Source organism: Colossoma macropomum, unplaced genomic scaffold (genome assembly GCF_904425465.1).
Source record: "Colossoma macropomum unplaced genomic scaffold, Colossoma_macropomum, whole genome shotgun sequence".
NCBI classification, from domain to species: Eukaryota; Metazoa; Chordata; class Actinopteri; order Characiformes; family Serrasalmidae; genus Colossoma; species Colossoma macropomum.
The window spans coordinates 436,406-508,494 of NW_023495932.1; the positions used below are offsets into that span (position 1 = coordinate 436,406).

A 72,089-nucleotide genomic window follows, 5' to 3' on the forward strand; every position below is an offset into this window, starting at 1 on the left:
CAGTAGTAGTATGACAACAGTTGGTGTAGTTAATGTGCTCTTACACATACCTCAAACAGAGCCAGGTTTCTATCATAGAAATCATCATCATCAACAGCATGACTGTTATTGATATACACACTGGAGATCTTGGCATTGCCATCACCTGAGAGTGAATGAGAGAGAGAGAGAGAGAGAGAGAGTTAGCTGTTACCAACTGAGGTGTAACGACTATTTCTGAGGTCAATAAACAAAATTTCATGTGTCAAAAATGTCTTAAACACCATAAACACTATTTCTATTTCATTTTTGTTTTTGCTGTGTTTACATGTTTGATGCTGGAATAGGTGTGGTTAGCGGCGGTACACCACTAACAGTGGCATGCGACCGTGTAAAGGTTGCCATGGTGATAGCATAACGTCGTTGTTCCTTTCCATGGGCAGGGCGATGGTGTTTGCCTCTATTTCTTCCAAAAAAGTGTCCTGAACACACACTAATGTTTCTAAAGGTGTATCTTCATTGGAGTTTGGGTTGTATACTTTGTGAACACTGGGACATCAACTATGAGCATTCATCGCCTGGGTTTCCAAAGAAATTGACAACTGGTTTATTCCACTGCTGCGGATGACAGGTTTGCTGCAACAGGTTTGCAATCGTCCATATCCTATAACCCACAGACTTCATACACAACTTTAGTCATTTGCACCCCCCCTTACTATTTTAATAGGATACACCCAGAAGCCTAGTTTTGATCAGTGACTGGTTTCCACAGTAAACGAGAGACCCTCAGAACTGAGCTCTGTGGTCTGCGTCACACCCATATAAGGAACTCTGGTTCTAAGCAGGTGTTCTCTATGACAAGCATGAATGCCATTTCTAAAAAGAGCCGCATGTAGTTAACTTAAATGTTCCAGAGGCAATACATTGTGCCATATGCACATTTTCCCTGTGAATGTCATTGGATCCTCTGAATTTGGAGGTCACTAAATAGCCGAAATACAAATATTGCTAATGCATCAAAACTAGGCATTGAACTACCATCATAAGACTGGTAACCTCACCAAAATGTCCCATGCAAACAAGCAAACTTTCTCAAACTTGACAGATAGAGTGCTTTGGCCATTTTCAGCTACAGTTTGTGTTGTTGCTGTTAATATATAACTGTATTAACCCCTTAAAATCCCAGGCTTATTACATACTAAGGCTCATTGTTCAGTAACTACAGAGACTTCAGTGCAAACTGGTTGAGCTACTCTTCTGGTTCTTCAAAGGTATTATAGTAAAGAAAATGGTTCTATGTAGAACCACAAACTCTCATAAAACCCTCTGCATGATTAGAAGGCTCTTTGCATCATGAAACAGCTTTTCAGATTGGTGGAGAATGTGTTGTATATGGTTCTAAATAGCACCAAAAAGGGTGCTTCTATTGTTACGATAACAAGCTTGTAACCTCATAATTTAGGGAATCCACTGACACTGGGGTCATACACAGAACAGAATGTATCAGGTTTAGAACATTTTTACCACAAGAAGTGAGAGACACATTCATTTTTTTTCTCGTCGATCCAGATTTCTGCTTAGACCCGACTTCCCTAATACGGGCATGACACCAACTACAGAATGACGCATGACTTCAGAGGTCTATACATGAAACCGTTATACCCTTAGTTATTAAGAAACAAGAGGAAATCTCTCTGCTGGATAACATCCGCCACCTACAAGGTGAGTTTCTGGGTGTGTAAGTGTTTGAGAGAGACACTGTTACCACAGCAGCTTCGCCATCACACTTCAGTTTCATCAGCCTCAGCAAATGTGTCAACAGTGCTACTCTCGCTTCCCCTCGTACACACATTCACATCCTTACTAGTTCACACACTCATGTGCAGACATGCACATGCAAATGCTGTAACTTCTTCTCCATGGAAGTTCCTCTTTCTGCAAATAATTAACTCACACTCGGTACATTTTGTGTGTACACATGCATAAACACAGACACTGTCAGGGGATTTATGTGCATGTGTATTGTGCAGTCAGAGACCAGCCAGAATGGCCACTAAGTGCAAGTTATTATTTTTTTGTGTCAGAAAAAAATGCATAGAACAGAAAAATTCAGCTGAAAAACCTGACGTCAGACTTTCACAGAATTTCATCTTTTTTGTCACGAGAGAGAGACAAATGAGTTTCGGTTACGAAAAAGCACTCAAAACACTAAATCTCCCCCCGTTTTCACCTGATACAAACAAAGCTAAACTAGACCGAGGCTGTTTGTGCATAGCAAAAAAGTGAGGATGAATATGGGGTGAGAAACACAGATTTCACAGTGAGGAGAAATTATCAAAATATTTTACAAACAGGCAGCTCACTTCTTGTAAGTAGAGTGAGTCTCTGCCTGGGTTCAGTGATGGAGTGCAAGAACGTCTCTGCCTTTTTTTCCTTTCTCCTGGCTCTCTTTTGGCTGCTACCTAAATCACTCATTCACTTATACTGACAATCTCACACTTCTGGATTAGTGAACAGTTTGAGCCATAAAAATCAAATGTTCGAAAATGCTGAAGGGCCAAAGACTGACACGCGTCTCTTCTCAGATTACCAGATCATCTGTGCTGTCAGATTCCGATCGAGCTCCTGACCTGGAGAACTGCTGCAGATTGTATAAATACATCAAAAGGTTAAAATCAGGCTAAATATCGTGACACATAGGCCCAGCTTAAGTATAGTGTCAATTATCTTAGTATTTAATTTGTGCACCTACTGCAGTGATTTCAGCAGCAATACATTTTTGGGTAGGCCTGTGAAAAAGATGGTTAGACCAGCTTGGTAGATACAATTTCCAAACGTGCTATGTACAGCAATGTTATAACATCAACCAGATGCCTACTGATTTCAGCAGTGCAGTCATCACCTTGTTTATTCCAACGCTTACACTAAATGGTGATACAAAACAACAGCAAGATAGCAACATACAATAGCGAGATCAATGAGAATACATAGTTCATACTCACAAGCAACACTGCAACATTATAAAGCATGAACCTGCTAACCACAGGCACCACTTTTGCCCAATAAAGATGAATTAACAAAGTTAAAATTGGACAGAGGTCAAAGAAAAACAACACAGCAAACTCATCTTGGGCTAAAGCATGATGCCACGTTGAGCATGAAAAATGTTTAGAGGCCTTTATGTCTGACCTCTGATGATGCAGAAGTAGACATCTGCTTTGGCATTTCAGCACAGACCATTTCAGTTACTGTAGTAAAAGAGCATTATAAGTACCACAGACAACAACCGTGTTTTTGTTTTTGGCTTTGAAAACGGATAGAAAATTATATATTCTACATTGTCAGGGACAGGATCTCACTTTTACAGCTCCCCAGGTACAGCGTTCGAATGCTTGAGGCTATGGCGGATAGCAATTGTTGCTAAGCAGTGACTGGAGGGCTGAGGAAATAGGTACAGCTTGCAACTGGTTGCTTGACAGATACCTTGCATATTTATGAACGATACAAAGTGTATAATGATCTTGATTTGCCATTACAAAATCACAGCTCTCAAAAAAAGACTCAATTTTAATATCTGGAAAAAATCACCTTATCTAATATTTTTCCTCATTTGATTAGGTGGGCCGGCCTGTGACACTAGTGTTCCTGGCTTCCCTCCTTTTAGCGTTAAACCAGAGTTGCAGCTTTCTCTTCCCAAAAAAGGTGCTCACAAAGGTGTAACTAGCCCTGTCTCAAATGCAGCCCTTAGCCCGGCAGTCCACCTGATAGTCCACACTTTGGTGACATCAACAATGCGCGGACCTTTAGTGTGAGAAACCCTCAAGAATGCTGACAAACTTTGGAGGTGTGGAAAAATATCCCTGCATACTTGCACTGGAAGTGAGCCTCCCAAAAAAAATGGAAACTGTAATAAAGGCAAGTGTGGACGCTGTAAATACTGAAATATTTGATATTCTACTTGGTTCTTTAGACTTGTGTAGTTGTGTAATTCTTTTTTTAAAGTTTTGTTTTTTTATTTAACCAGACTAGTCATTAAGAACAACTTCTTCTTTACAGTGGCAGCTTGGCGAAAGGCAAAGTCTCTCTGTTGAATATATGTTTTCTTTTTTTTTTTCCATATGCTGAAAAATGAATAACCGGTACGTAACTACCTACATAATTTCCGGAAATGAATTAAATGAAGGGGCGGTCTCTGACTTCTGCACAGTACTGTAGTTTCGACATGAATGAAACATACTACGTAAACACAATCATGTCTTTCAGTTTGCTTACTTTTGGCAATAATTATGCCAATGTCATTTATCTCATTCATGTCAAAATGATATATACAAAACATTCAATGAATCCCTTTCTTTCAGGATGTTCTCTTTTCCAAGTACAGTGTGTACTTGAAAACATTAGACCGTCAGCATGTGTGTGTTTGCATCAGGGCACATTCACCAGCTCAGCTGAAAGAGTCCACTGATAACTCAAATTTTGTATATATGCATAACTGACTAAAAATAACACAGATGAAACAAAAGACCAAGCAGCGCCAGAGGCTTTGGAAACAGCATTCACTTCTCCAATTCACCCTCCATCTCTCTTTTTTCCCCCCCAACACTCTGTTTCATTCATGCACTTGATCAACATCTGGAAGGGATGGGAGGTATTTGGTTGTGTAGGCACAAATGTCCATGGGTGCTGATGAACTACAGCAGCTATGGCATGATATTCTGGTTTAAAGGAACATCTCGGTGAAAACATTTATTTACATCATTTTTCCTTTAGCCCGAATGCAGTTGAATGTAGTCTACACACTGCAAACTGGGTAAACTCTAAAACTAAAGAGTATCTGGGGTAACATTGATATTGTGTCAGTTTTATTTTTTGACAGACTACTATTTAAAAAAATATATCATTTTTATTATGTGAGAACTACAATAACATGGTTACTATTTCTCAGCAGCCCAACAAGAACACAAATCTGTGACCTATAGTTCGAATGCCAGCTGAGCCATACGTAGCTTGTAGCTTCGTAAGTATTGGGCTATGTCAGACTGGCAGAAGAACAGGGTGGAGACTGACTGCATTTCAAATTGTCCATGAAAATGGGGAGAAAATGTGGGAAGGACTTTTAAAAGATATGCAAAGCTTTAAAAGGCCAGCCAATATGACCATTTATTACAGCTTTCCCCAACTGCTTGACCATATTGTATACAATTAACCTTTTCTAAACCTCTTAACTGCTGACCAGTTTATGCAGCCTGCACATTTTCACTATCTAATCAGTATAACTGACCACAACATAGATTCACTCGTACTGCCTTCCTCATGCTCTCGTTATTTCCACTAAAATTACCTTTATAACATAGTTTTAACAGATACTAACATCTTAATACACCAACTAAAGCCCTGCGCAAGATGGATTAGTTTCACCTGACGAGGAACAGTAATTTTAGTGTTTACAGACAAGATTCAAGATTTCAGCTCATTAGAAATATGCAACGTGTATAGTTTTAACATCTCTGATAGTAATAAGTGATGTGTAAATGACCTAATTTGCTGAACACCGATTGTTCTCGGTGCTCATGACGATGTATTAACAAAACCATTCACTGTATTAACAAAACTAACAGACACAGCAATATGCCGTGTTGTCATTGTTATTGAGCATCAGACCCATCGCAGTACACCGACTACAGCTATGTTTCAGTCTCAACTGTCTGTGGCGATGTTTGGCAAATTAACCTTTCCTTTTCTCACAGAACAAGCACTCTGAGAAATATGAGCCTTTACCACACTCTTAAAAAAGATATAGAACCAAGAACACTCAAAGAACCCTCTGCATGATTAAAGGGTTCTTTGTATCACAAACAGGTTCTTCAGAATGATGGAAAATGTGCATGAATGTGCTATGGACGGTTCTATAGAATTTTTCTGATAAGGGTTCTATCCAGCACCCAAAAGGGTTCTTCTATTGTTACAAGCTTGACAGTGCAACAATAGTAGAACCCTGATGGGTGCTATGTAGAACCTTTTTCAAAAAGGTTCTATATAGAACCATCTACAGCACATTTTCTGTCAGTCTGAAGAACCATTTCATGATGCAAAGAATGCTTTAATCATGCAGAGGGTTCTTTCAGTGTTCAAGGTTCTATACAGAACCAGATACTTTACTAAAGAACCCTTGAAGAACCATCTTTTTTCAGAGTGCAGGAACTTAAAGAGCTGAAAGGCCTTTACCACCACTCAAAACTTAAACCTAGAACTCCAGTAACACCACAACTACCTCCTCTGACTCACCGTGTTCCATGTGGCTGCGGTCTGGGGTGTCCACTCCAGCAGTGGTGGTCAGCGCACCGGACACTTCGCTGGGCGGCTCACTGCGGTTGACACTCTCCCGGGAGCCGAAGCGCACCCGGCCACTGGAGCGCGAACTGAGGTCGGGCGATGTGTCGGAGAGGCCTGGGACATCCTCGGCTTTGGTTGGAGTGACCGTGAAGCGCACTGAGGATGCCATGGCTTCCCGGGGCTGCTGGGGTTCCGCCAGGGTGACCACTGGGACGACCCGTCCACTCTCAGCTAACTGTGTGGGCAGGAACGGGTCCGGGCCGGCACGTCTCCATCGAAAGTGAGTGAGAGAGGTTTTTAGATATGCTCGCCTGTTTTCTTACGGATGGATGGATCCTACAGCCTTGACGTGATATAGCTTATGGGTCGAAATACTTATAAAACAGCTGAGAATTTGGCTTATAGGTTACCAAGTTTCTAAAGAGGTATGAAATCGCTGGCGATTAAGTGTTGTAGCTTAGACTGAAGTATGAGACAGATCAAGAGGAATTTTACCCTGTTCCAAAATGAAATTGTACTTGAGATTGATATAAGGTCCGAGGTAGAAACGCTCTCAGTAAAGTGCTCTATACATTCGCAAGGTAGTCTTCTAGTGGAAAAATAGAGAATATGTCAGAAAAATGGCTTTCGTTGAATATTCAGGGAGCAGGTTGTACATTCTGGTACTAACTCTTAGAGATATGTTGGCAATGCCTTCCTTCATAGAATGTAAACCCTCCCTGCAAGCTGACTAAACTATGATATGGGCCCACTTTTGTCATGTAAATTTAAAGTGCTCTTATTCATACAAATTCCAGGAATGAAAATTAGGCTGACGTGACAAAAGTTGTGTGTATGTGTGCAAACAAAACAGGGAGAAAGAGAAAGGTGGATACAGTAAGTAAGGCCATATGGAACAAAGGCAAGGCAACTGACTGACATTCATGTCCTTTCAAACTATGCCAGGAACGTGAACTTAAAGTAGGAGTGCACTACCTTCAGTTAATTCAGCCTAACAGTGCCCTGTAGTTTAGTTTTAGTGTGTTAAATTTGAATCCATCATGCTAAACGACTCACACACCAAGATAAACCAGAGGTGACCAGCGCACATCTAATGTAATCATTCTACGAAGGCGGTTCAAACCGGCTGAGGCAACGACTCGTGTTCGTGTTGTCAAACCACATAAGAGGCACAAATTTGTACAATTTACCCGTATTTTCTCGGCTTTCCTCACGGACAGCCCCGGCTCTCGGGTGTGCATCTCTCTTGTGGGGTGTGGCCGGTCTTCACATAATAAATAAGCCACCTCAAACTCTTGAGAAAGCGCGCAAGGTTTCGTTATGGCCAAATGGGGTTAAAGGGGAAGTCCACCAATTTTTCAAATTTTCTGACTAATTCAATAGTTAAGATGTCAACCAAGTCCATTCATAGTGGTTTGGCGTGAAATGCTCCGGTGCCCGAGTGCCAAAGACACTGATTCACATGAGTTTTGTAATAAACCTTTGCCTTAAAATGTATTTGAATCCATTTATTTTAAGTGGAGAGGTACATGCAGGATGTTGTACGGAAAAATAGCACCCGAAGAAAACTTATTTTCAGATTTAAGACAATTTTATCATCACCACTATTATATCAAAAACACGCGTAGGTTCACTGGTGGTTTTGAAGAATAAATAAAATGGCAATATTTGTGCTGTAGGCATGCTGACCCCCGGTTCCTATCACCACCACTGTACATAAAGATGTCTCTACAGTGAACAATTTCACAGCAAACCACTCTGAATGACTCTGTTTACATCTCAAGGACTGATTTATTCAGAAATTTGGAAAAATCGGTGGGGCTGCCCTTCAGATAGCGTATCAGACTTTTCGTAGAAGCTGATGAAAGCTAAAAGGCCTGTCTGGATCAAACCGGAGCGCGTCTCGTCTCGACGTTTCGACCCTTCGAGGTGAAAAATAATTTCCTAACCCCGACAAGTCGTTTATAAACGGTTATAACTCAGCCGCAGCGAGCGTGTCGATGTTGCCACCTGCTGTAGCTAACGCTAGCATCACGCAGCTAGCACCGCTAGCATCCATATTAAGCCAATTAGGATTTCTGGATCCGACCGGTCGCTCGAGCCCGTGTCCGCTTTCATGCCTAACGGACGAGCGAACAGTTCGCGCATGCAGGGGCTGCAAACTCACACTGACAGCACCGGGACGGACTGTTCAGTGACCAGAAAGTGCACTGCGCCAGCGATGCGGGCAACGTTATACGAGGCTGAAGACGGATTTTCTCGTTCCACCTTAAGCAGGAAAACGCTGTAAAAGAACGTTCGTTTTAAAACATTTTAAAATTAACGAACGCCTCACGCGCCAGCGTAACTGCGGCACCATTTAAGGTGGAACGGGAAAATTCGAACAACAATCCGACCAAAGCCTCGTTTAACATTGACAAGCGGCAGGCTAGCGCCTAAAATGACCACCCAAGCTCCACGGACCGCTCTCCAAATAAGCTAACTACGTCTTTTTTGACTCCTTGGTTTGAATTATTTCGTTTTAAACCCTCCACTTCTTTGAGACTGTCGTCACTTGGCGACAGTGAATTAGCACATCTGGCTAGCGTTACATTCGTGACAGCGCCTGAGCGTAAACAAACACACAGGGGTTTTATTAGAACATTTTAGAACATTTACCTTGTGCCACCTTGCCTCACGTCCAAGGGAATCCGTGCTTGAGCTGGATGTGCTGAACTAAATTAAATCCATTCATGGTTGAGTTGTTACCGCCCGTCCTCCTGTCTCAACTGAACTCCAGCGCGCTTCCGTCCTGCGTGTGCCCTTTCGCTTTCCGTACGTGGCCGAAATGCAGCTTGGGTAATGTAGTCTTTTACATTATGTGAGGATAACACGCACACAGACACGCAGAATATCAGCAAAATCAAATGTTTTATTGTAAATGTGAGGCTCCTGCGCACAAGTATCAAATCACAGTACAGGGCAGGGGTGATCATGTTAAAAAAAGTAGTTCATATCAAATTATGCTGAACAGAGTAATACAATAATCCATATCATCAGTATCACAGGTCAGTCTTTGGGTAGGGGGATACAAACACACACACACACACACACACACACACACACACACACACACACACACACACACACGATAATGGCTTTGTGTCCATTTCACAGCACAGGTCGTGGCTGTTGGGTCAGCAGAAGCCCGAAACGTTTCTTGATGGTCACTCGATGCCGGGAAAACTTGTCATCAGGGGAGAACCGAGCCGGGTGTGCAGAGCTGGTGGGTCGGCCTTCTGGATCCACCTTCTGAAATGGAGAAGTGAATAAACAAATAAATAAACAATGAAAAAAAAAAAATCAATCACAAAGCTGTTCTTTGAAAACTCACTAAATTGGATAAATGCTGTTTATTACTACAAATGAAAATTGCGACAAAAAGAAGATACAAAAGACAAACAGAAGATAAATAAATGCATATATAAGGAAAAAGAAAACAAAACCGAACACTTCAGTTTAGTTTCTTTAGTAGAGAAAATGGTTTTATATAGAACCATTAACACTCAAAGAACCCTTTACTCGATTAAACGGCTCTTTACATCATGAAATCGTTCTTCAGATTGATGAAGAATGTGATGTATATGGTTCCATAAAGACCTTTATTGAAAAGGGTTCTATATAGCACCAAAAACGTTTCTTCTATTGTTACAAACTTAATATTGTAGTAATACAAGAACCCTTTTGGTTCTATACATAACCTTTTTGAAAATGGTTCTATACAGCACGTTCTCCATCAGTCTGAAGACCCATTACACCACGTGAAGAACCCTTTAATCATGTGTTCATGGTTCTATTCAGAACCTTTTTCTATACAAAAGAACCCATGAAGCATCATTTTAAGTGTGTACAACTATTAGAAAAGAAGGCCAACAAGGTTTTTAACCACAATTTGTACAGAAAATACAGACATCACAGTCTTAATAACAGTGATAACAGATAGATAACAGTGAATCACAAGTACCAGTTGATGATGGACATATTTGACACGCAATGATTAAGATGCAAACAGTGTCATTCAGAGTGGTTTGGTGTGTAAGGCTCTTTTTTACAGAAACTTGGAGTCAGAGTTGTTCACAGTGGTGGCGATAGGAACCAGATGTCCACCTTTAAAACCTCCCTCACAGACAGTTATTACATGAAATGGTTATTAATATGCTACTCGATGTCTAAGACATTATTTTATGATAGTTTTGTGATAAGTTTTTGGCTTAAAACATCTTGTTAATCCATTTATTGTAAGCCATTAATGTTTATTTTCAGATTTATGACTATTTTACCATCATTAACATTACATACCAACACTCAGAATACATGTGTAGGTTCACTGACGGTTTTAGATAGTTAACAAATGGCTATATTTGTGTTGTAAATATGGCGACCCCTGGTTCCTATCACCACCACTGTAAATAAATCAGAGTCTGTAAGTTTCTCTACAATGAACCACTTCACATAAAACAACTCTGAATCACTTTGTTTACATCTCAAAGACCGAATCAGTCAGAGATTTTTAAAAATCGGTGGAGTTACCCTTTAACGTTTACACGCTACTGCTCTATACAGCATAGGCGTAAACAGTTTAATTAGTTTTGCATATCTCAACACTTTCATCCATACACAGAACTGCCAGAGAGAAAATAAAAAACGGAAAACAAAAATAATAACAAATATCTAAATAAAAAGGCAATTAAAAAGCAATCCTAGCGGATCTGGCTCACCTTCAGTGTGTAAACCCTCTCTCCGTTCTCGTTCAGATAGAACTGCAGAAACATGGTGGCTGAAGCTGAAGTCCAATATTCGGCTGGTTTGGTGGTCTGCGGTGACGGCTGGCTGAGCCAAAACCTTTAAAGCAGCTTAATTCGATAAAAATCGAGTTACAAACAGCAAATTTTCAAAGAGCAGCGCCGTTTCTAGCACACGAGGTCCTTTAAGCCACCTCCGTTCAGCGCAGAGGATATCCGACGGCTGAAAGACGCGGAGGATGATGGGAAATGGAGTTCTTCGTAAACTAATCGGCCCTGAAGAGCGACTGCCCTCTGCCGTCATGGACTGGGAAAGGCCGAGCATGCTAACTAGCGAGAACTGAAATCCTGACACGATAAAATACTTTTAAAGGTCGAAGTTAGAATTTTCACATTTCAGATTTTATTTTTTAACATGTTTAAGAACATTGTGTACTTGTCAAAACTGAATTCCCGGCCAAGGAAATTTGCAATGCCAAAAAATGCTAATAAATAGCGTCTTAATAGCGAGCTTCTTGTTCGAATTTTTCCGTTCCACCTTAAATAATCGCCGGAATGTAACTGCTGCACCATTTAAGGTGGAACGGGGCAATTCGAACAAGAAGCTGGCGAATATGAAGCCGGTTAACTGTTTTAATACCATGCATTAAACGGGCGTTGCTGTTTTTAATAAAGTGTTTTTGCCTGTCCAGAATGTTTACGTTACGTCTGTTTGTTTTCGAAAGTTAACTGATACAACCACCGAGTAGCCCGGACTGCTAACGCTCGGCTGACTGAAAATTAAGAGCCTCATTACTGCATGTGTTCCGTGGTTGACCTGTGCTTTCAGAGGTGGGTAAAGGAGCCCGACACCGTGCAGTAAACATAATATATAAGAATAAATACGGTAAAATGTTATTACTTCAACAGAACAGCGACCCAAAGATAAATAATGTAGCATTATTTATTTATAATACTTTATATCGTTAATCTTTGTGAAGGATAGAGTTTATATTTTCTAGCGTATTTTTACTTTTCCCGTTGTGTGACTAATAAAGGATTATCTTGTCTTATCTTAAAAGGAAATCTTTGATTAGAGGTAACTTATATGTGACATGGTGATTGTTTTTTAATAAGGCTTGGCCACAAATTAATATACTGAGTCCACAAATGAATATATTGAGGCCATGAGACTATATTAAAGCCACAAATTAATATAATGAGGCCACAAATTAGTATATGGAGACCACAAATGACTATATTAGGGCCACATTTTAATATATTGGTGCCACAATTTTAGTATATTGAGACCTCAAATTACTATATCGAGACCTCAAATTAGTATATTAAGACTACAAATTACTCTCTCAGGACAACAAATTAATATAATACGTTCATGAATTAACATATTGAAGTAACCAATTAAGATAGAGGCCATGAATTACTTCAGTGAAGCCACAAATTACTATGCGGAGACCACAAATTAATGTACTGAGTCCATGAATGAATATATTGAGGCCATGAGACTATATTAAAGCCACAAATTAATACATTGAGGCCACAAATTACTGTATTGAGTTCACAAATGAGCAGATTGAGGCCACAAATTAATATATTGAGTCCACGAATTAATACATTATTATAAATAATACAAAGTCACGAATTACTATTTTAAGGCCACAACTGAATATATTGAGGCCACAAATGACTATATTAGGGCCATGTTTTAATACATTGATGCCACAAATTAGTATATTGACACCTTAAATTACTATATTAAAACTACAAATTACTATCTCAGGACCACCAATTACTATGTTTAGGCCACAAATGATACATTTAGACCAGGAATTAATATATTAAGGCCACAAATTATTATATTGAGTCCATGAATTAATATATTGAGGTAACAAATTAAAATAGAAGCAAGTAATCACTACACTGAAGCCACAAGTTACTAATGATAAGTGTAGATAAAAAAATCAATATATTAAGGCCACAAATTAATATATTGAGTCCATGAATTAATATATTGAGGTAAAAATTAAGATAGGGGCCATGAATTACTACACTGAAGCCACAAATTACTACACTGAAGCCACAAATTACTATACTGAGGCCACAATTTAATATATTGAGGCCACAAATTAGTTTACTGAGACCACAAAATACTGTATTAAGGCCACAATTTAAAATATTGAGGACACAAATTACTATATTAGGGCCATATTTTAATATATTGACACCACAAATTTGTATAGTGAGACCTCAGATTACTATATTGAGACCATGAGTTGTGAGAAACTTGGCTCGTGGCCTTAGTATATTAATTCATGGGCACACCTTATTAAAAAATAATCACCATGTCACCTTAGGGCCTACGTAGGTTGACGTGTAAATAGGATAGAAAAAAACTTAAAGGTTCCCTAAAATGCATATATTTTAACTGTTAATACATTTACTGCTTCCCAGGCCCAATAGGTAGAAATGCGGTAGAACCTTTCAGTACATCTAGTATCTGTGAGTGTAGGAGGCCATAAATTACCACACTAAGGTTTGATATTTCATAGTTTGTTAGGCGCTCTTCCTGTAGTTCTGTGATATTTTAGAATTAAAAATGTTATGTTAAAGCTGGAAAGTGACAGCAACAGCCACTCCAGATGCTGACCCCAGAGAACAGATTCAAAGTAGTTTGAAGAACAGAAAAAAGGAATTGGAACTAAAGACAAATGACTAAAATGTAGATACTAGATGAACTGCCTCACAAATGTACTACAGTATATTGCTGCTGTCAGAAGAAAACCTCCCATCTCCATTTTTGTCATTTTTCAGTTTTTGACATAGTTTGAAAATGCCTGTTGCTCTTTATATTGTGTGTAAATTTCATGAAGAATGGACCAACAGAAATGACCCAAATTGACTTGAATGTCCTTTGACTTCCATTAAAAGTAAAGTAAGTTTTTTCCTTCTCCTGTAAAGTTACCATTTTGGAGATACAATGTTTTCTTCCGACAGCAGCGATACGAAAAGTATTATCATTTGAAAATATTAGTAAATTTTGAACAATGTTTATTTAAGTACGATGGTAATATAACTGATCATGACCCTCTGATGCTGGTGAAATACATATCAAAAGGTATGTAGTGAGCTGGCCGGTTATTTGTCAGTGTGCAAATACAATAGGGAGCTATTGTAGACTGTAGAAGCCTATGCTACATATTTATAACTGATTATAACTAAGTAGTTGCAGCTTAAGCTGTTCAATTTAAAGATCAATGCAGCTAATCATTTCTGACAGTATTATATTACCAGGAATGTGTGTGATTTTATTCTGAAAAGATTTCAGATAATTTGTTCTCAAAGCCTCAAACCTGAAACATTTTAAATAACCCAATCAGCTGCTGCTTTGTTAAAGGAAATACTACACCAGACTTGCATTCCCCATGATTATACTTCTTTTTTATAAGCTCCATCTCTTTCACTCTTGGTTACAGATTTTGTTTCCGTCAAAGAGCATATTAACACAGTTGTGTGACCTGTAGACCTCACTGATGGAGCGGACCACCTTCTCTCCTCCTAAAGAGCATAGATGGGGTAGAACAGAAGAACCAAACTCATTAGACGATGGCAGTAAACTGTTCAAAGAGGATCCTGTTGTTGCTTTTGACTTGGAATCATCTGGGACTAAACAGGAAACTCACCTGAGACCAAACAGCGCTCCTGAATTAGCGGCCTCTACTCTTCTGTCACCTTATGACCTTTCAAAGACGAATGCGCCGGAGCCAGCAGTTGCTGAATGGACCCCAGAAGATCCTTTCATAAATAATATGCCTTTAGAACCTTGTGAACCACTTTGTGAAGAGAAACCGAGACCTGTAGTTTCACCTTGGCTAAACCACTCTCCTCCCCGTCTTCCTTTTGAGGACATTGTTTTCGATGGTGAGACTGGTGTGATCCAGACACATGCTGCCCTACCTGAAGACCTATCAAGGCAGACAAAAAATGCTCCAGTGACTATACCTGACAGTGATTCTACATCTCTTTCAGCTTTTTCTGAAATATTAAAGAACGCTGATGTGAAATCAAGGCATATAGAGAACATTCTCAACTCTGCTGAGCTCGTTTCATTTCAAATGCGATCTCAGCCGTCTGTGCAAGCACATGAAAATGATCTTGCATGCCTGCAAACAGCTCATCTGATTCCAGAATATTCTGTTCCGGTTCAGCTGCAGTCAGAGCCAAATGTATGGCTGCAGGAATATGATCAAGGGCATTCTAGTACAGCTGGACTGGGCCATTCTTTTCCACTTCCCTGCTTCGAGCCCACAGAGAAGGCTGCCGTGCTGGCATTTAAAGATAACCTGAAGCCAGCACAGCATGTCATTTCTCAACCACACCTTGGACAGTCTGAGCCTCTAGATGACACTGATCTAGTATCAGCAAGAGGACTGCAGCTGCTGTCTACATCAGTTCAGCCTCTGAGGCTTGGTGCTGGGACTTTTCAGGACCTTTCAGGACCACCACGGCATTTACGTGCACCTTCCTTTTCCCGATACCACTCAACTAAACCCCATTCTAATGCCTGTCAGACACCAGTTTTGTTTGATTCAGACCCACAACCAGTCCAACTCGTCAGGCCTCCTTACCTTCCACTAGTCCTACCGCTTGATGTCAACTGTGTGCAACCAGATAATCAGTTGGCATCTGTCTGCTTCCAGCCATGCCTTCAGCCCCTGCCATACCCTTTTATTTCTGATATGAGGCTTATCCCAGCAAGCATTGCAATTGATAACTGGGCGCCTCTCGTGCCTCAGATAAACCTTAACAGTAGCTCATCAGTATTGGTGCCTCATTTTAACCCTCCGTTATGCTACAAGGACCCACTCTCCATTTCCCCACACCTTCAAACAAATATTAGCAGTCACTTAGCTCATCCAAACACTCATGGTCCATTACAGCTAGATGGTCTTGAGCAGCCCTCTGTGGTACAGTCGACATGTGATGGGCATAGCCACTCTCAGAAGCTGTATGAAAACTACAGGTTGTGGCAGATATACTGCGAGGTAGCAAAGTCTGTCTACACAAGCAGCCCTGATGCAGAGGCCTTGGCTTGCTTCTTCATGTGAGTATTATGCTACAGTCTGACTGAATCATACACAGAATTCAACTTACTTTGATTTAAATTCAAGCAATAAAGTATAACAGTGTCACACTGCTAAAGCACTTGTCAATACCTTTGTCCTTCTTCTTCTTTCAGACCAGTAATTCGCTCGGTCACTCTTCAATGTCCGGAAATACCTTTCTCTGAAGCAGTAAAAATGGCTGTATCGGAATGGGAGAGGCACTCTAACTTTGACCGCATGGAGTATTACCACATAGCCCAGAAGTTAGTAATAAAGCTTGAGTAGGGCTCAATCGAAATTGAGTACTGTTATGGTACCAACGGAACTACTGCAGTATTAGAGTAACGTGGCATTCGATACCAAATTTTAGTGGTTAGTAATCAGCATTCATGGACAGGTTTGTTCTAAAAATTAGACTGGCAAATGTTATAATTACAATTACGCAAACATTTTTAGTGCGCATGAATGTTATTAACATAATTCCCTAAATATACCAACTTCCAGCACCAATCACTCATTTCTGGTAGATGCCACATCCACTCTTGGTTTGTAATTCCAAAGAAAACCGTGGCGTGCGCCCGTCCACCAGGCCGCGATGGTGGACGCATAGAGTGAGAGAGATTGACGAGCAGCAGCAGCAGAGGACTGAAGAGCTGAAAAGCTTAGCCTGAAAAGAACTGAAAAGTCTGTAGCTTAAGCCACTGAAAAGTGGCCAGCACAGGTTTGGCTTTGTTTGGTTGTTGTGTTTGTTTGGTGAGTGAAAATTAAAATAATGGCTGCTGCAACACTGAATCCTGCCTCCAACACCACACCTACATTGGTGTTGAAACCCAGGAGGAGGATGCCAACACACTGAGGGAGTCTCCGCGGCAGAAGAGGAGGCCATCAGGACCCTCATCCACCTGCACCTGGCCGGCTAGAGGGAGCAGCAGGCTGTTTTCCAGGACGCTGAAAAGCGCTGGAAGCAGCTTGAGGAACAGCAGGTGGCGACCTGTCAGATGGTCAGGAGCCTGCTGGCAGAGCAGCAGCCCTCAGTATGCGTGGGGGCAGGAGCCCCCCTCTCACCGCCCCCCGCTCGCAGATCGTCTGCCCAGATCAAAAGTGAGGCCAATTAATGTGGCCTCACTGCCCCCCCTCCTCACTTGCGGTGTTCCTCTCCCTGCCGTCCTTATCAGGCTTTGCCCCCGCCCTTCCTGCCGGCTCTGGCCCAGTGGACGGGTGCACACCACAAAAACATAAAACAATTGTTAAGCAATCAGTGTAAAAGTTTAAATATCAGTATTGGTATTAGCACTGAAACGTTTTGAACAATACCCAGTCCTAAAATGTGCTACTCAGAGCTTATCTAACAAAATATAATATAGTCGCTGTCTAAAGAAAACAGTGAATCTCCATTTTTGTCATTTTTTTTTTAGTTCATAATTTCAACACACCAGCTGTCCTTTACGTTCTGTGAAAATTTCATGATGAATGGGCCAGTAGAAAAGCTCTAAAATCACTTGTAATAAAATCTCTTTATATTATCTTGCATTGAAAGGTAAGAGTGTTTTTGCCTTCTCCTGTAAAGTTACTATTTTGGAGATACTTGTTTTTCTTTGGACAGCGATGATATGTATCATGAAGTTTCAATAGACCATTTTAGTCATAAATGTAACTGATGAACCATTCAAAGTAGGGTTTTGGGTCAGTGTTTGGGAGTGTACTTATGAGGGGGTGAAACCTTTGATTGCACAAAGTGCCTATAGACGTGTGTGCTCCTTCAGGTTCATGGATTTTGAAGAGGAGAAACTGAAATGCCAAAGAGCGGACGAAGAGGCAAGAGCCATTCAGGAGACCGCAAACCACCAGCAGATTCCAACTCTAAAACATGAACAATCTGTCAAGTCCACAGGTCAGAAGTTAACGAAGAATGATCGTCAGTTAGGCTTGTTTTCTTTAGCATTATTTACTTTGGAAAAATATGATGTGTAATTAAAAATATGGTAAGCTTAAGAAACACAACCCCTTGAAAACAGAACCCCTTCTCTCTCTTTGAAGGCTACCATCTGAGGAAAAGTGGTGCAGGCAGTAGAGGAGCTAAAGGTGGTTCTAGAACATCTTGTGGTGGCCAGACATTGAGAAGGGATGTTCAAGACCTGGCTGAGGAGGCACTGAGGGAGTATGGCGAGATCATGGAAGCCCTAGAAACAAAGAACAAAGGAGGTTCTAAAGAGGAGGAAGAGGTGCATGATGGTGATCAGGAGGAAGGATTGTTCGCAGAGTATCTTAATGAACTTTGCAGTCAGAAGAAGTTTGTAACTGAGGTAAAGAAGTCCCACAGTTGCACTTCCTTAGAGGAGAAATATTTGTATTTCTTTGTAAAGTGAGACATTTTCTCACATGACTCACTGTTATTTAATCCCTATCACGATTCTTCTTTGTCAGGTTGAAGCTGAGATAGACATGGCATATATCTCTTCTCTGCTGTCTTCAGATTTAAATGCTACAGACATGCTGATGCAGCCAGTAGATCTGGTTAGTGACCTCTCTGATGTCATATATTCTATAAATCATCCTTTTCTTTTGAAATACAGTAATATGCAACAATCAGAGACCACCCATCACTTATTAATTTCCAGTCAAAATAGAGATTGACTATTCAGGGGAATAAGATAGTCCACTTTCATAACGAGGGGAGTCACAGAAAAAAAAGTTTCTGAGTGAAGTGAAAAACAGTTTCTAACACCGGAGCTGAGAAAATGGGATTCCTAACAAACAGCAAGACCTGCTGAAGCACCAAAACTGTCCCCATCAGATAAACAGCACAGAGAGAGAGGAGAAAAGATGGTGTTTCACGGGTGTTTCTGTCCATCCTTCCACTGCGAGAAGACGACTCAGCACTATGGGTCTGAAAGGATGTGTAGCTGTCAAGAAGAACCTCACTGAGAAAAGGAGACGGACACATCAAACAAAGAAGCTGCTGGTGTTCTGAGAACAGTGGGCCTCATTAACCAGTATCTTCCTACGTTTTTCCTTTAATTTGTTCTTGAGAAAGGTCCTAAGGAAAAGTCTACGTCAGATTCATGATCTGTTCTTATAGTGCAGGATTGTTTACACCTTTATGCTCTTGAGTGTGTGTAGATTCTGTTCTTACTTAAGCACACATCTTAAATAAGAAAACATTGGGGAATGTCAGAATGTCTGTAAAAATTGCATGAATGGGTCTTCATAAGCACGGTTGGTGAATGAGTCCCAATGGACTGGCCCCAGGCCTCAACATCTCTGAATGTGTTTGGGATTATTTGGATCATGAGAAGCAGAAAGTGCAAAACCAACTTCTAAGACTGAACTTAAGAGGTGTGGACAGACGTCTTTGAGATACTGAAAACAAGTCTACTGAAAAAGAACAGCAGTAATACAAGCAATGGGTGGACACTGATTAAATACTTAATTTGATATTGCATTTAGTTGTTGAGGTTTCTGGGTTTTTGTTAAACATGTTTCTTTGCGTTTTTTCCTCACGCTAAACAAAATAAATGACCCAATTTTGACTGGAAATTAATTAAATAGAAAGTGCTCTCTGATTTCTATGCAGTACTGCAGTAGTATTTAGGAACATAACAAATCTTCTCTTCTCTAGGAAAATTCACAGGATGTGCCCGACGGTGTTTCCGTAGCATCAGCAGCATGCCAGCAAACCCCAGATTCTGGTTCCCAGAATCATCCTCAATCCACCTCTCAGTCCATTGAAACCAACGCTCAAAAAGTTAAATCTAACTCTGCCGTTGCTAGAGAAACTTCGCTCTTTGAAACAACCATAGTATATGAACTGAAGACCACTGAAAAACATGAAAACGAATGTGTGATAGGGAAACAGAAAATAATGGCAAACACGCCTGACATACAAGACGACAACGATGGGACAGATATAGCATTCCTTGTGATGGAGGATGCAGTTGAGCAGATATGTTCAGCTGCCCAGTTGCTACACAAAGACAGCTCAGATGTTTCTGTTGACTGTGAGGCAGGACAATTAGAGGAAGTGACTTTGATTTCCACACATTCTTGCTCAGGCCTAGACCCTTTAAGAACCCTGAGCCCTCTCGCCCCTATAGCTACCCTTGAGAGACAGACACCCCAAGAGGACTCTGAGACAAGCCCCGGGGTCAACCAAGTCTGTGAAGAAGCATCACAGACTGATAAACAGTCAAACGTACCACAACAGGAAGGTGCAGTCATTGACTCCAAGACAGAATTTTCAACAAGTGAATTGTCTCCAAATATAGTTCAACATGATGATGCAGTCACCCAAAACGAGTTTACCAAACAAGATCCTGTAACAGAAGATCATTCAGGTAAAACGAGAGACCCAATTGTGAGATCACCCAATACACATGAGGAGTCATCGACCCATTTAGTGAATACATCAACTGTGTCTGAGTGTTTGGATGTGGACACACAATCAGAGCTTTCAACCACGAAACTGGACAGCACCTCAGATGAGGTTGATCCCAAGCTGGCTACATATTTGAAGGATGTAGCAGTTGAAATCCCTCAGGAATATGTGGATGGAGGCATGGAGATAGACAGTTCCCCAGAGGACAATGTACCTACCGGTATGGTGGAGGATACCGGGGGAAAGGAACTGGCAGAGACTGATGCAGAGGTCATCAACAAGATAAACGGTCAGACAGACAGTGAGGGAACTTTGACTGTAAAGGACAATGAAATAAAGGTTTCTGATGTGGACGATAGGATAAAGGGAATGATGTCAAACATAAGCCAGCAAACATATGTGGCAAGCCGTGGGTGTCTCTTTGTACAAAACAACGAACAGGCAGCTGAGGTGACACAGATTACAACTGAAGTGCTCAGTACAACAGTAGAGGAGGGGAACACATTAACAGGGGAGAAGACCACAGCTGAGAAAAGTTTATGCATGAGTGCAGAAGAATTACGCCTGGATCACAAAACTGGCCAACATAAACAAGACAAAGGCAACATAAATAGTATGAGCCTGGTCACTACAAATGCTGGGGCGTTATCCAGTAGAAATAAAATACAGTCAAAACCAATGAAAATCCTAAACGAAAACAAATGTGATGACCAAAAAACAAGAAGTGATGATGGAGGAACAAATGAAAGAATGACCAGATCAAAAACAAAAGCTCAAAAGATTGAGAAAACGGTAGGAACTGCCAACAGGGAGATGGAGAAGATGGGCCTGAGAAAGAGAGTGGGTGATAGCTTTGTTACAAACAAAACGAGTCTGACCAGAAAGTCTGAACTGACATTGGAAAATGCTCCAGTTATTACTGAGAAAGGACAGAGCGAATGTAAATGCAGCCCCAAAAATGAAAATAGAGATATGAAAAAAGACGATCTCACAGAGAACACCATTGAGAAAGCAACAAAGACCACCATTAACTTGGAAGTTGGAGCTTCACATCTAAAAGAGGAATCATCTGAGAGTAAGAATGTTAGTAGCAAAAGCACAAAAACTGAGTCTGCAGAAGAGAGAGTGCAAAATAAAACAGGACGAAACAGATCTACAGATATACGGAGAAACAAACCCAAGAGAAAGATGGATATCATGAAAGGTCTAAGACGTGAGAAAATAGGGGTGGTGAAAAGACAAAACCTGAAAGTGGCTGAAATTGGAGTGGCAACCCAAACCCAAAGAAATGAGGTTACTAGAAGTACAAGAAGGTGCAAAGTGAAAAAGATACTTGCTGAAAAGCAGCAAAGAATGATAAATGAAGAGAAAATGCAAACCCTAAGCAGATCAGAGAGGCTGAGCAAAAAAGAACCAGAGAAAAACATTAAGTCTGATCATTGCTCTGTAATGGATACTAGAAGGAGCTTTGATTCACTGCGATCTGATGAGGCAGCAGGAACATCCAGTGTGAAAATGAAGACAAAGAAACCAAATGCTGGAAATCCTATGTTACAAAACCAGGTCAACATAAGCTATCACCAGGTAGAGGCAGGGAAAATGACTAATAAAGCCTCAAAAATGAGCAACTCTAGTTCTGGTATCCAGACAGGAAGCTTTGACTCTGCACTAGTGGAGGAAATTCAGAGCAGGCAGATTCCTATAGACAGGCTTGTAGATATACCAAGAATAACAAGGAGCTTTGTTGCAAACTTAGTTAAGAGGAAAAGAACAGAAAAGCTGGCAGTAGACACGGAAGAGGTAGCAAAAATCATGACATGCAGCAGCGAGAGAGCAAAAAAGGGGAAAGTGAGGACTGAAGAGTCCACACAGCTGAACAGGGCTAGAGGAACGAGGTGCTGTGGTGCATTGGTGGCTGAGGCAACAGCAGAAGAGCTGGCTAAAATAAAGGACAGGGAACTGAGCTCAGATGCATTAGAAGGAAAAGATTCTGACAGGTGTGAGAGAAGATTAAGAAGTGCTTCTGTGCTTGGTATTAGCATTGCAGTCAAGGATAAGTCAAAGGAAACAACTAAGAATAAGAAAAGAGACAGGAGGAGTAGGTATGACAGAGTCAAAAGGCAAAATCAAGCAAGTATAAGGGCGAAGAAGCAAATCAGCAGCTGCACTGCATCCCGACTGCTCCAGATGGAAAAGAGAGGGAAGGAAGGAAAGAAAATGGATGAGGCCATCAGCAAGAGGTTTGTGAAGGAAGAGAGGGATAAAGCCAAGAACGATGCCGAAAGACGCACAATTAGGAGGAGTCCTGGGTCTCTGAGAACACTGGCAGTGAGAGAGCAGAAACATCAAGAAGTGGCCATGAGAAGAAAGAGGATGATACAGGGTGAGATGGAAACACAAACGAGGAAGATAAGAAAAGAAATAGCAAAGGGTACCACAGGCCTGACCTGTGAGCGGAAGGACCTTGAGAATCATCAACAGAGTAGAAGGCTGTATAGGGGGCTTAAGAGCCAAGCTTGGAGCAGGTCCTTGAGAAAGAGCAAGGTTCTGGCCACCCCTCAATCCAGACAAAGAAAAGAGAGAAAAAATGATGGGCAAAAAGAAACGGTGGAAAGCCCAACAAGGCCAAAAAGGGCACGCAGCGAGAGACGCTTGGGGAGCCTTCCAATAAAGAAGCAAAAACAGACAGAAAAATTGAGGTCAGGGTCTCAATTTCAAGTTGCAAATCCATCCAATTGGTCTGCAGATGCCAATGACACACCATCAAGCTCAAAAACACTAAGACGGACATTAAAAAGGGGATCTAGAGCAACACCTGTGACTCACAGACAAAACAGAGGTCAGCAGGGGTCAGCCTGTTCCAGTTCTGTCCTTCGCGAGAAAACGGAGGGAGAGAAGAAAGGGGGAGAAAGGCAGAGTGGAAGGTGTGATATTCCAATCGTAAACAGACAAAAAGGACAAGGAGGTAAAAGAGATGCTGGAAAGAAAAGCAGAGGAAATAAAGGGCAAAAAAAGAAGGAGGGAATTCAAGAGAGGTGGAGTGACAGACTGAGAAAAATGCAAAAAAGGAAGGCAAGATGAAGGCACAAACATCCCGATCAGTTTTCATTATTTTATTTACAAAGTTCATATATTAAAATGTAAAATGACACGTTGACAGCATTCTTTGGTATGAAATCCTTTGGTTCGCGTGTAGATATTTTAAAAAACAGACATACAAAAACAGTCCTTCGGTTGACATTTAAAATACAGTACAAATATCAAGGCACTAACGTCCGTCTGACAGAATGACGGACTTTCACAGTGTACGGATGGCTTTGATTCATAACGTAGAAGACAAGCGAAAGCAAGCAAGAGTCAATCACACAGACCAGTAAACTTTACCCTTGATGCAGTGTACATTAAATGCACACTAAAACACACACTCACACTTTGGCTCACTCACATAACCCACACACACTCAAAAATAGTCTGATAAAATATGTGGCTGCATGGATTCTCTGTACAGATCATATATACTTTTGTCTGTTCTGCAGCCACTTGTCCATCATCTTATTGCAACACAGCCATCCACTAATATATTCTTCCAAGAAGTCTGATGTCATAGTCCTCAGTGAAACTTCTTATTGGTTACTCCATTTCCGTTATGAATGCCATTGTTGTTGCTACTGGCCTTTCCGTTTGGAACGCCGTTGTGATTTCCATCACCCATGACCAGCCCCCCTCCTTCAGACTGGAAGCATTCGTTGAGGAACTTCTGATAGGTTGGGTGAGTTGTCAGCAAGTCATATAATGCAGCTAGTGGAGAAATTTGAAACAATAATTAGACCATATTTTTCAGCGGACAGTTTGAGTCACTGATCTTTCAATAAATATTTCCCAAAAGTATCTCATGAACACCGTACTAGTGTCATAATTTAAAAAATTTTCCTGTTAACTTTCTCATCATGTTAAAATATTATAATGAATGGACCAATAGAAATGGTAAAGAAAAGTCTTGTTACATTAACTTCCATTATAAATTAAGAATGGTTACCATTTTGGAGATACAAGTTTTTGTTCCAATCACAACGATGGGCTGTGCTGTAGTACTTTCACAGACATGGTTTTTCGGACCCCAACAGTGAGTGCGTTTACATGTTACATCAATAACTGATCTCACTCACTCACATTGACCATAATAAGATTTCTGCTGTTACCTAATTATTCAAATGGTCATGTAAACAGCGCACTCCAATTTCTTAGATCAAAGTAAGGTCTAGAAATCTGAATAAGTAATCCAATAAACAGAGCTGGATTTTAGCTCCGTAATCAGATTTCTCAGTGCATGTAAACTCTTACTCTGATTTCTTTCAGATTTCTCAGTCTGTGCATGTGCAAAAACAGACCGCGGTACTGGAAATAAATAAGCAGCGTCGCCGCGAGACTCAGCAAAACACTTTTGGAGCAATGCTGAAACAAACTACATACTTGACAAAATGAAGGAATTTAAATATTCATCTTCTAGATGATGCATGTTCATATTTTCAGGTAAAGTGGCACAATGTTTAAAAAAAAACGCAGTATGAAGTTTTAGTTTTACATTGCATTTACGTCACGTCGTCTTCTGCGAGTTTAGTATCTGGTTGCAGGGCAGAAATCTGATTACTGACTCATGTAGACTGGGAGTTTCGCATTATCTGATTACTCAAGTGCATGTAAATGTGTTGACTGGATTACTGACGAAATCTAATTTTCTGCAGTTATCGGATTATTAAGTGCAGGTAAACATGCTCAGTAATACTGTTCAATGCTCATCCATTTGCATTTGATAACGAATGAATGCCAAGAACAGTCTGGCCATTATAAGCATCTTCAAGCTTTAATGGTTTCTTTAAGCCCAAAAAAATGTGAACACCAAAAGCGACCTAATGTTCCTTCCTCAAAATAATAGATTTGTTTTTGTGTAAATGAAGACAGAACACAGATAAATGGTGCCTTTTGAACCTTGGCCAAAACTGATTAAAATGAGTGCACTCCTACTGACCTTCTGTGGGCTGCCCCCTAGAGGTCAGCGCTGTGTACATCTCTGCAATGTTGTACTGAGGCACTCCTACCAGTGCTGCCATCAGGCCAGAGAGGTCCTCTGCACTTAGCAAACCATCACCATCACTATCATACATCTGGAAGACATACAGACACAGAGTTTCACATTCTGCTTTCTTTTTACTCTCATCCTCTAGACAATGAATGACAGGGGGAGGGTTTTCACAAGATATCAGTTAAACAGAAAACTTAAAAAGAGAAGTTTCAAAATTGTTAAGATTTAAACAAAGTCTTTCAGAGTGGTTTGGTGTGAAATGCTTTATTCTAGAGAAACTTGCTGTCAGAGCTGTTCAAAGAAACTGGATGTCTAAATGGGGGTTAATGCCTCTAAAAGCTACAGAAGGCAATTATGTAAAAAGTGAACTAATATGCTGTCTGATGCCTGAGAACATTGGGCCTCATTCACCAATATATTCCTAAGTTTTTTCTTAAACTTGCTCTTGAGTTTGTGTAGGTTCTGTTCTTACCTAAGAACAAATCCCAAATATGAAAACATTGTTGAATGTCAGAATCTGTGTGAAAACTGTGTAAGAGGGTTTAAGAAGAAATTTGGTGAATGAGGCCTATTGTTTTTACAATAGTTTTAAAAAGGTTTGGGGCTAAAACTTCTTTTAAAAATCCATTCATGGCAGAAATATACGTGCAGTGTGTTCTAAAGCAAAGTAATGCCTAAATCCCCAAAGAAAATTTTATTTTTTCAGATTTAACACTATTTTACCATCATCAATGTTACATAAAAACTCAGAATACACATGTAGACTCACTAGTCATTTTGGATAACAAATAAAAGCGCTACATTTATGTTGCAAACATTGCAACCCTTGGTTTTTATCACCACCACTGTAAAGAAATCTGAGCCAGTATGTTCCTCTACACTCTTAATAAAGATGGTGCTTCAAGCGTTCTTCAGTAAAGAAATGGTTCTTGAAATGTTCTTAAAAGGTTCTTTGCATCATGAAAGGGTTCTTCGGACTGATAGAAAATGTGTGTGAATGTGCTATAGACCAGGGTTCCTCAACCACTGAGCCAAGGACTACAAGTGGGCCGTGAAGCGAATTTAGTCATTAAAATCAGTGAAGAAATAATTAACTTAACAATAAAAAAGAAATAACATGTTTTCAGACAGTTAACAGCATTAATACAAGCCTGCAATAATAGAGCATAGTTGCATCTAGAAACACCTGACCTTGTCCACTCAAACCAATATTCTGCTGATATTTTAGATACACCTTACATATTGGCAAGGTAGGCCCCCACACATCACTCTGTTGAATATTTCCCAAAAATGACATTACATAAAAATATTGAGTTTGACAAACAGGTGGGCCTTCAGGTGGAAAAGGTTGAGAACCTCTGCTATAGATAGTTCTGTATAGAACCTTTTTGAAAAGCGTTCTATATAGCACCCAAAAAGGTTCTTCTATTGTTACAAGCTTGACATCGTAACAATAAAAGAACCCTTTTGGGTGCTATATAGAACCCTTTTCAAAAAGCATCAAGCAAAGGGTTCTTTGAGTGTTTATCGTTCTTTATAGAATGATTGTTTTTACTAAAGAACCCTTAAAGCACCATATTTTTTTAAGAGTGTATAGTGAACCATTTCATGTCAAACCACTCTGAATGTTTGACAGAATTATGGTGAAACTCTGAAGAATTATTCTTTAAATCCAGCCTGTCCGATATGAGAAGAGGTAATGGGCGTTCCTCACTTTGGGCCTTAACATAGCTTATTGAAAAATCCTGCTTTGTGAAACATCCTCCCAGGTTTCTTTCGAGCAAACAGATGCCTCACTACGCTAGCTGGCAACAGAGTAACGTTCTCGCACTGACATTTCATTGTGACATGCAAACAGCTGCTGAAGTTGTAAACACCAACTGTAAAAATCATTCGATGGTCCTTTACCAATAGGCTGTGGCGAGTTGTGAGAGGTGTGTACTTTGACCTCTCCTCCTCTGTTTGCTTTGTTTGTGCCTGACATAATGATGTAGCTTTGTACTGGTATCTGAATGTGTCACTATTGAAAGACTGATGCCAGGCTACATAGCTGCAGGTGCTTTGTTTATTGAGAGAGAAGGGTTCATTACAGGGTAGGCACATATCTGGCATGCTGATTAGGGAAGTGGGGAAATAAAAAAATAAACAAATAAATACAAAAAAAAACAAAAAACAACAACAACAACAAAAAAAAACACCACATATATACACACAAACTCACCGTGAACGCGGTATGAAGGAGAGCTTCTGGACTCCTGAGTCCCGCAGCAGTGCACACACTCAAACAAAGCTGCCTCAGATCCAATGTGTCATTCTAAAACACACACACACACACACACCTTTGTCTTAGTGCGAACGTGTGAATACACTGTTCAAACAAACGCACATGCACAGCCCTTTAATACAAGCTGATAAAGGCTCTCACAAACAAGTTTCAGGGACTTCTATTGATCATTACATTACCACATACTCCCAACACATCACCTTGTGATGCTCACACTATTCTCTATACAGTGCAGACAGAGTATACATAGAATCCATTCACTTTATGCCAACAAAACATGCAGCTGTATACAAAAGGCTGAAAAACATGTAATTTGACCAGGGGTTAAGTTGCTGAGTGCTGAGTTTAGCATGATGGGAAAAACAAAAAGGTGCCATAACTTCTACACATTTAGTACGTTTTCTTTTAAGTAAATTAAACAATAATTGTGCATTAACATGCAGAATTGTGTCCTCTGTACAGTAAAGTGTTCACTAATTTTCACTCACAAAAATTCACAGAACATGGAATTTGACCAGGGGTGCCAAAACATCTGCATACGACTGTAGCTATTCTGTCAACCTCTGCGCTCACGCTACCTTTGAATAGAGTGAACAGATTTTTGCAGCGGTCTTCTTGTCAGTCAGTCCCAGCAAGGAGGTCAGTTGTTCAACAGTTACCAGGGTGTCCTGCTTTGAATGACAGTAGTCAATCATAGTGTTCATCACTGTCTCCACTTGAGCGATGCTAAAACTGGGCAGAGAGAGAGAGAAAGAGAGAGAGAGAGAGAGAGAAAATACAGTGAACAAAACTATAGCATACATGTTTCTTGTCCATTTATGATGTCTGTGTGGATTTAAATACAAAAAACAAACTTAGTTCATTTTACATGACCATTTTCCATCATCCTCTCTTTAAAGGCCTTTACAGACGAAGTGGGATTTATTTGTACAATTCATTCAGACATCAAAAATTGTATTCAAAATACATGCATAACAGAGGACAACGTGTATGCTAAACCTGATTTTTCAGACAGCGAAAAAGTAACATTATTTTATTCGCCTGTAGATTTTGCTAATTTTTGCAAGTGACACAAATTTCTTGACCATTCACATGTCTCTGGCATTGGAATGGCAACAGCCAGTTGTGTCCCAGCAACTACAACTTTCTCACAAACATCAGAAGGGTTAGTTTGCTATGCTTGGTCATGAAAAACCAGCTTAAATGCGTCTCAAACTGGGTTACAGACGTGTGAGCTGTACATGAAAGCTCTCAAAGTTTCAGCTCCTGAAAGAGGTGGTGAAACTGTCTGCATTCCTTTGGCTTTTTCTAAATGGAAAGTAGCCCACCCAATGTTGCCGTTTCCCTGTACCTGTCTTTTTGCACCTGAAGACAAGCTGCTCATTTGTTTGTTTCTGTCATGGGGCTAAACAAACCAGCAATCCAGGCTGAAATACTTTTGCAATCAAACAATCCTGTAATTGAATAAATCTATATAGGCATATATACTACTCATCGCTACTGACCACAAATGCCAGTACTAATTACAAAACAAAGACATGAGAAAAAGGCTGTCATGCATGGTCTGTCTTTCATACATACAACCCACACACACACACACACACACACACACACACACACACACCCTTACCTGTGACGTTTGAGCAGTTTAAGGGTTTCCCCTGCTGGAGACTCTAAAGGAAGAGACAGACCACCTAACTTTGTGGCAGGAAAAAGACCCTCCATTACATAGTCTGTAGCAGGAACTCCTAAGGCTCTGAAATAAACACACACATATGATACAGAAAAGGCCATTTCAATCATATAAATCCTGTGACACGCTACATAAAATCAAATACAAGTTAGGCATCACTACACAATCTGACTGGTTGAAAGGTGTTTTGTAACTAGTAACTACAGATGACACGATACAAATATTAAAACCTTAATATTTCTTCTTTTAGAACTGCTTGTTTTTAATTGAGCCACTTTATTAAGATGCACATCTAAAAATAGGCTGCTATGCTGAAACTACTGAAACTCTCTCTTACCCCACAGAAAGACACATACATCACAACACACAAGTACAATTTCAGGGTAGATTTGTTACAGATTGGATTGGAATCATTCCTTCTTCCCTTCAGAGATCCTATCCAGCATTATCTGCAGATACCGGCACCAGAACTAAACAATGAGTGGGGCATCCGAAAATCATGGAAGGGCTGCGGTGAGGCTACAGAGTATCCATGTGTACTAGGTATGATATAAAAAAGGCTATAGAATTTGTTCTGGTTGGTGTGAAGTGACCACATTTTGGATAGTTATATACTGGATGAACATCTAACAGCACCAGTTTTTCCTTATAACTTTTAATTTTACTCACACTCAAATTTGATTGGTCTGTTTTGTTAAAAATCACTAGTCTCATGTGACCAAATGACTAGATTCAATACCAGGTGCTACAGACTTCTTAGCCAGATTATTTGACTGATCTGAAAACTTTCTTTAGCTTTCAGCTCATGCAAGCTCAGAGAACAAACAGCAAAAGGAAGTTAAAACTACAGATATGGACTATAAGTACAGTATAGTACAGCACTGAAAACATGGCACACACAAAGCAAACTGCTGACTCACTTGGCCATGAGTTTCTGCACATTATCTGCATACAGCTCTGGATTCTCCTTTTCTTGCTGGGAAGGCGTGTAGACCGGCAGGAACTGCAGCCAAACAGGCAGACAATCTGTTAACACTTGTCTCAGCAGTCACAGCTCAAAAATATACATATACATGAATGAATAAATAAATAAAATCACATATGACTGGCTCAAAGAGATGACAAAGACCCCATACCTCCACAGTAACATTGGTGTAGAATTGAGAAGTGGTGTACCAGAGACATTCGAGCCTAGAAGCAAAAGAACCAATATTTTTACACATTTACTTCTGCTTTAATTATTGCTCAAATATCAAGGTAATGTACACAAACAATATCATTATATATATACACATATAAACATTCCTACCAGGATATTCCTTTCCAAGTCCAGCGGACAGTGTCCTGCAAAAGAAATGTCTCAGGATTTTAAAGCAGTTCAAATAATTTGACAGCACTCAACAAATGACTTGGATGAATGAATGAATGTCAAATAAAGGCAGATTATTCGCAAGCTATCATCAAACCACTCTTGTTTACATATCAACATAAGATACTGCTTACTATTCTATTACTATTATATATATTAGATTTAGAGCTATTATTATTATTATATATTATTCTCAAGCTATTATCAACAACTGCATCATGCAGACTTTGAAAAATCAGAGTAATTTGTCTTCAATAAAAACTTGAAGCTCAATACAAATTAAAGCAGAACTCCACCAATTTGTCAAATCTTCTACACAAAAAAATTGTTCAGAAGGAAACAAAGTCATTCAGAGTGCTTTGGTGTGAAATGCTGAGTTTGAATTGGTCACAGTGGTGGTGATAGGAACCAGATGTCCACCTCTAAAAGCTCCCTCACAGAAAGTTAGATTTCCCTCACTCACCAGTTTATTAGGATAGTGGAGCAACACTGGCTGCACTGGAACACCTGCCAAGAAAGCACCTATGAAACAGAACGAGAGAGAGAGAGAGAGAATCAAATAAGAATCACTGATCAACTGACATTTCACATAATGTTTTAATTTATTTATTCAGTCTAACCCAACCTAGTTTAACCCACCAACTTTTCAGTTTTCTCAATTAAGTCATAAATCTAAATAATCTAAGCTACTCTTTTCTGGCAGTGTAGCAATGTAGCTAGTTTGAGCTCCAAAGATAAAAATGACAGAGCCTCTGAAATGACGTGGTGTACTGTTTATTTAGGCAAAATCTTGTGAGCACCAGACACTATGCAGCGAGCACCAGGCACTATGCCATAAATACCAGAGACTATGCGGCGAGCACCAGGCACTATGCCATAAGTACCAGACACTATGCAGTAAGTACCAGACACTATGTGGTGAGAACCAGATACTATGCAGTAAGCACCAGACACTATGCGGTAAGCGCCAGACACTATGCGGTGAGCACCAGACACTATGTGGTGAGCACCAGACACTATCCGGTAAGCACCAGACACTACGCGGCAAGCACGAGGCAGTATGCATTGAGAACCAGACGCTATGCGGCGAGCACCAGGCACTATGCCGTAAGTACCAGATACTATGCTTTGAGAACCAGATACTATGCGGTCAGTACCAGACACTATGTGGTGAGAACCAGATACTATCCAGTGAGCACCAGACACTCTGCGGCGAGCACCAGACACCATGCGGTGTATGTGATATTTTTTTCTCTTTTATCTGTGGGGAAAAATGTTATGGTTTTATCATTTATGTATGCAGAACAGTTCAGATACTATGAGCTGAGCACCAGAAACTATCAGGTGAGCACCAGTAAAATTAAATGAGAGGCAAAAATGATTGCTGTCCCCATCATTTAATATTCTGATATCTGTATGATAAGCAATATATTCTTTTTTAGTACAACAAAACAACTGGAGCTATTCTGTTGCAAAGGTTAGATATGACCAGATATGACCAGTAGTTCTGGCAACACTGGTTGAGAAGCATTCAACCCGTGTTATTAGTGATATTTTTTATATTTATGATAGATTTTTACAATAGCCATCATTCTGCTGAGCACTGGTTGCCAAGTAACTTGACACATCCTCCACTGAAAACAGACTTTTTTTTTCTGCAAATGTAGCACTGTTTCTATTTATTTGAGTATTTATTGGAAACAAATGTGCTATAGCTTTTGCACAGGCCACATTTTATGCCTTTTTATTTTCCAATATGTTGAATTCAGCAAATAAACAGTAATTGCGTGTTCAAATGTGCAGAAGTGTGTTCTCTGTAGAGAATGTGTTCACTGAGAAAATTAACAAAACATGTAATTTGACCAGGGGTGCCCAAACCATTGCACATGCATGTACACAAACAGAAAACGCTATATCAAATGACTTATGTCAGATAATATTTGACCTTCAGCCCATTTAGTCAGATTCTGAAGAGGTGAGCAGATCCAAGTCAAAGTCCAAACCTGTCGTAGCCCCTAAGAAAGCTTTTTGGTCAGCAGCTGAGCTGCTAAAACAAACTTGAAACAGGCAGAAACTATTATTTATATATGAAAAATTGACAAAAACGTTTATAACAAAAAAATGGACAAAAACGAACATTATATAGCGTCAGTTTCATAACTGTCATTAATAAAGCACACTTGATATGATGATGAGGGCTTTCTTTCTTCACTTCTCTATTTGTTTAGCAGAACTGTTGTGTAACAGTAACAGGTCATGTGTTATTGTGAACAACATTACGGCTCTGATGATCCGAGATGATGTCGCCTTTGGCATTTGTGCCTGCAACCAAATTCCAGCTGAGATGTTATTTGTGTTAACTATACTCCCTCTTTTGCTCTGTGGCTTAATTATAGAATGATGTGTAAAATAAAAAGCCCAAGTCTGTACCAAGTTATAACCGATGCTGCAGACTAATCGGTGCAGCCCTGTCCACTTGTCTGTTCTGCTTATATAGGATCTGCCCCTCTGGGCCTTGATTACAGCCAGCCGTTTCTTTTTTATTGGTCTGATCACCATCACTTACCAGGCTTGAACTTAATGAGGGCTCGGCCGTTAGTGGTGGTTCCCTCAGGGAACATGAGCATCTGAGAGAGAGAGAGAGAGAGAGAGAGAGAGAGAGAGAGAGAGAGAGAGAGAATATGAAAGAGAGAAAGAGACAAAGAGTGCAAGGGTGGAGGCAGAAAGACAGACAGAGAGAGAGAGAGAGACAGAGAGAGAGAGAGAGAGAGAGAGAGAGAGAAACAGGCGGTCACATTCCTTTAAATCAGTACGTGCAGTTGATGTTAAAGCTGGTTGGTCATGTTCAGCAGGTGACTGCAGGGTGCTGTGTCAAACAAGTTTCTTCAGACAACCTTTGACCTTGCATCACACCATACCTGAGGCCAGTAGCCGTTGGAGGTGAGTCTCTCTTTGATCTGAGTCACACATTTTCTCCTGGACTCAGGATCCTTCCTGCTCACCAACACCGACTGATTAAACTCCAACAGTGCTGAGAGAGAGAAAGAAAAGAGAAAAGAGTACTTAGTTATAGTATATATATCTCTCAATATTTTGAATTTATTATGTGTATAATGTAATGCCCTCATGTGAGAAGTTACTGATCCACCAAGCACTCAAAACACATTTATCCGCATTAAGTCTGATGCCGCTTTGATTTACCTGACTACCACTACTTCATAACTCCTTAAGGGGGCGCTAATCACTTTGTGGTAAGGAATAAAAGTTAGCTAGTTAAAGAAGCATCAGAAGCACCCAGTCGTGGTCCTGGAGATCTACCAACCTACTGAGTTCATATCCAAAACATCTGATTCTAGTATTGAGACGCTCCTGAAGGCCTTCAGTACCTGGATCAGGTGTTTAAAAATCGTGAACATCTGCACCAATTTAACCACTTCAAACTATTCATAGTTCTTCGCTGTGTTGCTACGGCTCTGCAACTGCAGTCTCTTAAATATGAAGGTCCACTGATGGCTCTCTTGATAAGTTACATGAAATGTGTTTTGCTTATACATGATTATTCACGGTTGTTTCCTGATCCTGCCATGCTGTGAATAAATATCATTTATAAGCAAACCACATCGCTGATGCTGGCAATATTAGTAATATCAGTAAGATTAGCACTGAAAAGTGCTAACAGAAGAGTGGAGAGCTGCAGTTTCCCTTAAAACAAGACGTAACAGAGCTATGCAAGCCAGAGGCCTACAATCACAGATGAGGTGGAACGTGCAGCCACTGTTGCTCTCACTGGACATCTGTATAGAAAAGTGGAAACGACGTTCACCCTATTTTCATGCTCTGCACTGAGGTGATTTTATGTTCAGGATCATGTTGAATTAAAAGGTAAGTAAGAAATACACTTTTGTCCTCTCATATAACTAACAAATTGCACTGCATTTTAAGTGGAAAACTAATCTTTCTTTATGATCAGATTAGAGGACATATGAAAAATACAGCTCATTTTGATTACTAACCATGTCAGTTTGTGTAGTTAATGATTATTAGAAGTGTTTGACAGCTCTAATTATAAGTTATGTAAAATGTATGCAAAAGTTTTAGGCATCTGTGAAAACTGAATTTATGCAAAACACAATTTGAAAAATACTAGAAAAAACGCTAAAATTAGAATCAGTACAAATAATGTTAATACAATACGTGGAGATCTTGCTAACGTTCTTGTGTTTAACCAGTTTCAAATCTTTTTTTCTTGGCAGCCAAGTATTATTTGTAGTTATCATCCAACACCTGGAGTGACTAATCAATACTTCATTATCTTAATTCATGTGTGCTGGTGATGGAATTTTAAAAAAATCCATACAATTTGGTCAAAGAGAACCAAAAAATAAAATAAAAAAAAAACTCAAGAAGTACTTTTTTCCAAAATAAGAAATTCTTGTTACCTTTTCTCTATTTTTTTGTTTATTTGCGTCCATGCTAACAATGTTTTTACTAGCAAAAACACACTTACTATGCAGATAAAGAGTGTAAACAACGTATTTAGGTGCCTGAAACCTGCTCAGTGTTGTTTATCTCATTATAGCAACTTACTGCAGAATCGCCTGTATAGCTAGGCCTTTATTATCATGAGCAAAATTATAACACAACAGTATCATATTATACTACATCATAACTTGTGTGTGTCCTTCTCTAAAACATCATCTCCTTTCTCCTCATCCTCAGTGTCTCGCTCACCTCCTATAACCGGCAGCTTAGCGTTTTCTGAGCGTGACACCACTGTAGGCAGCCCTGACATGCACAGCACCAGCATGTCCAAGAACCCACTGTGGGGCGCTACAGCCAGCACCGGCGCCTCCTGCTGCGTCGCCTGACGACCCTTAACCTTTATCCACAGAAAGCCGGTGAAGAAGAACACCCCTCGACTCAGGAAGAGGATGATGGGATGAAACAGCCACTGTCGCCAGCCCTCCACCGGCCGCGCCCGGTCCACCTCCGACAGCCCGGCCAATCGCAGCCGAGCTATGGGCCACATGAGGAGGAAGAACAGGACGGCGAGAGCGATGCGAATGGGGAAGAAAATGCAGCCCAGTAAGATTGTCTGCAAACAGGAGGAGGAACAAGTTACACAGACATTCAACAAAAAAAGTTCATCTCTGATGTCAAAATTATTTAATTATAGTAAATTTACTGCAGAAAACCTCAAATTTCAAGATTTGATCATTTTGGGATGGTTCTAAATTCTTTATTTATTTTCCTCGCATATTACATTAGCAAGGTAACAGATGATATTTTAGTTTGCATTAATGAAGTTAAGCAAACCCATGCTTCATTAACACTGTATGCTACAAGAATGTCTGGCATGACTTGTTTTGATTAGACCATTTTCTCCTCTTAAAAGTACACCAGATGGAATTTCACAGTGTTAAGAAAGTAAACAACAGCATCGCCCAGCCCTAACTACAGAAACTATTTACCCAATAGTAGAACACATTTAATAAAATACGCCAAGCTTTACCTTCTAAAGAAGTGCCATTTTTCAATAAAGCTACAAAGCAGGGTGGGCAGTATGACAATATTTATCGTCACTGTGATAAATTACATCATAATGTGTCAAAATATGCTTTTCTGAGCATATTCTGGATATTGCCAGTGCTTAAATGACACTGACAAACTGCATGATTTATTACAAAGAGAGCATAATTAGGTCTTTTTAACTGGAACAATTTGGTTTGTCACCTTTTTAGTGTACTGGGCTACAATACAGTTTAAACTCTTGATCAAAAGTTGGCCCTGCAAAATATTAGACAGAGCTCGTAAACTCTAAGAGTTTAGAACAACTTACACTACATTACAATTCATTTACATTAACTAGTAAAAGCAGCAACCCATCCAAGTATTAAGTACTTTGCTCTGAGCTACAGGTTTCTGCCAGGAGCAAACGCATGAACATCCATACAATGTATCCACAACCCCCAAGCGTCTATTATCAAAACTCTACAGGGCTCAGAAGCTATCACAATAGCACCACTTGAAGTGCCAAACTTAAAGGGGAACTCCACCGATTTTTCAAAACTTCTACATAATTAAATAGTTAAGATGTAAATGGTTGAGAATCAGAGTGCTTTGATGCGAAACGGTCCATTTTAGAGAAACTTGCAGTCAGAATTGTTCACAGTGGTGTCCGTCGTGCCTCTAAAAGCTCCCTCACAAAAAGTTACTACATGTAATTGTTATAATTGCATGACACATTGTTTGTGATAGTTTTGTGATAAGGTTTTGGCTTAAAATGCATTTTAAACCACCTACTTCCATGTATTTTAATCCATTCATGGTGGAGGAGTACATGCGAGGCAAAAAATAGTCCCTAAAGAAAATCAGTATTTCAGATTTATCTATTTTACCATCATCAACATGACATATAAAACTCAGAAGACATGTCTAGGTTCACTGGTGGTTTGGGATAGTAAATAAGATGCCCATATTTGTGTTGTAGACATTGTGACACCTGGTTCCTATCGCTGTAAAGAAATCTGAGTCTGTAAAAACATCAAAACACTCTGAATGACTTCGTTTACATCTCAAGGAGTGACTTGATCAGAAATTCGAAAAATTGGTGGAATTCCCCTTTTATTACACTGCTCAAAGCCTACAGAGATCTGTATGGCTTTTAGACTGGACAGCTAAGGAAAACAAAACCAGTTAATTTACATGCATCGCAGAAATTTGCATATTAGGCTGTCATGACTGCAGCTTATAACGTCAACTTCGTAGCGTAGGGGTAGTTGCCAGGGCAACCGTCGCCAGCTTCTCAACTGTACATGTATCAGTATAGCGGCTCCAACCCTTCACACTGTTTTTAGTAGCACCGAGTCTGCGCAGTTCCTGGGAGATGCCCTTCACGTAACGTACACAAACCAAATTCCCTGACAACACGGACGTAATATGCTTCTCAAACGTATGAAAAGCATCCTGGGGAAAAACTGGGCGATTTTTCCAACCTCTTTATACCTCCATGCTGTGATATTGTAAAGATTTTAACACCACAGAAGCGCCCTCTCACTGCGTTAACCGAGAGCAGCCCCGCGAACTCTTAAACTGCGCATGCGCGCACTCAAGGAGAAACGGCGTGTAAGTCAATCCAGAGAGACTAGGCCACTGTCATTTCAGAGGAAAACGGTGTTTAAACACTTTAAACGACACAAAGTGGTAAAACACACAGAGAAAGGAGCCGTACCTGAACTTTCTGCACTCCTGTTGGCTTCACATCGTGAACGAACGGGTGCGCCGTTGTAGTTGTGGCGGCTCCTCGGCATCTCTGAAATCTCTCCATGGCGACGCCAACGGCAGAAAAAAACTCCCCTCGTCCCTGTGGAAAGCTATTTAAAGCTTTTTACGGCTATTCTAAGCCACCTAATGCCGTTAAAAGTTATTCAGAGTCCACAGAAATCCACCGAGAGCCTCTAAAACCTTCGGAGGAGTAGCTCGACGAGTTCACTTCACGTTAGCCTTCAGTTTTGTTAGCTGAGGAAAAGCCAAAAGTGGTCCCGAGTGAAAGTTTTGCGTGAGTAAATGTAAAAGGAAGCACAAAACATAAAAAAAAACACTGAAACCGCGTGAGAAAGGGTGCAGAACGTGCTCCAAAACACAGGTCGGAGGGTTTGAGCTCAGTACGCTAACAAAACTGCCTTCCTCGTCCACATGGCGTGAAGGATGAGTGTTGATTGAGAGGAGGAATGGGCCAAGCTTTTTTAAAACACACACCCCAGACTACCTGACCCGCCCACTGCTAACACACACACACACACACACACTCTCAGCCTTCCCCTCGAAGCTACAGACGGTCTTCATCGACTGTGGTGTCCATTCGAGTCGAACTGGTTGTCGAAATGACTGAAACCAGTTACGCCCTCCGTGAATGAAAAAGCAGTTTTGTATTGTTGTACATTGTTGTTCTTATTTCACAACAATGAATCATACGACCAGCCACCCCCACCCCCACCCCCACTCTTGAAAAGATGGTTCTTTAAGGCAATTGCTCTGTATAGAACCAGAAGTGGTCCATGGAGACTGTGTTTTGGAAATGGTTCTGTTTAGCACCAAAAAGAGTTCTTCTGTTGTTATTAATAGCTCGTAATGACCGTTTTGGTGTTTGTTTTCAAAACATGTTCTCCATCAATCTGAAGAACCATTTCATCATAGAAAGAACCATTTAAGCATGAAATTGTTCTATATAGAACTCATGGTTCCCTTTACTAATTCCCTCTACTTAAGAACCCTTGAAGAACCATCTTTTTAAGAATGTAAGACCACCCCACCCCCAATCCGCCACACCCATCACCAGAGCTGGTGGGCCTGGGGGGCCAATAATGCGATTGCAAACTAAAGGGCCTATATCTTTTGTTACTGTGCTTTTAAGACTTGAGATATGTAAATGACCTCTGTTTTTATTGGCTGCCGTATGTTGCGCCTCATTAAAATAGCATATGTTGGTTTATGTAGTAAAAAATAGTCATGATTCATTTGTACATGACCTCTTTCCAATCACTCTTTGTCCCAGAGTGTTTTGTTGCCGTGCCTTTCAGATTGATATATGTAAATGACCCCGTTCTTATTAGCTGCGTTATGTTGCGCCTCATTCGAAAAGCAGTCCAGAGTGAAACACTCTTTATAACTTAACAAACATAAATGGTACGGAGCTAAACTGCTGTAGGCTGAATAGGTGTGTGTAAATATGTTGGATTTTGTGACATCACAAAAACAGTGACTTCAAAATGCGGACTGTGTGAACGAGGGAGAGAATGGTATGTTCTGAAACTTTAATTCTGCTTCCATAATACGTCAAACTATGTGATGTGGGCCCTTTAATTGTTAAGACAACATTGAATAATGTAGTATATGATTAAAATTGCAGCCCCCTTAATCATGTTCTTTTGTTTAAAATGGAAAAGAATCAATACTTCATTCATTTTAATCAGGAAAAAAGTTTAATAAATGATCGGGTAAATTCAGTAAAACAATAATTATCTATATACAAGGGAGCTGAAAACTGAGTCTACTAAATTGGCTTATATCTGAGACTACTAAATTGGCTTAAATCTAAGTAAGCACAAATAAAGTAGTAATATGCATTAATAACACATTTTTCTGCCAGTATCATGATTGAACAAATAATAAAGAAACTTGTAGCAGCATATAGCAGGAAATGACCCAGGATAGGACCCATTTTCAGGCATAGTTGCAATATGAGTCAGTATGAAGTGTGTGCGTTCTGTACTGAGAGCTTCAGAACGTTACGTAACCTTACAGCTGTAAACGGAGTGCTTCCCTTCTGGCGTCTGTACAGAAAGTTCATTACTACCTCTCAACTGCCCAGCCAAAAGGACATTCTTGGCTAAGTTGCCGTTTAACTACACTCCATATACGCTCTCGAATTCACCAATTCATAAGATGTTTATGATTTGTATTAGGCTTTTTTCAAGAAGTTATCTCAGATATTAACACTTCACAGTCTATTATATCTCCAGTCAGTGTCATTCATGTTTCCCAGTCAAAAATATCAGTCAAAAATATCACTTTCCAAATGATTCTCTTTGATTTCTGCCACACTATATGTCCAAAAGTTTGTAGACACCTGCTTGTCCAATGTTAATCATGGGTATTAATATTAATAAGCTAGCACACCTAGCAAATCAGTATCTGCACATAGATTCACATCTTGTAATATATATATATATATATATATATATATATATATATATATATATATATATATATATATATATATATATGCATGCTGCCCTTTACATTGTGTGAATTTCATGATGAATGGACCAAAAGAAATGACCCAAAATTACTTGGAAATATGTCTGGTTCTATAGACTTACATTAAAATTTCTTCCGACAATAGTGATATATATATATATATGTATACCCTGCTTGCCACTTGTCTACCTGAGACTCACTAATTCCATATATGTAAAAGTGTACAGTTGCACATATCATAGCTTTTAGTAACCTGTATTACTGTGACAAAACTGTACACTGGAAATGGTGCAATACTGGTGTTTATAAATGTGTATATTTAGAGTCTAATGTGTATATTCTTTTTATTACATTTTTTATATATAGAACTATAAGGGGGCTACGTACTTAAGATTTTCACTCACCTTCGCACCTGTGTTAATATAATGTGACAGTAAAGGTGATTTCGATTTGATTTGATTTGGCAGTCTCTTCCCCCTTTGCCTCAGTAACAGCCTCTACTTTTCTAAGAAAAGGCTTTACAGTAAATATTGGAACACTGCTGTAAGGATTTGAGTACATTCAGTCACGTGATGATGGATGATTAGTTCTGAATCACAAATGCCACTCCAACTCATTAGTTCCACTGCTCCAAAGCTCAATGCTGGGGGCTTTATACCCCTCTAGCTGACACTTGGCATTGGGCTTGGTGACTTTAGGCTCATGTGCAGCTTCTCCAGGCACCCCATTCTATCGGCAATGCTTTTTTCTGGAGATTACATAAGCTATGTGTACACAATTCAATGCCTGTGTCAGCAGTACACACACACACACACATCTTCTAAGCTGCTTATCCTTCTGGGTCGCAGGGGGAGCTGGAGCCTATTCCAGCAGTCCGTGTCAGCAGTAGGTGCACCTAAATGTAGCTGAATTTAGTAATCAGAAGAGGTGTCTGGATTCTTTTGTACATTTAGTATATTTATATTAGTGACATGAAAATATGACTGCAAGTGTGTCTGAATAACAAACTACACCACACCACTCCAACGCCCCTTCTAATTAGTGAATTCAGCTGCTTTAAGCTTTACTCATTGCTGAATGCTATTGTGCACAAACAGCTTGTGTAATCTAAATGGATAAGCATTACCAATAGAATGGGACAGTTTGAAGAGGACTCACAGGAGCTTAAGTTCACAATGCCCAGTGCCAAGCGTCTGCTAGAGGGGTATAAAAAAACCCCAGCATTGGCATTGGTGATGTGTTCTCAGGAGTGATGGAGCTCCATCCAGTACCTTTGGGGTTCAGAAATGCTCATCTTACATCAGTACCTGACCACACTAATGCTCTTGTAGATGCAATCAAATCCTCACAGCAATGATCCAACATCTAGTGTGAAAGAGGAGAGTAGAGGCTGTTACTGCAAAAAAAGAGAGACAAACTCCCTATTAATACCCTTCATTTCAGAAGAAATGGTGGGTAAGCAGGTGTCTACAAACTTTTATACACATGGTGTACATGTTAGGTTAGAGGTCAAGCAGTCTGTAAGGTTAGGATGTTGGGTCACTAAAGCAATACTGTAAGTACTGATATTTCAGATCCTGCTTACTTCAGAGAATCTATCTTTCCATATAAAAGTTGATACAAAGGTGATCAAATAAATATAATACGTACATACATATACATACATACATACATATACATACATCATCTAAACCGCTTACCTTTCTGGGTCGCGGTGGGGTGCTGGAGCCTATATAAATACAATAAATAAATATAAATATAAAAGATAGGACCTAATACACACATTATTCAGGTATATTGTGATGGGCCCAATATTAGCTATGATGTTATTTCTTGGGGAGCACAATTTTACAATAATTATTGTGATGAGCCTGTCACTCAAAATACATAGTAATACAGAAGGAAATGTATTTCTAATTCACCTTGACTTTAGTTGGCTAATCCAGTGGTGTCCAGTCTTATCTGGAAAGGGTGTGTGGTGGTGTGGCTGCAGGCTTTCATTCCAACAAAGCAGGAGCTCACACAATCAATTTATTAAGTACAATCAGGGTGTGTTCCTGCTTGTTTGGAGTGAAAACCTGCAGCCACGCCAGCCCTTTGTGGATAAGACTCGTCACCAGTGGATTAGACAGCTAAAGTCAATGTGAATAAGAAACACATTTCCTTCTGTATTACTGTGTATTTTTGAGTGAAACACAGTGAGGGAGGGTCTCTAAACTAGCCAAGCATTGTACCTGACAGTTAAGCATGCCTTGGAAGTGTATATGTGTATATACACTTGTGTATATGTCCAGTACTATTAAAATATAACGTATAAACCAAATGGGAATGTTTTGTTGATCATAAAAAAAAACATGACAAACAGGCAAAATTCCTCTACTTATAGGCCACCACTGTTGCACTTTGATTATGTCTTATGGTTGCAGTGGAGTGAGTCCTACGGAAAACAACACAATCAAAAAAATGTTTCTCTTGAGTGATGTCACACTCTAGCTAAAGCTAAAGAAAGGCTGAATGATATATTAGAGTTAAATGAGATATTTAGCTGGCTGTTCCTCTCTCTGTGGACTAGAGAGCGAGCAACCATTTGATGTGGCAACAAAAATGGCAGGCTAGTAATAAAAGGACTGTCTATTTGTAATAATAAAGTATTTTGCCTGAAATTTTAATGGTATTCGACACGTACATCATATTTGGGCCTACATTCATTGGAGGGGACATGCACCACTGCATTATTCACTGAAGGGGACATGCATCATTGCATTATACATTGGAGGGGACATGCGCCACTGCATTGTCAACCGCATTGTATTTATGCAATTTACCTCTTATTTTTGTACTGCACATTACTTTTTAGTGTTTGTAGTATATTTTTATTTTATTCTATTCTATTATTTATCTTTACTTTCTATTATGCATCCGTAAACACTATAAGACAATACTTTGCTCCTGTTCATTCTGCTTCTGTTTAGCTCTTTACTGTGTTTTGTACTGTTGCAGTAGAAGAATTCCCCTCTGGGATTAATAAAATGATCTGTCTGTCTGTCTGTCTGTCTTAACAGTAAGGGTTCCCTTTAATGAAAGGGGAGAGGTTAGAGCGGGAGTGGGCATTATGTGAGGTGATGAAAGCGAAAATACGTCATTTTAGAGGCAGACAAAAGTCATGTTTGAACTCACTGAAATGTCTGGTTCAGTTGCAGGTTGACTTCAGTACTAATGCACAGGTTTTCAGGTAAATTTTTACTGATGTCTGCATTTATATCATTTTCAAAGTATAAATCACACATATTTCAGTTTTCACGTTCACAAGAAGTGTATTACTTGGCAGCCAATCAGTGGTATCGCCCATGTCTATTAATCTCCTTTCGACTTCTGACCTTGACAATCTGCAACGTCTGAATGAAGCATCATTTCACAGTGTTAAAAGATGGCTGTAAAGTCCAACCTCATCAGATCTCTGTGATTATTTTCGACTCACTTGAAGACTGTATTGTGTCTAAAACAAGTTCAACTTTCTCATATTTTGCTGCGGTGTCTCAGTCTGTCCTGGCTATATTTTTGCGTGGTGAACATGACTAATGGGTTTCTGTTTAAAGCCTGTAACCATGTCACCCTGCAGGAACATTATATTGCATTGTTCCTGTAAGGTCATTACACAGACATTTCTCACTGTTGCTTTGCTATATGTTGAATGTCACGTAAACATCTGATTACATCTCTTGAAAAGTGAAACGATCTCATGCTTACATGACAGTTTTGCCAAATTGTAGGCATAAATGACCCTCACGCTTTTGACTCATCTGTCCCAGTTCTCACAAATAATCTCTCTTTTCTTTTCAGACATGTGTTTATGTGATATGATCAAACAAAAAGGTAAATAGAAGAGTTTGATGTTCTATGGAAGCATTGTTAAAATTTCAAAACACTATTCCTTCCCTTGTTCAAGTCATTGTTTTTGTGATGCCACAAAATTCAACATATTTACATTCGTACACCTATTCAGCCTACAGCAGTTTAGCTTTGTGCCACTATGTTGAAGTTATAAAGACTGGACTGCTTTTTGAATGAGGCATGACATTAAGCAGCCAATTAGAACAGACATCATTTACATATATCAAGTCTTCAAAGCACAGTAACAACACATTCTGGGATAAAGAGTTGTTGGAGCTCATGTACAAATAAATCGTAACTGTTTTTGGTGCATATTTTAACATATACGTTAGAAATGATCTCATGCTTACATGACAGTTTTGCTTGATCTGTCTATGCAAGTATAAATCAAATGACCCTCATCCTTTTGACATATCTGACCAAGTTATCGTAAATAATCACACCTCTTTTCAGACATATGTTTGTGTGATACATTTAGACAAAACAGGGCAGGATACTCGTGTAGGTCTAAACTTGGCTTGTTGAACCGTTGCCAAGGCTGTAAAGTATGCTGCAGAACAGGTAGAATTAGTTAATAAGTCTAGGAGGGTGTGTTCTGGTTCCGTTGACAAACAGGTGTAAAGAGGCTATAACCTAGACATGAAACGAATGTAGGGAATGCAGTGACATAATGTAGGCTTGGTTCGTCAAAACTATATACATTCCAGACTTGTAGACATAGGTGTGCTTTTTAAGGAAAGGTTGGCCAGTTTTTCGTAAAATATCTTTTGAACACTGTCCATGCAACATGTGGACAGTGTACCAACTAAGCATTGAGATTTAAAGTCATTCAGAGTGGTTTGATGTGAAATGGTGCATTGTAGAGAATGTGTTATAATGGGCTTGTGATGTCTACAATGCAAACAGTGCCAACACAAGCTTTACATGTAATGCTGAATATGGTACAACAGTGGAAAATCTGAAAACAATAAGTTTTCTTTAGGGACTATTTTTGGACTATAATTTTAATTGTGCGTGGATTAAAAAATGCTTTAGACCAAAGCCTTCTCACAAAACTTTAAAAACTGTGTCTCAGCCATCAGGCAGTGTATTTGTAACCAGTTCATGTAATACATTTCTAAAGTAATGTGGTTTCTCTGGAACAGAGCATTTCAGAATGACCAGGTTTACATGTTATGCAGACATTTTGAAAAGTCTATGGAATTCTCCCTTAAGTAAATGCTTAAACTTGGAGAGACTGTAGTGTATAACTTTTGGCAAAATATCTATGTTGAAAAGTGTGTCATTCATTTCAAATATTTTATTTTGTATATGTGTGAAAGGTCACACTGTTATGACAGATTGTTGACAGGCTTTTTTGTGTGTTTAAGCCAGGTGTGTCCAAAGTCCGGCCCCAGGGCCAAATGTGGCTCACAGAGATTTTAACTGGCTCCTGCTTCAGTTTTACAGCACATTTTAAGCGGCCCGCCAGCATGTTGCAGTTCTTCCTTTCACCTGATGGTGGCAGCTGACCGGAGCTGCAGCTTCATTTACTGAACATTTTGAACTACAGACATAAAGCTCAATCTTAACACTGAGAACTGGCGATCTTGGCGAGACGGAAAACTTCTTATAAGAGCAAATTCTGTAATATTGTGATATTTTGAAAACCTAATATTTTGAATCATTTGTGAATAATAGTTCAGCCCTCAGGGATTCTGTCACAGTACGATCTGGCCCTCTTTAAAAAAAAGTTTGGACACTCCTGGTTTAAGCATTAGCATAATAGTTTCCAACCTGCTTGTTTCAATTAGCTACATCATCATAGTGCAGCTTGGCTGTGTAGCACTTTAATATGGAAAATAGACATTTCTCATTCTGATGAATTGGATTTTTGCCAGCATTGTGACAAACTTTGGCCAACAACCTTGCAACAGAAGCTATGAAAAAACAGCACGTTGACCGGTCTCAAGTAAGCATGTTTAACAGCTTGAAAACTCTTTCAACCTGAACGAGAACGCGCATTTAAAGAAGTCTTCTGAAGAACCCAATCCATATTCTGCTGATTTCCGTGGCCATTCGGAGGTTGCTCTGGGACCTGCAGCCTAAATCCAAACACCTAACAGCACAGGAACAACAGAATGTTTGTAATAAAACAGACTTGTGCTTGAATCAAATATTAAGTCGGAAATAGTTTTATTCAATCTCTTTGTAAATTTCATTCACAGCAGAAGCATAAGTAACATCAAAGACAGCAGATCATACATAAGTTACAGGGGTTACAAAGGCAAAGTGTAAGTGTGTGCATGTGTGTGTCAATGGGTTTTCGAGGTTCACAACACCATTCCTCCACCCATTATCTCCAACCTCTGTAGGATAAAAAAGAGAAAACAACTTCAGACACAAAAGCAAGAAAATCTTGACCTTTTGATCAGAGCTTCATCAATATGCTGAGGCCTACAGGCACACGCACTCTGCACTCTTTGCACCATACCTGTGGTGGTTCAATGAAGGCGAGCCAATCTGATGAGTGTGTTGGTAGAAGACCCATCGATTGACACTTGTAGACTGCCAGTGCGGAGCCAAGTAGGTTGCCGATGAGGTAGACCAAGCCCTGGAGCCACTGCTGACTGGAGCTCTCCAGCAGTTTAAAGGCTGAGAAAAGGACATAGTATTAAAAACACTACATAGAAGTGGTACCTCTGGACAGTTATGCTCACTGAGAATCATTGGAACCATATAAGCTCCAAGAGAATCGCAATTAGCAGGGCTTTCTATCATCACTACTTCTGGATATTGCCCTTTGATGCAGACCTTAGACCTAAATGAACTTTAAATGTAATATGTGGTTTAATGTTTCCATAAGGCATAGAATTAGACCTGGGCAATATCGAAACACAATTAGCACAATATTTTCTAATTTAAAAAATATCATGATTACAAATATATCGCAGACTGCAAGTGATTTCCAAAGCCATGTTTACCTGCTACACATATTAAAGAACAATGTGTTTACCATCAGTACAGCAGAGTTCTCATAATTAATTAACTAACCACCGGGACACGTAAGCTGTATGGACAACGTTGCAAACACGCAGCAGAGACGATGGGGAATTTACTCTGCCGTAGCCTTTTAATAGCACCACTATAACTCAGTAAACAGTAGAAGTGAATAAACCAATGTGTACGTATTATTAATATTATTATTACCTCTTTTCTGATCCCGTTTCCCTGCCGTAGATGGGGATCAAAAGAGTTTAGAGCTAGCTGCTCTACGGTAACACCCACTCACTTTAGCTCTGTTGTTTTACTGCAGTGAGTCTCACTAAAGCAAGCCGAAGTTCCAGAGCACTTCAGAATGTATTTTCGCTTCCATGCACTCAAGCCCAACGTGAAGTAAAATAAGGTGAAGAGTCATGGGGCAAGTATGAGTAGCATTACTGTGCATAGCAGCCAGGACTAACAGTCAGCTTCTTAACAAACTCTCTCTTTCACTCTCTCTGACAGAAAAAAACTCACTATTGGACTGTTAAAGTTCTCTTTCTAATACAGCGATTATTGCCTTTTACATATCTCCATCACTGACGATGTCTGGTTACAGTGCCCAGGACTACATAGAATAAACCCTTCCTAATGAACTAACTCCAATAAGGAGGGTCTACTCTAATTATTCTGCTACACAGAACATTCAAACCTACTTACAGAATGGATTTTACAGAATAGATTGTATTATTTTCTGTTTTTTAGTATAAATGTGAAGCCAAAAACTATGACATACCACATTATGCAATAATGAGAAAGATCCTTCAAAGTACACTCATGCACACTCTGCACACTCATGGCATTCTTAGAACAGGTTTTATGAGCAGTTCTTTGGATGCCTTTCTAAAAGGCTTAAGTATTTTGAAAATTAGTCTTAGGAAATAAACATTTAAGCAAGTCTCCAAAGTGGACATTTTGACTGGCACTACATTTCTGGTGTGAAAGCCTGTGGTTTTGAGGGGCACTTGCTATTTGCTATTCTGTTCAGGTGCCCACTGGCTAATATAACCTGCTTGTGTAAATCTAGGCCATTAGTGTCCTTGGTTTGAGGCATAGCTAAAATAACCCTCAGGTGCAAAGAAAGTAGAGTCAGGTTTTACTCACTGGCAGACATTGACATGAGTGCCTGAATGGGCCTCCAGGCCATCATACACACCATCATGATGGGGAAGATGGAAATGGTGTTACCAGACATGTACATGATGAATAGATTCATAGGAATCTGTTTCAGGGGACCAAGAGCTATGTCCCAGCATCTCTACAAAAAGGAAGAGGGAGAACACAATGACATACATCCTTCTGCACATTTACATGTTATCAGCATGACTAATGATTACCAATGCCAGCAATTATTACAAAAGGGCTTTGAAGGTTAAATCATGTGAATAATGCTATATTTAATAAGGACAAACTGAGCATGCTGTGAGAACTTTTGTCCACCTGTATTATGTAAACATTAGTTGCAACTCACTGTATATTATGCATCATCTTCATGTTTACTGTTTAAACATTAGACAACAAATGGTACACGCTCCTTAACCAAATAAACAGACAGAAAACCCTAATTGTCAAAGACTGTGCTTTATTTTTATATTGTTACTATCATTATCATCATTATTATTTTTTACTACTACTATTACTACAACTGATGGCATTAGTGTTGATGTGTTTTATTTTCAAAACTTCAAATGTACTTTCAAATTTCTTTCTGTAAAAGTTGGACTCTGGGTGAAAAGGCTCTGTCGCCCCCCTGTGGCACTTTCAGAAATTTACTGATACTGATGTACTGATGTTTTTTGTTTACAACTGCTAAAACACATTTTCTGAAACTGTATATGATTTTTTAAAACCCCTAAACTCAAATCGAAAAAATCTAAATAAATTCACAAAATGCATCTTTTCCTGATAAAGGAAATTATTGAGTCAAAAGCGTGTTAACTTTGCTTATAATGAAACACACACCAACTCATCGAAATCCTCACACTACAGGTTAGAAATTACACACTAGTGTAACTTCAAAACACTGTCATCACAGATGCCACTGAATTGGTAACAACCTCACAAGGAAATAAATACGCATGCAAGTAAAATCTTTAAAAGAGTAAAAATTGAGAAAAATATAAACAGGTAACTTTTATTCATGGAGATGCCATGTATTTGTAGGAAAAAGTAAAAATCAAAAGCATATATGTTCTATCGAAAAACAAATTTTATAAAGAAATATATTTAGAAATATTTGGATTTATTGTGCCACAGCATTCCAACTGTAGGCTGCGGTAGACCAAATGGAACCCTATCTATAGTGAACTATTCCTGGACTTGTGAAAAGACAATGCAAGACCACCAAAAGAGAATATTTTAGATTCTCACCTGCACTGACGCAGTGACATACTGGAATATACAAGAGCAAAAAATCCAGAAACACAGAGATGCAAATGATCTGTTTTCCTCTCTGATCATCCTGGCTATTGAAGCAGTTTAGACACTTTGTCCAGCTTCTATCACTCTCATACGATGATCAAGACCATGGTTGAACATGTATCCCATCTGTTAAACAGTGTCTTCCTGTGATCATCATCTTTTTATCTTCCTGGACGACGTCTTCTACCCTGCAAGTTTCCTCTGGTTCTTGTTTGAGCCTCATTTTCCATTCTATCAGTACCATTTTTTGTATTTTGAAACTGCAGTACATAGTTTTCTCAGTATTTAATTGCACCTTCAGAAAAATGCCAACAGTTAAGCTTACAGGTGTGTGAACCACAACAACTATGTGTTACCTGTGTTTGATTATAGTAAGTGGAGTTTTGTGTATTTAATGGCAGAGTATGAAGCTAACTGTACTCTGAAACACACCTTGTGTTTACAGTTACACAAAAAGAGTTTGGGAGATTTGCAGGTTGTGTGTATAATGAGATTATCGCCTCAGATTTTGGCAAAAGAATTTTCCTTTTACTTATTGAGAGAAAATGTATGGGAAATTGAGTTTGGAGCATCAGTTTTTGTGTGTTAGTGATTGAAAACTTTGCTCATCGTCCCAGTCCTAATCTTGTTATTATTCTTATTATTATTATTATCGTAGTAATTACTCCTACCATTAACATGCAACATTTTCTACCATTTTGGTCTGCACTCCTCTCATTCACTATGGGAATCTTACTTTCTCCACCAGGTTGCGGTCGGTTTCCTGCACGCTGGTGTCGGGCACTGGTTTGTCCGAGTATCCCACAGGGTACATAACATCTCCCTCCTTACTCTGCCTGTCCCCTCGGCTCCTGCACACAGGAAGGAATCACCCCTGGTTAAACATTCAAACAAGCAGGATGGACAATATGGTGACAGAACAACGTTAGAGGGATGCATCGATACCAGTTTTTTCAGATCGAGTACGAGTAAATTTTTTTTTAGTACTCGTTGATACCATACCGAGAAACCATATTTAGAATTGGGTAGTTGTTCGGGTAAATGAGTGCAATGTACTCTAAAAATTAAGTCATTAAAGTCTAGCCGATTTTAAATGAAGTGCTTTAGCTAGATGCGCTACATTAAAACCTTGGACTAAGTAGTGCTGCGGTGGAGAAGAACGGACGGGAAAGTTGTAAGTAAAGTACAAGTCATAGTTTTGCTCCTCGCCTTTTCCTTTCAACAAGTTTCTGGAGCTCAGTGACAGCTGGAATCACATGTGAGGCTAATACACCCAATTAACTTATGTTTCGAGTTTTATGTCTTGTTGGGAGTATTTTATTGTTGAGCTGTAGCTAAATGTCCTCTAAGGCCAAGCATACACTGCGCTCTGCCTGGACAAGCACCCTACACTATACCAATAAGAGTCCTTGGGCAAAACTCCTAACACTACCTTCACCTACCTGTGTAAAATGGTCAAACTGTAAGTCGCTCTGGATAAGAGCATCTGTCAAATGCCGTAAATGTAAATGTAAGCTAAAAGAAGGTGGTGATGTATATAGTAGTGTATACTATATGGTCTCTACAGTCTATTTTACAAATAATATATAAAAAAAAAAAAATTGATTATACCACACTTTTGTGTTCAGTCAAACACCGTAAACTCAGTATAGAAAGACTTTGGTAGCAAATGTCGACTGTTTTCTCCTCCTTTATTTAGTTGTCCTGTGTGTCTCCACTTGTACCTGGGAAGCGGTTGAGATTGTGTTTGTGTTTAAGAACAAGATAACATCACACAGCGTATTCCTGGCGAGAATCCGCCATGGCAGAATGTTTACAGTGACTGACAGCCTTCAGTAATACTTCTCTGTGTGAGCGGCGCCTGTTTCACGGCTTTTGTTCATTAGCGCAGCAGCTACACTTGGCTTATGTCGCAGCTGGTATTGGCCAGTTTTTATGAGTACAAGTAAATGTACGCGGTATCAGACTGATACCCAATACCTGTATCAGTATCAATGTATCCCTGCAATATTGTCACAATTACATGATGCTCTACTTAGCATGTCCTAGATACTGGCATGACTCGAAAAATGACCATCTGCATGCACCATTTGAGAACCTACAATGCTGGGAGTCCATGAGAGTGTAATCGTAATAATCATGATGCAGTAAAATGCTTAACAAAACTATATATTGTATTAACACTTTTTAATAGCTTTTTAAAATGCGGCATTTTTGCTTTATTGTGTCTGTTCCAGTCCATCGAACTCCAGATAATAATAATAATAATAAATGTGATAACTGTGTAATAATAAATACAGTGTAATAAACTGACATTTTTACCCATCCAGCTCTGAGAGCAGAGTTCCTCCAAATGTGGCCATTAAAGCTTGTAGCGGGAGGTAAATACACTTACCTCAACATATACCTGTGCTATACTGATCCAAGTGTGGGTGAGTTACATGCATTTGCAATTGTATGACAAAAACAATTACACCGTGCTTACCTGGTATTGCCCAAACTCAGCTCCAGGGCCCATTTCATCCTCTTGGGTCCTCCCGCACCCCTTGTGGACAGAGCTCCTCCTTGCCCCCCTGGTGATGACATGATGCTGCGCTGCTCGCCAAATGCTAATTAACCTAATGAACAAACAAAAACAAACAAACAGAGACAAGGTTTCAAGATATTTGACGTGGCTAATCCCACACACCTGAAGTTATGTCAGGATTGTTGCTGTAATGCAAGTGTTTTTTTTAAGAATCTCACAGCAAATTCATACAACTACCATAACTTACTACAGAGTTCTACACGATTATTATAGATTACTACAACAATGTTCTAGAGGAAAATTACATGGAGATAAAAATAGTATAGTTAATAATAGAAGTATTAAAGAGTACCATAGAAATATTACAGATTATTTTAGTATCAATATAATTCTCTCTTTAATAAATAACTTAATATCCTGCTTTGTGAAATCCCACCTATCAGTTATTTGTCGATGTAAACAATAAAGCAAGCGTCAACATGGAAACTAGGGATGCACATGGGAACTGTGGGCTGATGCACATATTTAATACTTTTCGTACAAATATCTGCTGATGCCACTACATAAACGTTACTTTATAAAAAGCATAAATAGGGATGAAACCAACTCGATTAGCGTAACAGAGAAACGGAAGACATTTTTGTAGAATAACACTCTTCTTTTTTTATTTAGCAAAGAAAATGGCTCTATACAGAACCACGAACACTCAACGAACTATTTGCATGATTAATGGGTTCTTTCTTTGCATCGTGAAAGGGTTCTTCTTCAGATGATAGAGGATGTGCTGCAGAAGGTTCTATATAGAAACTTTTTGAAAAGGGTTCCACTATTGTTACAAGCCAAAGAACCCTGGTACTATATAGAACCCTTTTGATGAAACTCGATTAGCTTTACAGAGGAATGTAACTCGAGGTGGGTAATCCAGGTCCAAAAAGTAAAATCCCTCCCCAGGATTTTGTTCCAACTGCTTGACTTCTCTATTTTGCTCAAACCAGCAGCAAAGGTGTTCAAGGCAGTTGGAACAAAATCCTGGGGAGGGTTTTTACTTTTTGGACCTGGATTACCCACCTCTAAATGTAACACTTTTTTGTAGGGTTACACCTTAAAAAGACAGTATAAATGCGGTTAATTTCATAAAGTGTTGACATTTTAGTGCAGCAGCCCAGCATCACCTGAAGGTTAAGCTTTGCCAGAGCACAACAGCTAAATCAAATCTACACATCTGTCCAACGTCGGTTTGTTTCTGTTAGCAAAAATCTGCCGATACTGAAAAGGTTCCCATGCAATCCTGCTGCACCATTTAAGGTGGAACGGGACAATTCGAACAAGAAGCTGGAGAACAGGAACCTAACTTGAGCTTCGTGACACGTTAGCGTTACTGAAGTTACCTAAACAGCGTCTCCTCTGTATATATTTTCTGTGTTATACGATATAATGTACATAAAACTGGAAAAGGGTCTCTAACATTGGCCTAACGTTACTATTATTGCACCAACACGCACATTAGCATTAGCTAGCTAGGTTAGCGTTAACGTCAGAGTTTGTTTACAAAGGCAACGACGAACAGCCTCACCGTCAGATGGCTACAGCAGCTACAGAAGGACCTTCCCCTCTTTCTCTCTGCGGCTCCAACAACAGCCTGGCTGAGCGGAATATTAAATTAAAATGAGAGAACCGTGTATGACAGCTTTAACACTCTTCCCCTCCGAGCGTTATCGGGCCGCTGATGGTGAAGCTGTAGCAGGGCTGTACTGGACAGTCACAGCGCCACCTGTTGGACTGTAGGCTCATCTGTGTCCACTATGTTCTTCTTCCTCTCCTGAGTTAGGCTGAGAGGCACTGCTGTGGTGTGTTGCCGCCCCTCACTGTTTAGAGATGGTACTACCATGAGAGAACTTGTAGAGAGCCGGTTTATGAGGAGCCTGGCCACTTCCTATTTCCCCCATTATATTAAAAACAGGACTGCTAAACAGCAGAGGGCCCCCGCGAGGGAGTCCTCAATGAATGGGAGTAAATGGAGCTCAACGGCTAAAAACAAAAAGTTAAAATAGTTTCTAATCACTCGCCCAGAACTTTCCTTTAATTTAAAAAAAAAAGTAGAAGAATGTATTTCACGAATAAAAAAAGCAATCGAAAGAAAACGAACCTGTATGTTTCCTTTTTTATACAGCATTTTGGGCAGCAGGACGCTGGCATTAACTGGCTTTTATAAAAGCATATATAAACTTTATAAGCTGTGCTGATAACATTTTCTGATAAGGTGATTTAGGCTATCAAAATATCATACATGCAGTTTTGCTGCTGGTAGCATTTTCCTACACGATTATTTGGGCTATCCAAATCTCACATGTGCACTTTTATAAAGAGTGCTGATTAAAAGTACACGCTACGGTGGGAAATTTCAACAAGGTCACACAATTCATCGCAACACCGAAAACAGGCTCTTCACATCCAAGAAAAGATGAGTTATAGGAAGAGGAAAAGCACAGCTTTGTGCTCTGGAGGCCAGCAAGGCTCAACATTTTGCCTTACCATTTTGGATTTTGGCTTTTTAGGGGGTTAAATTTAAAAACATGTTTTAATTGCTTTTGAATGCTGGTCTGCATTCAATGTCAGTTAGAACAGAACGCTTCCCTTTCACTACTATCTCAGGCCTCGCCTTATTTTCTTGGCAGTGTTTCCCATACATATGTATAGAATGTAAAGCTCCAGATATGGTGGAATACACCTACTGAAGGCGTTGTTAGGGAAATCTTGGATTTTTTCCATCTTTCTCCCCAGTTTCCAATCCAATTTTACACACTAGCTAGAACCAATTACACAATACTATCAGTGCTAGGAGGACAAAAGCTAGCACAGGCTTCCTCTCATTCATGAAAAGCATCACCACATCTTTTGGAACTGCTGCTAACACAATGCACATATAGGACAGCCTGTCCACTTGACGGCCATCTTGTCAACACCCTCGGGCAGTTATTTCCAGCCATACAAGACCAGGCACTGAAACTAAAAGCCACAGTAACGTTTAAAAAAAAAACATTTGAAATCACTGATAAAATCTGCCCAAAAACAGCATAAATACTTTGTACCATTTGGCTCAAATAACATACAAAAACACAATTTTTAGTTTGATCTGGCTACTGCGCATGTGCGTACGTCCATAACGAGGGGGAGCTTTTCCCGCTTGTGTCTCAAACAGCAAGCTGATTGGCCCATTTTATTAAAGAGTGAGACTTTCCCCATAAACGTTCCCCTCTTAAAATGTCTCTGGCTTAGAGCTCATGGGCCAAAAGCTCTGCGTATAACCATATAGTTTATACTGAATGTAGCCTATTGAAATGAAATTCACTTGTATGTTTGTCAAGGAAATTACATCTATTAAGCGAATATCCTGAGAGCTGCCCGGAAACGGGGTGCTGCGGATAACACTGTCCTTCTTGACGGCTCTCTTCACAGCTCCTACCCAACTGCAACCATATAGTCTCAAGCAAGCCCAATGCATTCATACCAACTCTGTACATATTTACAGCTGCAGCACCCTGCACCAGGTTAGCGCTAGCACTGAAAGTCACTATGCACACAAAAATAGGGCCCATGACCTTATGCCCTTTGATCTGTTGAGTAAAACATTTCAACAATATCTACAGTTTGAGCTGTTATGAGACACTGTTCATTTTGTGTTTATGGGTTAAGGTGGAGGTGACAGTGTGTCTTCTTCTTCTGTGTGATGTACAGTTACTGGGTGGTTTTTGCTCAGTGGTCTGTTTTCCTCTCAGTGGTCTGTTGCTTTAGTAAAAAGTATACTTCGAGTTCATCTCACACATGCTCTCGCAATGTAGTACTGTTCTTTCTCTTCTTAAAAAGAGTAAGAAGGCAATAAGATTTCAGCCAGCACCCAGCTATATCAGATTCCAGTATCAGGGAGATGATTTCAGTCTAAAAAGATGTAGACAATTGGACTTAGAGCTTTATCATGGTGCAGTACGCAATGTGTAAATAAGAAGTTATTGCATTTGCACTTAATTGATAGGACTAGGCTGTGCAGTATATTGGGTTCTATGTGATATAAAATTAGATTGCATCCCAGAATAATGTGACTTGATTGTGCAGTATGCTATGTTATATACAAAAGTTTTGGAACCCCCAGACAAATTACAGTTTTTGTTGATTTTGTGAAAATAAGTTACACATCCTCTACAGAGAACATACTTCTGGACATTTTGATACATATTTACTGCATATTGACTGAATTTAAAATGGTGGGATAAAATTAAACCAAAAAAGTTATGCCACATTATATATTTTATGTTTTCTTTTTTTCCAAAATTCAGCAAATAAGTAGACATTGTGAAGAAAAATGTATTAAATAATATTTAAGTATGTAGAGGATATGTTGTCTTATTTTCACTTAAGAAAACATTTCAATGGACCAGGGGTAGGTTTGTTTCTTTGTTTGTTTTCATTCTTGAATTCCTTATAATGTTAGCCTCATCACACATTACCTTCTCATGTAGATATTCATATACTTGCAAATGGCAAATAATAAAATGAAGTACACAATAAAAAAATAAAAATAAAAAAAAATATATATATATATATGTATATATATATATATATTAAAAATATATATATATAGGCTTTTATTGTCATTCCATCTATGTACAAGTACACAGTGGAGTGAAATTATGTTCCTTCAAGGAACAAGGTGCAACATGGGACAAAACAGACAGTACAAAGTGCAAACATGCAGACATAAGTGTGCAAAAAAATGAAACTAGAAACAATACAATAAATACTATAAATAAAACAGACATTAGACACAGTAAACAGACAGGACAGTGCAGCACAGATACAGCACTCATTTCTGAACATGATATATATATATATATATATATATATATATATATATTTATTCAGTTTATTTAGTATATATATATATGTATATATATATATATATATATATATATATATATATATATATATATATACTAAATAAACTCAATAAATAAAAACATAGTGACTCTGCCCTTACCCACACATTACATTAATCACATTAACATAAATATTCCTCATTATTATATGATTATATGATATTATATGATTACAAAACAACAGCACCATTATTTATTAGTCCATTTTTAACAAAAAAACTAAAAAAACTATAAAAGATACTGACGTTGCAGAAGATAATTAGATCTTCTGCCTCATAACTCTAGAAGCTGGAATGTGTGTAAATTAACCTGATCCATCTACCACAGTGTGTATTGTTCCAGATCCCCTCATTTAATACATTTCAGCCTTTTCTCCTCATCTACATATGATTTTATCCAACGTCTTTCATGATGAAACAGACAGTTTGGAACAGTCTGACATGCTGTCAACTCTCGCTTGCACATATTTTAAAATACAAGAACTGAAATAGTGCAGCCCCTGAAAGTGCCTGTATCATGCATTCGTTTGGTGGTTTGTGCTCGGTGCGGTAACTGCTTTCCTTTCAGTGGTCTACTGCTTCAGTTAGCATGCTAAAAAAACTTTGACCTCATGGTACAAGACCTCAGCTTTTTGCAACCAGTAATCTGTACATATCCTATTTATTAGTGGATTATGAGCACTGGGCTACTGAATTATGGTAATTTATTAATTGTAAAACAACTGAAATGTAAAAGAGTGTAGTGTCCACAGAAAGATTTCCAATCTGAAGTTGATGGTGGCTCAAAAATTCTTCCTCAACTCTTATGGCCTGTCATGTTTCAAACCTCTGAATGTTCCCTTATGCATCTGGTGGTGTGCTTTGTCAAAGTCTGGGTTATTAATAGCAGAACTTACTTCTACCACAGTCTTTTCAAAGTCTTTTCACAGCAGAGAACGTGACAGGCTTTGCTTTCTGCACGTCCATCAATAGAACAAGTTTGCTCGTCCATTAAAAGAACAACTCAGAGCAACAACATTTGTTGGGCCATTCCACAACGTTATGCATCCCTTAACTTTTTAAGTTTGTCAGCCCTTACAGAATGTAGCCATTATTCCACTTGTTGAAAGCCATTAGACTTTTTTTTAATACAAAGCCCATTTCTGGGAAAGTTGGGACATTATGTAAAATGCAATAAAGTCAAGAATCTGTGATTTGTTAAACTTCTTGAACCTTCATAGAATTGACAAAGGTACAAAGAAAATTTCCAATTTCCAATCTTGTCACTGACCAACTTACTTGTCTTTTGTAACTATGAACACATTTAGAATTTGGTGCCTGTAACACATTGAAAAAAAAATATAAACCTAAATTTATTTTTGTTATATGTGGAAATTTGATAAATGAATACATCATCCACATTAATTTGGTGATTGGTCCCTTTAAAAACAAAGTTTAAAAAAATGGGGAAGCAAATTGACTAATTTTGTCTTAGGTATTCAGCTCAAACTGATAGATTTTTTTCTATCATAAACTGCTTTACTGCATCTGCCCTCTTCCTGTTCCTCTTGTCATTTGAGGGTGTGATGGTCTTATTTCTTTTCTGTTTTTTCAGAAGGACATTTCACTCTTTGAGAGTAACACTGTAAGGAGCAGCTCTAAGAGGTAAGAGGTACATTATGTGTAATTTGACACAGAGATAAATGAACTTAGAAAGTAATGTTTATCGTTTGCAGTTCTTGTTATTGTTTTGATATTATTGTGCTCGGGAACATGTTACAAGCTACTAAGGAATTATTAAAGGATTTTTTTCATTTGGACTTGTGTATAAGTAGTTATTTGGGCTGGTAGCTATTGCACGCTAGCAGAGAGAGGGGGCACAACCTAACATTTTGCTTTTTGCGAACTACTTTTAAAAAATATTTGAGCAGGATTAATAATTTAATACAAGCTACATGCTTCTCTCTGCTACAGATACAAATTAAAAGTAGTTTCAAGCACCAGCAGTCTGTAAACAACTCAACCAAAAAGCCACATGAGTGCAAATGTTACAGCCTACCCCACAGGTAGGTACTGTAACAGACTGAGGGGCTCACATTAACAGGTGCTAGAAAAGCCAGTTAATTGGAGCAAACACTATTAATTCAATACTATTTCATGTTGTTTGCCTATCCAAGTGGTCATTGGACAGAAAACACCCTGGACAGGCTGCCACACATTCACACTCAGGGGCAATTTAGCATGTCCAATTAGCCTGACTGCATGTCTTTGGACTGTGGGAGGAAACCAGAGCACCACGCAGACACGGGGAGAACATGCAAACTCCACACAGAAAAGACCCTGGTCGCCTGGCCGGGAATCAAACCCAGGCCCTTCTTGCTGTGAGGCGACAGCGCTGCCCAAAAGCATGTTCTACCTTAATCTGTTTAACAATATAAAATAGCCAATTAGCATATTTCCCCCCATTAGGTCATTCCCTCCACTCTCCTGTATTATTTTTAAATTGTGACCACACCAGTATTTTACATTAGCTAGAATCTAAGTATAAAGAAGCATTTCACAAGCACAGACCATGCCTGAAACAGCAAAGCAGAAGAGTTGTATCATCAAGATGTTTTTGGCATCAAGATGTTTTTGGCAAATGTAGGTTGAGCCTTTGTGTTTTTTTTGGTCAGCAGTGGTTGTTAAGTGTGTACATTGACATTAACAGAGGCAAATGAGGCCTGCAGTTCTTTAGATGTTCACCTGGGTTCTTTTGTGACCTCCTGGATGAGTGGTCAATGCGCTCTTGATGAAATTTTGGTAGGCTGGCCAGTCCTGGGGAGGTTCACCACTGTTCCAAGCTTTCTCCATTTGTGAACAATAGCTCTCACTGTGGTTCACTGGAGTCCCAGAGCCTTAGAAATGGCTTTGTGACCCTTTACAGATTGGTAAATTTCAGTGACTTTGTTTCACGTCTGTATTATAATCTCTTTAGAATGTGGCATCATGTGCTGCTTTTTGAGACCTTCTAGCTGCTTCACATTGCAAGACAGGTTCTATTTAAGTGATGTTTAGATTCAACAGGTCCGGCAGTAATCATGTCTTGGTGTGGCTAATAAAATTCAACCCAATGGTCAACTGAATTGGGTTAACCGGTTGATTTAGTAGCTAAGGGGGCAACTTCAACTGGTAGGGCTGAACATTCATTCCTTCAATAAATGAAATCATCATTTTATCTTTGTCTAATTTTAAAAGTAGTCTGATGATCTGAACCATTCAAGTGTGGCAAACATGCAAAATATAAAAGAAATTGGAAAGGGGCAAATACTTTTTTACAGCACTGTACATGTTTCTAACGGATGGTGACTTGTTACGTTGTTCTTTTATTGATGACTTTAACACTTCTTGTTTTCGGCGCACATAGGTGGTGAATTGTGTTTAGTGCCATAGCCGCCTCTGCTCTCTGCAGTCAGCCCATCATTTCTGTAAGTAGTCCAAAGACCCTGACACAGTCTTTGTAATGTTAAACAGATTATTGCTGCCAAATGAATCATTTCTAACCTACTATTCCTATTACAGGACAAAGAACTCAAAAACTAATTCAAGTGAGTAAGACAATGGCATATACTCCCAGCTATGATTATAGTTATCATCAGACTGATGTTGCCCATGAATTTGCTTATGTTCAGCCTGATTTTGACTATAATCATGCTAAAGCAGAACATTTGCTTGGTGCGATCAGACTCGGCTTCTTCTTCATTGCTGGCGAGTGTGTTGGTCTTCCAGCTCTAGTTTGGGCTCTGCGTGCTCTGTATCGTCATCATAAGAGTGGAGGCCGAATCTCAGTCTTCATCATCATGCTTCTTCTCAACGACTTGCTGGAGCTGCTTCTGAGTCTATACATAGCTGCGACACTGCTGATAGGTCAAAGCTGCTCCACAGAATGTCAGCCATTGTTCGCATTATGGTTTGGATCAAATCTCTTTGGGCTTCACTTTCATCAAGTGGTGGCTCTGGAAGGCGCTCTCTGTTTGAGAAAGCCACTCTGCTCTACTTGTGTCGTCTATCCTTCTTGTTCTATTATAATCTCCATCACTGCTTTCATTTCTTTCTACTTTGGCGCATATTTCTTTTCAACTATTGCTATGGCCTTAGGTCTTCCATTTATTTTAGTTATAACACTGACATCATGTATAGTCACTTGTAGAGCTTCACCCCATACTGACAACATCCCTTTCAGTTTTACAGTGTTGGCCATTAGCAGTTTCACAATGGTTCTGTATATATTTATCATCATGAATTGGTTTTTCTTGCATTATTCGGCACTGTGGTTAGAGGTTTCTCTGGTGAATTTGAGAGTGATCTTGGACCCACCGCTCTGTGTGTTGGTCTGCAGAAGGATTCTCATGGTCTCAACACCCCAAACACAAACAGATCTCAAACAGGTCTGACATGAACAGCTTTACTCCAGCATCCACAACAGAATCTTGTGAAGTGTTTCTCTAAATTTCTCTGTACTTATTTTGCTGTTTAATGTGTTAATTGCTTTTGCTGTATTAACCTTTTATGCCATTCTCCTATTGTTGTTTGTTTTTGACCTTTTCTTTCTATCGTAATCCATTTTTGGGAATCATCAGTCATTTGTAGCATTCTAAAACTGTCTTTGCTGAACGAGCTGTTACAAAAGATTTTTTACTGTGTATTATAAGATTTTGATATTATTTGATGCCGTATTGTTTTGTTCTCCAATAAACTACCAATTGCTGTTGCTGTACTTGTTGACATGCAAAGAAGCTGATATAGGTTTTTGGCCTTGTCCCTTGCATACAGAGGTTTTTCCAGATTCTCTGAATCTTTTAATGATATTATGTACTGTAGATGATAATAGTTTTTTGCTATTTTACGTTGAGAAACATTATTCTTGAATTGTTGCACTATTTGCTCGTACAGTTCACAGGGTGGTGAACCCCTCCTCATCTTTACTTCTGAAAGACTCAGCCACTTTGGGATGCTCTTTATTACCCAATCGTGTTACTGACCTGTTGCCAATAATTAGCCGTCAGATGTTCCACCAAGTGTTTTTTTAGCATTACACAACTTTACCATTCCTTTGTTGTCCCTGTCCCAACTGTTTTGAAACGTGTTGCTGACATTCAATTCAAAATGAGCAAATATTTTTTTCAAAAAACAATAAAATTTCTCAGTTTCAACATTTGATATGTTGTCTTTGTGCTATTTTCAATTAAAAATAGGGTTTCAATGATTTGCACATCATTGCATTCTGTTTTTATTTACATTTTTCGCAGCATCCCAACTTTTTTGGAAATGGGATTGTATAAAATAGTTCTAATGTGAAGCTATTACTTTACAACTTTAGAGGTTTCTGCTATTTTGTAGAAAAAATACTGCAGTTTAGAGGTGTCCAGAATGATGAACAGAGCTGTAGATGATTCTATGACTGAGAAAGCTGTATAACATGGAGAATGACGTTATAATAAAATAAATATCTCACATTCCTCATATTGGAAAAAGTGGTGATCAAATCTGGAGGCAGAATACATATCAAGCAATTACTGTAAATGGATAAAATACTAGATAACTTTATTATTTATTGTTTCTGATGTTTCCAAAACTTAAAATATTGAGGGAAAAAAGTCTTAAAATGCCTTCAGGTGTCTAGATAATATTCAATAATTATTCCTCTATTTGTTTCATTAACTGTTTTCTATTTATTTTATTGGGGCGGCATGGTGGCGCAGTGGGTAGCGCTGTTGCCTCACAGCGAGAATGGCCTGGGTTCGATTCCCGGTCGGGCGACCAGGGTCATTTCTGTGTGGAGTTTGCCTGTTCTCCCCATGTCTGCGTGGGTTTCCTCCCACAGTCCAAAAACATGCAGTCAGGCCAATTGGAAATGGTAAACTGCCCCTAGGTGTGAATGTGTATGTATGTCTGTCTGCCTGCCCTGCGATGGACTGGCTACCTGTCCAGGGTGTATCTTTTATGTCAGCATTGAAGATAAAGCTATTTCTACACCGCAGCTTTTACAGAGTAACCTGTAACTAGAAGCAGCATGTTCAATATGTGAAGACTTCTACTGACCTGTTCTGTTTAAACTGTTTTACAAGTAGTGCACTTGAATTCTGTATTAATCAACCAAACCAACCACACACATTGAATATAAGGCTGTACAAATAACAATAATAATAAAGTAATAAACCTGTGCAGTATTGGACATGGTAAACTGCATTCCCTGGAGCTCTTTCTGCCTCGAAATCCTCACTGTTCCATCACCCCACCAGACCATAGATACTAAACTGACAAGGACACACAGTGTCACTGACTCGAAGCACCAAAAGCTATTGGAGTGCTAAAAGCACCTGCAGCATACGAAGACTGTGATATGATCACAATTACAACAACGGTAAACAGTATTTGGAAACCTCATCTAATCTAAACATTAAAAAAGTAATAAAAATATAACAGCATTATTATCATTGGGTTTTATACCAAGAGATACACTATATGGACAAAAGAACTGGGACACACCTCTTAATCATTGAATTCAGGTGTTTCATTCAGACCTATAGCCACAGGTGTATAAAATCAAGCACCTAGCAATGCAGTCTGCCTTTACACACATTAGAGAAAGAATGGGTCATTCAGAGCTCACTGAATTTGAGCATGGTACTGTAATAGGACGCCACCGTTATAACAAGTCAGTTTGTGAAATTTCCTCCCTCTTAGATATTCCACGATCAACCGTGTGATTATTGAAAAGTGGAAGCGTTTACAAACCACAACAACACAGCCATGAAGTGTCAGACCACGTAAAGTTACAGAGCCGGTCACAGAGTGCTGAGGGGCATAGAGTATAAAAGTCACCAATGCTCTGCTGACTCAGTAACTGTTCAAACCTCCTCTGGCATCAACATCAGCACAAAAATGGATTCATTCTGGATGAATGGGCAAAAATTCCACAGACACACTCCACAATCTTGTAGAAAGCTTCCCAGAAGAGTGGAAAGTGGCTGCAAAGGAGGGATCAACTCCATATTAATGCCTATGGATTTAGAATGGGATGTCATAAAAGCTCCTGTAGACATAATGTGTAGGTGTCCCAATACTTTTGTCTATATAGTGTATTAAAACTGGTGACTGTCTAGTCCCTACATTACATAGACTAACTACGAGAGGCGAGTGGGCTTAAACTTGTAGCTCCACTTCTCTCCAGCTGGAGATTGAAGCCAAGGGGGCAGCAGACGATCAAAGCAGTGACGGATTGTCCAGTAGGTTTTATTCCCCAGATTAACTTATTAGACAACCACTCTGCACCCACACTTACTGGCCACTTCAACTACACCTGCCTCTATGATATAGATGTACAATCACATTTTGAAATCCATCTGTACATCACACATAATTTGTCAGCCACCTTTTACTGCATTCATCACTGGTCAGTTTCTGACCACAGGACTGCTGCTGACCAGATATTATTTGATTGGGGGACCATTAGCACTGTGATGGCATGGTAGCATGTGTGGTCGCGGTACAAATGTATCAGATGATGAAGCGGTGTTGTCTGAGTTTTTACACACGTCAGTGTCACTGCTTAGGTTGGTCTGCCACCCAAACATCCAGTCAAGAGCAGCTCTGTGACCAGAAACTGACCACTGTTGCAGATCTAAAACAGACATGTCAAACTGGGGTACTCGTGGCCAAAGTGCTGCAGACATTAGCGTTTACACCCGTATAACGCTCTGAATCCAGTTTATGAAGGTCTTGCTAATTAGCTGATGAGCAGAATCAGGTGTGTTTAATGAGGCAGTGTGCTGAAGCCTGCAGTGTTGTGGCCCTGGACTGGCCAATAACTGTACATCAGCAATATGTGTATGCGTGTGTGTGTGTGTGTGTGTGTGTGTGTATGTATATATATATATATATATATATATATATATATATACACATATATATATACACATACACACACACACACACACACACACACACACACACACACATCACTGCTATCAGAACAAAACTGTATCTCTAAAATGGTCTCTACTTTTAATGTAAGTCAATGGAACCAGACTTTTTCCAAGTCATTTTGCGCCGTTTCGTTTGGTCCAAAAAACTGAAAAACAACAAACTTAAGGTTTTGTCCCGACAGCAGCGATATGTTCATGTATGAAATGAATGACAGCTATATGTTGAGAAAAAGTAGATTTGTTATGATAAAGTTATGACTTTACATTTATAAAATGTAACAATATGACAGAATTTTCAAAAAGCATCATTAATTCATCAAATATTATATACAAGAATACACTCTTTTCTTGAATAAAATAGGCAAAAATGACAAAGTGCAAAAATACGGTGTGGAATGTGGTACAGTCTCAACATGGAATTGGTCTAAACCCTATTATACAGTGACTGAATGCTGAATAAAGCAGATGAAGTCAGGTAATGGCCTGGTTGGGTTCCTTTAGGATGAAAATTGGACAAGATGAAATTAAATGTAGTTTTAAGTTTGCATTATGTTGACTGCATTTAGTCACTTTTACATGCTGGAATGAAAAGAGTGATGTGTATTAGAAACTGGGGGAGGGGGGGGGGTGTTCACAAAGCAGGATTTCTCAGAAAACCCAACCCAACAAGCCTGATTAATGTTTTCACCCTAATCTCTATCTGCTGTATCTGTACTATCGATTACCACTGACAATAAGTGACACATTTCCTTATACTTCGAAGAGATAAATCTATGGACAGCTGCTTAAGCACCTGACCAGTGCAAATAAACAAGACAAAATGCTTGTTGCCAGTATGATACAGATGTGGCAGATAAAGATGCTGAAAAATGGACTACCTGGCTAACTAAGAAATACCACTTTGTGTTGCAACATTATGAGGTGAAAAAACATGGTCGGAGCTACTCAGCTCAGGACAACAGTGAGCAGGGTTACATTTGTGTCACTTATACAGGCTCAGTTCAGGACAGTGATAAAGACACATGTAGGCATCGCAAAGTAATCGTCGGACGGGCTCCTTGAGGGAGGCGGAGTCTAGACGGCTCAGCTCCTCCTGTGATAGGCTGAGGTAACGTCCCACCTCGGGACACGCTCTCACCTGCGGCACATTGAAGCCATTCTCTCCTCCTGTCAAAGTGTCATACAAAACCAAACAAACAATCAATAAGCAAATCAGTTTTATAGTAAACCCTTTAATATAAAAGGCATCATAACAGAAGCATAGTAAAAATTTGTATTAGTATTTCTCACTTGAAATAACTGGGAAACTTTACTGAAAGTTTTGACAATCGTCAACTTTTAATCAATATCATATTTGTGCTTGTAGGTAGGAGATATTCTATTATGATTTAAATTTGATGAGGGTAGGTACTCCGTATAGTGTCTGTGTTTACATGCAAAGATTTTTAGCAATCCAATTGAATACATTCCTATTATAAATTAAGACGGAGGTGTTTATGCTCACTCTACTCAACAATCTGATGGAAATCTGTTTACATGCGCACTACAAGTAATTAGATGCAAAATTACACGCATGCGTAGAGAACCACTCAGTGTAGACGTTACCATGACAACAAGCATCACGAGAGTCCAGTCAGAGTGAGATGAGCAGCAGTGAGCAGCGCTTGTGTTTTTAATTGACTCGTACAGAAAACGTACTTCACATGTCCTTATTACAGAAGGTGAGAGGAAGACGTCGTGTTCTGAGACACATAAGCTGGACGTCCGTCCCACCGCCGACCTTTAAAGATTAGAGAATAAACTTCGTCTCCTCTGCAGACCAGTTTTTGCTCCGCCATGTTGAATGTTATAAACTCTCGCTATGACGCGACGGACATGAGCAGAACGTACTTAAACTTTCCGTTTGGGAATGTAATCAGATACAGGGGTTTACATGGATATTATTCTCCTATTTAATAGATTATTTACAGGATTATCCACCTCACTCAATCAGATAGAAATTGTATTCCAAATGACCTCAATCAGACTAGCCTATTTTAACTGAGGTGTACACATGGATGCATTCTACTCCGAATGAGCTATTACTTGGATTATTAACAGATTATCAGGCTGCATGTAAACGTGGCTAATATTGTTTTGTGGAAAGAAAAAACGTTACATTTTTTGACACTGAAACAAACAAGAAAAAAGCGCACACTCAAACCTACCAGTGCAGAATGTAAACATAGGTCACTATGTAACTATCTAAATAATGATGTAATAACAATTAAACTGTATAACAAAATGACATTGATAACTCTTGAGGTGAAAGAGGTGAAACTCTTGTCCATGTGATCTAAAAAAAACGTGTCAATGACAAACTTGAATGAAACTGAAATTGTAATACACAGTAACTGTAGCTGGGGACAATTTTGCTTTTTAACACCCTGAATAAATGGATTTTAAAAATATGTTTTAGAGGCTTTAAACACTTCAGACGTCTGGTTCCTATCACCACCACTGCAAAAAATTCTGATTTGGTAAGTATCTCTAGAACAGAACATCTCACACCAAAACACTTTGAATGACTTTGTTTATATGATTTAATTATGCAGACTTTTTGAAAAAAATTGTGACATTCAGTTACCATAAACTAGTCAACAATCAGTTACGTACCCTTTCTGTCAGCCATACTATCGAAAAACAGCCAGTCAGTAAGGAGTGGTCCGTGCTTCACAAAGCTCACGTAGTGGCTGGTCTCAATGCACGTCACAGCAAAGAGAGACAGCTGCTGACGAGTGCCGTGCACTGGCCCCTCCCATGTGCCCTTGGGTATTCTGACCTTCAGCGGTTTGTGTGTCTGACGCTTCTTATGGGCGTGAACCTGGTAGAGAGATGAAATAAAAGATGCAACTAACTAACCAAATAACAAACATTCAAATATTTATTTTGGTGGGAAAAGCAGGACAAACAAACATTTCTCAAAAAAGTGTGCAGCCTATACCTGTGCATTGCAGGTGTTGCAGTACTGTTTTAACTGGCCAGGTGTGATGTCCAGATCCTCATAACACTGCAGGCACTCCCACTCTGCCACTGTCTGACATATACTACACTGTCTGAGTGCTAGAGAGAAAATAAAAGAGAATTTTTTTCAATATGTAGGAAGCATGCTTATGTTTTGTGTTGTCTTAACAGTAACAATGCATTTCAACAAGAGAAAATAAAGTGCCCATACAGTACTTAAAACACTGTCTGGCTTGGATACAGAGGACTGTTATCCATACATAATTTATTAATAATTTATTTTGTATATTTATTAATACTGTTATTCAGTACAGTGATGAGTGATATACAATGTATTCTCACTCTCGTCCAGTAGGTCAGTGATGTCGAGTGTGAGGGAAGGCAGAATCGCGTCAAACATCTTAAACTCTTTACCAAAGCGTGGCATGAGGAGTGGCAGACAGGATGGAGCCTGCAGGACAAAATGGGAAAAAACATCATCATTCAGTAAGCATCTGGTCTGAGACTATGATATGAACTATAGAGTTTTGTAGGGGTGGAAAGATGCACATATGTTCAGGTTTGACATGATATTTGATTCTGTGGTCAAAATTATACACATTTTCATACATTCTTAAATTTGTGTTAAAATGTCTAGATTTCAAGCTAATCACTGCTGATTTTTAAAAAAAAATATTTCCTTTTTTGGCACATTTTTATTAATTAATTTATTTTTAACCCAAAGCTATATGTGCTAAATGAACAACAAAAAAAAAACACTAGCACATTCCCAGCATCTTATCAGTTGCAGAACAAATAACGTTATTTCCTCTTTTACAGGCCAAACTGGCATGTTAATGCTCCCATATCCTACATTAGCTTTTCAACATTTTTGAGGTTTAATGTACCACCAGGATTCATTTGAACATCACTATTTTGTATCCTTTTTTATGTCTTAGAATTAAGCAAGCTGTTTTAATTACTGTGCCTTTAAGAGTGGTATATGTAAGTGACCTCGATTCTGACTGTCTGTACTTTATCGTGCCTAATTCAAAAAGCAGTCCTGGTTGAAACACTCCTTATAACTTCAGTGTGAAAGGGGCTGAGTTTTCCAAGATATGGGCCATTTAAATTTGTACATGAATAATCAGTTGCCTATTTAAAAACACAAATTAAATAAAGTGCTACAGTTTTATGCAAAATGCTAAGTACAATAAGGTATATATATATATACTTACTACACACCATCACACTTTGGTACAGGCATAACAGAGGAATTCAAATAAAACCAGAGAGGCCAAAATCAAAAATAATAAACTGGCTCCTGATCTGGAACTGCTGATTCTGATCTTAGTTGATTCCAATGGAGTAGCCCTAATTTTGATTGATGATTTTTTTAATTGAGTAATTAACTTTAATTAAACATAATTTATTCTAACACCCCAAAATTGATGCAACTAAACTGCCACCATGAAATTCCATTTTTTTTGCACCCCTACTTTCAAAGCTTCCATGCAGTTCTGTGCATGGGACAAGTCCTTATTTATTTTTATGGGTTTCCTCTATTACTTTAATTTTTGTGATGTTTTACTATGAACTGGCAAAGAAAGAATGCTGGTGGTCTTTCTTTTGAGAAAATTTTCAAATGACTTTTCTCTATAATTTTCTTCAGTTAATTTTGAGTTGGGTGGGACTAAATTTGACGCAGTTGATTTCAGTTCTGCCAAAGTACCAATCAGAGGTAGCAATATGTATAAGTCAGCTACCTGCGTTCCTATTCCTTATATAACGTCACTGCTCTCCCGCTTCTGTCTCCTACTATAAGCGATTAACTTACGAGAGCGCAATAGCTAGCGGCCCACTTGAACTGTAGGAATAAAACGTTACCTTGGTGTTACATTAGCCTATTAATTCAATTATTTTATAGATTTTTGGAACATAACACCAGCACATTTTCACAAAACATATCTTTACTATTAAAATAAAATTTGAAACATTTGAAACCATTGGGTGGTTTTAAACTTTATGTGAATTGGAAAACATAACACATTTTCTTTCTGTATTTTGATATATTGCTCAGTGAACCATGGTATCACGGAGGGTCTCTAAACTAGCTGAGCATATTACTCAGTGATAGGTGGGGGTGGTGGGAGTAGCAGGTGAAGAAAGATTGAGAAGATTTTTTCGAGGCAGGCAAAATCATTCCATCAAAATGTAAAAGTACAGAAAATTTTTGTCTTTTTATTTTAAATTATATATTGTCACTAGGGACATGAATTAACTAGGTAAAAAGGCTGATTTCCAGTTCATTTTAATCTGAGTGAGGGTTGCCATTACCTCAGAGAATTTAAGGCCAGAATGCATGAAGGAGGACTCCAGCAATGTCTGCACGCTGGCAACCCTCATGAGTCCAGCAGGGGGCGAGGAGAGAGGGATGGGTGAAAGGGAGGGAGTGAAGGAGGGAAAGAGAGGAGAGTGCATGGGGGAGGATAGAGAGGGGGAGACGGAGGGAGGGAAGAGTTGGTAGATGTGGCACTCCTGTGGCTCCTGGCTCATTGACCTGGAGAAGAAAAAGGAGCAGGAGTACTGAGATGACTGATGAATGGTCAAAACTATAGAATAACGATGAAGGAAGGGAGATAACAAGAGAAAGATCTGACAGATAAAAGGGGAGAGAAAGAAAGAGATGAATAACAGGGTTGTACCTGATCTTCAGAAGTGGTTCTACCCGGAGGAGCTGGAAAAGCTTGTTGAGAAATTCCTCAGGGTCTAAAAACACACACATATAAGATAAACACACATAAAGAATCCTGTCTGTCTCGCCACAGGCAGTAAAGAATGTTTTTCATTTCCTTTGTGTCTAACTCTACCTTTCTCTTCATTAGTAAAGCCTGCATCTGTAGTCTCAGCTTCCAGAAGCTTCCGCAGAGCCATGGTCTTACTGGCACACACGTATCCATACCTAAATATAAACAAAACGGGTAAATCTGTCGCACATCTCTGTTTTTCAGACAAGGTTATTGATCATTTAAGATTTGCTTAATACTTGTGAAAACAATAGCCTTGTGCCCAGAAGATTGTGCAAAATGACCGATTTGGGTCTTCAATATTTACCATGACACAGAGGCTCTAGAAAGTGAATAAGAAAAAACATAAAGCTAGATTTGCAAAAGAAAGTAAGGAAATAAAGAAGGAAGAGAAAAAAAAAGAAAAAAAAGAGAAAAATGAAAGAAAGAAAAAAAATATATAAAAGCGCAAAATAAAAGCCAATAAATATTGTTTATTTATTAAATATTTTATATAAAAAAATATAAAATAAATATTTAAATATCTCTGAAACTAATAAAGAAACAAGCAAGTTTTTAACACCATCTATTGGGTATGACAACATCTTGTCCTAAAAATGATTAAGCCAACATTTTCAGCATTTTGCATGAAATGGCCCAACATTAACAAACACAATCATACATACAAAGCTTTAAATACTGTATCAGAAAAAAGAGCCATATTCCTACATGTACATCACAGCTCAAAGATAAAAGACACAAACCTGCGTAAAGGGTTGACGATTTCACAGCGCAGCAATTCCTGAGCATCTTTACTGCGATGACCGTCC

The 72,089-nt window shown here is 39.2% G+C and overlaps 5 protein-coding genes and 1 long non-coding RNA gene across 7 annotated transcripts in view; 1 reads left to right on the forward strand and 5 right to left on the reverse strand.

Annotated features, from left to right (window-relative positions):
* Positions 1–9,086, reverse strand: part of LOC118803603 (solute carrier family 12 member 6-like) — a 32,879-nt gene extending 23,793 nt beyond the window's left edge. Inside the window, exons 1-3 of the mRNA XM_036564075.1 lie at positions 8,971–9,086; positions 6,265–7,123; positions 51–145 (exon numbers count right to left, since the gene is read on the reverse strand). Of these exons, the coding sequence (XP_036419968.1) occupies positions 51–145; positions 6,265–6,481 (312 nt within the window). The 5' untranslated portion in view covers positions 6,482–7,123; positions 8,971–9,086. The remainder of the gene's footprint in view (positions 1–50; positions 146–6,264; positions 7,124–8,970) is intronic.
* A 117-nt stretch (positions 9,087–9,203) lies between these two features.
* On the reverse strand, positions 9,204–11,315 carry nop10 (NOP10 ribonucleoprotein homolog (yeast)). Its single transcript, XM_036564076.1, has 2 exons — positions 11,070–11,315; positions 9,204–9,603 (listed from the first exon to the last, which is right to left on the reverse strand). Exons 1-2 carry the CDS (start codon positions 11,121–11,123, stop codon positions 9,463–9,465), a joined length of 195 nt encoding a protein of 64 aa, XP_036419969.1. The 5' UTR covers positions 11,124–11,315; the 3' UTR covers positions 9,204–9,462.
* Positions 11,316–23,677: 12,362 nt separating this feature from the next.
* Positions 23,678–38,914, reverse strand: lpcat4 (lysophosphatidylcholine acyltransferase 4). The gene is made up of 13 exons (XM_036564088.1): positions 38,228–38,914; positions 35,728–36,091; positions 33,915–34,027; positions 33,563–33,623; positions 31,460–31,518; positions 30,937–30,971; positions 30,764–30,818; positions 30,548–30,630; positions 29,565–29,690; positions 28,513–28,666; positions 27,872–27,964; positions 25,597–25,732; positions 23,678–24,368 (listed from the first exon to the last, which is right to left on the reverse strand). Exons 1-13 carry the CDS (start codon positions 38,321–38,323, stop codon positions 24,181–24,183), a joined length of 1,563 nt encoding a protein of 520 aa, XP_036419981.1. The 5' UTR covers positions 38,324–38,914; the 3' UTR covers positions 23,678–24,180.
* A 7,883-nt stretch (positions 38,915–46,797) lies between these two features.
* On the reverse strand, positions 46,798–54,388 carry emc4 (ER membrane protein complex subunit 4). 2 transcript variants are annotated; one of them, XM_036564090.1, is made up of 6 exons: positions 54,189–54,387; positions 52,574–52,706; positions 50,825–50,939; positions 48,772–48,925; positions 47,120–47,280; positions 46,798–46,994 (listed from the first exon to the last, which is right to left on the reverse strand). In XM_036564090.1, exons 2-6 carry the CDS (start codon positions 52,672–52,674, stop codon positions 46,959–46,961), a joined length of 567 nt encoding a protein of 188 aa, XP_036419983.1. In that variant the 5' UTR covers positions 52,675–52,706; positions 54,189–54,387; the 3' UTR covers positions 46,798–46,958. The 2 variants fall into 2 exon arrangements, with proteins under 2 accessions (XP_036419983.1, XP_036419984.1); XM_036564091.1 differs by having other exon boundaries at positions 46,809–46,994; positions 54,165–54,388.
* Positions 54,389–59,109: 4,721 nt separating this feature from the next.
* LOC118803605 lies at positions 59,110–61,277 on the forward strand. The gene is made up of 3 exons (XR_005006882.1): positions 59,110–59,189; positions 60,931–60,991; positions 61,086–61,277. It is a non-coding gene; the product is annotated as an uncharacterized LOC118803605 (long non-coding RNA).
* Positions 61,278–65,621: 4,344 nt separating this feature from the next.
* si:cabz01101003.1 (ubiquitin carboxyl-terminal hydrolase CYLD) overlaps positions 65,622–72,089 on the reverse strand; it is a 15,652-nt gene continuing 9,184 nt past the window's right edge. Inside the window, exons 9-16 of the mRNA XM_036564089.1 lie at positions 72,024–72,089; positions 71,344–71,435; positions 71,179–71,242; positions 70,811–71,033; positions 68,837–68,945; positions 68,475–68,593; positions 68,147–68,354; positions 65,622–66,658 (exon numbers count right to left, since the gene is read on the reverse strand). The exon at positions 72,024–72,089 is cut by the window's right edge and continues 54 nt beyond it. Coding sequence (XP_036419982.1) covers positions 66,474–66,658; positions 68,147–68,354; positions 68,475–68,593; positions 68,837–68,945; positions 70,811–71,033; positions 71,179–71,242; positions 71,344–71,435; positions 72,024–72,089 — 1,066 coding nt within the window. The 3' untranslated portion in view covers positions 65,622–66,473. The remainder of the gene's footprint in view (positions 66,659–68,146; positions 68,355–68,474; positions 68,594–68,836; positions 68,946–70,810; positions 71,034–71,178; positions 71,243–71,343; positions 71,436–72,023) is intronic.

Coding starts and splice junctions, on each gene's coding strand:
- nop10 (XM_036564076.1), bottom strand. CDS start 11,123: ATGTTTCTGCAGTTCTATCTGAACGAGAACGGAGAGAGGGTTTACACA. Junction 9,604..11,069: donor AGAGGGTTTACACACTGAAG/GTGAGCCAGATC, acceptor TCTCCATTTCAG/AAGGTGGATCCAGAAGGCCG.
- lpcat4 (XM_036564088.1), bottom strand. CDS start 38,323: ATGGAGAGATTTCAGAGATGCCGAGGAGCCGCCACAACTACAACGGCG. Junction 30,631..30,763: donor ACACCAATGTTACTGTGGAG/GTATGGGGTCTT, acceptor GTTTGGCTGCAG/TTCCTGCCGGTCTACACGCC. Junction 28,667..29,564: donor AAACTGCTCAAACGTCACAG/GTAAGGGTGTGT, acceptor CTCTCTGCCCAG/TTTTAGCATCGCTCAAGTGG.
- emc4 (XM_036564090.1), bottom strand. CDS start 52,674: ATGTCATCACCAGGGGGGCAAGGAGGAGCTCTGTCCACAAGGGGTGCG. Junction 47,281..48,771: donor ACTCATGTCAATGTCTGCCA/GTGAGTAAAACC, acceptor TCCTTTTCTCAG/CCTTTAAACTGCTGGAGAGC. Junction 46,995..47,119: donor CCTTCATTGAACCACCACAG/GTATGGTGCAAA, acceptor TTTATCCTACAG/AGGTTGGAGATAATGGGTGG.